The sequence below is a fragment of the Alosa alosa genome, chromosome 19 (assembly GCF_017589495.1).
Source record: "Alosa alosa isolate M-15738 ecotype Scorff River chromosome 19, AALO_Geno_1.1, whole genome shotgun sequence".
Lineage (NCBI taxonomy): Eukaryota > Metazoa > Chordata > Actinopteri > Clupeiformes > Clupeidae > Alosa > Alosa alosa.
Window position 1 is genome coordinate 24,407,526 of NC_063207.1, and position 72,089 is coordinate 24,479,614.

General features: G+C 42.9%; 3 protein-coding genes across 10 annotated transcripts in view; 1 reads left to right on the top strand and 2 right to left on the bottom strand.

The window, feature by feature from the left end:
- Positions 1-25,464: 25,464 nt before the first annotated feature.
- Positions 25,465-50,319, bottom strand: LOC125284668 (doublecortin domain-containing protein 2). Of its 7 annotated transcripts, XM_048228721.1 has the most exons (15): positions 49,738-50,319; positions 49,463-49,511; positions 48,722-48,798; positions 48,328-48,459; positions 48,061-48,210; positions 47,912-47,957; positions 44,115-44,280; positions 41,542-41,642; positions 41,111-41,251; positions 40,526-40,846; positions 37,426-37,495; positions 35,419-35,471; positions 29,128-29,217; positions 28,869-28,980; positions 25,465-25,638 (listed from the first exon to the last, which is right to left on the bottom strand). In XM_048228721.1, exons 1-14 carry the CDS (start codon positions 50,031-50,033, stop codon positions 28,909-28,911), a joined length of 1,764 nt encoding a protein of 587 aa, XP_048084678.1. In that variant the 5' UTR covers positions 50,034-50,319; the 3' UTR covers positions 25,465-25,638; positions 28,869-28,908. The 7 variants fall into 7 exon arrangements, with proteins under 7 accessions (XP_048084678.1, XP_048084682.1, XP_048084679.1 ...); XM_048228722.1 differs by lacking the exon at positions 25,465-25,638 and having other exon boundaries at positions 28,880-29,005; XM_048228724.1 differs by lacking the exons at positions 25,465-25,638; positions 28,869-28,980; positions 29,128-29,217 and adding exons at positions 34,386-34,503; positions 34,598-34,623.
- A 1,371-nt stretch (positions 50,320-51,690) lies between these two features.
- On the bottom strand, positions 51,691-55,339 carry colec11 (collectin sub-family member 11). Of its 2 annotated transcripts, none has more exons than XM_048228197.1 (7): positions 55,271-55,339; positions 54,698-54,859; positions 54,445-54,516; positions 53,443-53,514; positions 53,312-53,365; positions 53,114-53,209; positions 51,691-52,637 (listed from the first exon to the last, which is right to left on the bottom strand). In XM_048228197.1, exons 2-7 carry the CDS (start codon positions 54,825-54,827, stop codon positions 52,240-52,242), a joined length of 822 nt encoding a protein of 273 aa, XP_048084154.1. In that variant the 5' UTR covers positions 54,828-54,859; positions 55,271-55,339; the 3' UTR covers positions 51,691-52,239. The 2 variants fall into 2 exon arrangements, with proteins under 2 accessions (XP_048084154.1, XP_048084153.1); XM_048228196.1 differs by having other exon boundaries at positions 51,691-52,655.
- Positions 55,340-70,104: 14,765 nt separating this feature from the next.
- htr1b (5-hydroxytryptamine (serotonin) receptor 1B) overlaps positions 70,105-72,089 on the top strand; it is a 2,223-nt gene continuing 238 nt past the window's right edge. Inside the window, exon 1 of the mRNA XM_048227996.1 lies at positions 70,105-72,089. This exon is cut by the window's right edge and continues 238 nt beyond it. Coding sequence (XP_048083953.1) covers positions 70,507-71,646 — 1,140 coding nt within the window. The 5' untranslated portion in view covers positions 70,105-70,506 and the 3' untranslated portion in view covers positions 71,647-72,089.

Here is a 72,089-nt window from a genome sequence, read left to right on the forward strand (position 1 = left end):
CAGTCAATAGCACACAGAGCTCCATTATAGCTTTATCTGTGCAAACAGAGGAGAGGGGAGTCTAGACCTGGAGAGCGACAGGGATGACTGATGTGTCTTCAGCTGTGGTCCCGCGACAAATAAAACAGCAACCTAGCAGGAAACCCGGGAGGTGCATCATATATTTTTTATGCTGATTGAACCAATTAGCCCCAAGTTTTTTTACTAGCAATGAAATGCTATCATGGAGAACACTGACGAAAAGAACGAGTTGTTCTTTCCAGTGAGCCACAAAGCTAACCTCTGTCAACTTGACACTGCTGGTTATTTTTAGGTCGGACAAAATGGACCACTTTTCCTTAAGTTGTCTACAAATTGGAGTTTGATTAGGTGCACCCTCACTTTTGGTGGCAATGACAAACCCCATTAATGTCAGTGTGCCTTTTTGGTTTTCCGAGTTGTACACTTCAACACTCACTAAATAATATTTGACTTTTCTGCTTTGGAAACTTTTAATAGAGTTCATTCTGCAATCAACCTCGGAGGGGAGAAGGGTGAACTCTGACTTTGGAGTATTGATCTTCTCACTTGTTTACTGGTTGAGGTCACAAGATTCCACCCCTCCTCCCACTCCTCCAAGAGGTCAATAATGTCAATACAGTAAATGAGGTAATTTTGTTAGGAAACATCCAGACATGGTTGCCTTTTCCCTTCTCTTTCCACTAAACTTTATATGCACAATGTACAATTACTGCCGCAAGTCATGTTGTCAAGTTGTCACCCTCGGTAGGAAAGATTGCATTCGGGCTTGGTGATTGGATTCATCCTGAAGGATGGAAAGGAAGACAAACAAGCTCCCGATTGTCAAGTCCAATGATAAATCACTGGGTCTTTAGAGACAGAGGATTAGTGGCTTTTAACCCTTTGTCTCCCTGCCGTGAAGAGATATGAGGGACGCCACCGAGGAAAGGCACATAGCCTGATATTCTGGCAGAGCAAACACACGGGCCAAGGCTGTTTAGTAGCTGTGCAATTGGAGTTTGCTGAAGTATCAGAGCAGCATTACTACCTGTGTGAGCGGATTTACTCTTTAAGCTTTTTGTTATTGTGCCCATGCCTCCTGCCACCTGTGTTTCTGCCAAGAGTGAAATAGGGTCCCCTTCCCAGCTCACAAAACAAAATGTATAGCTTTACAGAGGCAGCATGATGTCAAAAAACAGCTGAGACACTATTCACTAAGGGGTTTTTATACAGCCTGTTCAAGGTGGGAATGTTTATTCCTTTATTCAATCACATCGTTCTGTATAAAAGGTGTACAGACAGGATGGGAGTTCTTGTTGTTCTGTGTTTAAGCTGGCGGTACTGCAAGTCTAGTCACAGAACCAGACGTCTGTGCAAAAGGGAGTGCCAACATGGTCACAGCCTAATATCTAACCAAATCTAAACAATAAGCATGAACTGTTATACATGGTGAGATTTGCTTGAATTTGAACATTGGTATGGGTGTATTACTAATCCCTTACCAAAAAAGTATACTTACTGTAAAGTTCATTTTATGAAGTAAACTGAAGTGCAGTTGAAGTATAATTCCCAAGCTTACTTTAGGTAGTAAGTTTATTAGTATTTACTTGTGGTACACTTGTACATGTACTATGTTTATACTTCTTCGGACTAAATTGGCCCACTTTCAGTTTATAATAGTAAACTTGTAAGTAATGAGAACTATACTGTGAGTAAACTAGTGAAGATACAAGTTACTGTACTTCTAGCCCACCTTTTAGTTCATTATAGTATATGTTGAACTATAGTATTTTTAAGGTGTAAAAGTAGTAAACTTGCACTACAAGCGAACTTATAGGTTTCCTTGTTTACTAAAAAACTACATTTATATTGCTTATTTATATACTGTATTTATATTACACACACACCAATGACGTAGGCTGCCATGCAGGGCACCAACCAGCACATACAGAGCAATTTTAGGGTTAAGGGTTTTGTCAGCAGGAGCTGGGCTCCTGCAACCTTCTGGTTCCTGGACGGTAACTCTACCTCCTGATGATAGTATACTTAAAGTAAATCCTCGGTAAAATATAAGTTTACTGAAGGGTAATATTAGAATCAACTAAGTGAATAAAATTAAATGAGAATCTGCCATGCAGCCTCTCAAAGATCAGTTTCTAGCTAGAAGTAAATATACTTAGACTTTTCCATCAATATAAGTATAGGACATATATTAAAGTATAAGTACCAATTATAGGCTAGACATACTTAAACCTTTGTGTATACGTATCAGTTAAGCCGAGTATAATTCAATTAAGTGTATCCAGTACACAAAAAGTAAGCTATACGTATGCTGAGTTCAAAATAAGTAGACCAACAGTACACTTGAACTTCTTTTTGCTAAGGGATGTGCACAGGTTGCCAATGCCCACCAACCCCATTTACCCATTACTTTTTGAAAGTAACAAGTGAGCTAGTTTTTTTCCAACATGTTATGACACATTTGAGACAACTCAGAATTTGGAAGGTCCGAAATTATATTTCCCAACTCCGCTAATGTAAGGATTTTAGTTTTAAATGAACTAGAAATGACAACGGAATGTGAAGAGAAGACCGCTGCGCTATCATGATGTAATAAACATCATGCTGACCGGTTGCTCCATCCTGTCTTCTCTCATAATAGCACCCAGTAGCTCAAGAGATACAGTACTGTATTACACACAGCAAAGCAAGAGTTTAGCCATCATGGCCACAAAAAAAACTGGACAAAGACTAAAACGGACTGGACACTATTCTTAATCCAATTAAAAGACAATTAAACGCTCAAATCAGTCAGAAGTGATCCAAACTGGCAGAAAGGCATCTAATTCAGTTAAACATTTTATCTTAATTGCTGTGAGGGACATATTTCTATGACAAACTGAAGGGGCATTTTTCGGGATGGCTCTAAAAGTGGTGTCTGCTGCCCCATCTAATGCATTCCCGACACTCTACAATCTGTGTGACGAACAGCAAACACTGCATCAAGCCTTCAATTCATCATGGAGAGGAATTCAATCACGCTCTTCAGCCGCCAAAATGCCATGTTTGGGCCTAAAGGGAGAGGCCTGTTGGGGCCCGAGGGCCTGTGTAAGGGGCCCATTAAAAACTGAATCGCAAGTAACCATGTCAAAAAAAGTATCGCCGTTTGGCTGCCACAACAGTGTAACTGTTTGCCACGGCTCCACTGGACATAATGACCTACCTTCCAGTCTATATTGGAAAACCACTCTTTGGGGCCTCTTTAATCTTTTGGCCTGGCTGGGGGTAGAGAGAGGCATCAGCCTTAGCTAAAATGCAACAGACAGTGCATTTGGGCCACTTAGATGTAGGTCCAGCAAACAAGGCTATCGCCAAATACCACTGGGGAAATAAACAGCTTGAAATAGGCATGGGGGCAGGAAATGGATTTTATTGGGGAACTAATCAAGTGGACCGTTTTGGAAGGGCACAATTTAGATTCTGATTGGATCCTTGCTGACATTGGGGTTATCAATGTGTCTCGTAGTGGGAGGTGTAATTTGATCCCTGATGTCCGCGCCGCTGTCTGATGTATGTCCTGCTGCATGGCCCCTGACTCTGCCAGCGGGGGAGAGTGGACAGGACCCACTGATAAAGGCTTGAGGCCAAGTTTTGCCGTTTCGCCCTCATGCTTGGAGGGTCTTTTCATTTCCTGCCATCAACACAGTCACACAGACAATTCATCCAACATGGAAGAAAAGAGTTTGAAAAAGAAGTGGAGTAGTTCACGATTTTGACTTTTTGAATTAGGAGAGGCCAGCGTAGATTTCTGCCCTATTTCCTGAACAGCAGGTGTGAAAAAACAGCTTTTATGCAACACGCGCACCTTCACATCTGAAACTCACTCACAAGTCAGTTGGATCGAGTTTGTTCTCTTACAACACCTACCCCGCAACCCGAGGTGTAACCTTTCGTGCTGGAGGAGGCTATTTCAGCCATTACTTTCCCCATATGTCCAGCTTTGAAGGCGGACTACAAAGCCGCAGACTTTTTTCCTGCTCCACATTCTTGCCTAGTCAAGCATTACTCACGGAAGCAACTGCTCAGCGGCTTATTAAAGCCCACTGACAATTTCATTTGGCTTCTGTTGCACAAACGCAACCACAAATCAAAGAGCAGGGCTGGCTTACAGTGGATTGTATTTATGGCTAACAATAAATTGGTCATAGAAGAGCTAATAAGAGAGGGAAATTAGTAAACAATGCAGATGAACACATGGACGCCACGCGTATTGATTTTAGTTTTAGTTAATTTGCCAGTCAGACCCAAAATGAGCTGTCTGTTTTGCCTTCACTGTCACGAATAATGAACATTTTTTTTTTATTGCATTCGGCATCTGGCGTGCTGACTTACAATATCTGAACCCAATTTGGCCTGTAATAACACTGGCAAGGAGACGTGTCAGAGTTCCCCCCCTTTCCCTCTGTAATCATGGTAAATCATGGAGCAATTTGAATGTTATCAAAGACATGCTTAAACTGCATCAGATGAAGCATCGCGTTCGTCCAGAGAATACAGCAACAGCACAAGTCAATGGGAAAGACGCAGGCTTTTCACAAGAGAAAATATTGCTGCACAGTCAGCATATGTAGTACAAAAAAGGCTTTAAAAAACGCTCTGCCCTGTACATTATGCTAAGTGGTGCTATTTTATTCAGGTGATTTTTGTCATTTTGATTCGTGGTGAGTTGTTCTTTATATTGGTCTTTATTCTTCTCTTTTGACCAAAGTAAAAATCCACCTTTATGCAACAGGAGTTGGACGAGGCTTTTTGAGTGGTACCAGTGGTGCTAGCCTGAAACGAAAAAACTCGGCATATCCTGTTCTGCGGAGATCAAGAGCTGCACTTTTTTATGTGCCACATTCTAATCTCATTTATGCCGCGGCCAAGATGTCCCTTTGCCAAATAGCATCAAAACCAGCCTTTGATGCCGGGGCCAAAACATTAAAAATACTGGAATGTGGTAGTGGATGCAAGTGCCAGGTGTATATCACCCTGTAATTAGGTCTGAGTTGAATTAAATCAGGATATAAACTACAGTGTCACACATTATATTAATACATACCTCATTTGTAGCCAGAACCAGTACTGGATATAACATGAGCTAGTTCTGTATTTGTGCGTGTGTGTGCGTATTTGTGTGTCTGTATAGAACTGCATGGAAAACCTCACTTCATAGTCAGGTGTAAATCTTGATTTGTAAATTGTTTTCCCCACACATCAAAGGCTTGAGTGTGCCATTACCCATGGCAATACATGTGTTTATAGTCTGCACATGTCGAGAAGTGTCAGAAAGTAACAGCCTCGTACTCCCTAACATTGTTACTTGAAAGCAGGCAGGAGATATCGTGTGTGTGTGTGTGTGTGTGTGTATGTGTGTATGTGTGTGTGTGTGTGTGTGTGTGTGTGTGTGGCAACACTGAAAAGGGCAAACTGATGCTTAATTAGATTCTTAACTGTATGTATGAGTGACCTTGCAACGAGGATAATCAAGTCAATGCATTTAAGCTCTCTTTAAATGTGACGTGCAAGGGTGTTTGCTAATGTTGTACACAGCAGCATATCGAACAAGACAGGGACGTGCTTAACAGACTGACATTTCACATGTAGTTAATCACTCGGAGGATTAATGAAGACATTTTAACATTTTAAGGGTTTAAGGACACAGCCATGGCTGGTGACTTCTCTATCAAGAGGCCCAGAGCACTGTGACTGCATTGAGAGGGTTAGGTGATTTTGTGAGATCTTGCATGCAAGTCATTTGGAATGATCGGGAAAAGAACACTAATAGTCCTGTCTGATTTCAGGTTTCTACACTGAAATGTTATCCTCTCCTGATTGGGAGAATGTGAGCAACTTGCACACAATGCAAAGTGGCTACCATTAGGGACTTTATGGAATCAGTATTGACACGGATGAGAGACACATGGTAGCACAGCAAAGGAAGGATGACAGGCACATGAAAACAAGCCAACTTTTGCAAATGCACTGGAGTAAAATGAGATAACTGAGGTTTTCATTCACAGTATTGTGACCATGAACTCATGAATGAATGAATCTACAGTGTGCCACTAGAATAGATGCTTTCCATCTGTGTGTCACATGCCCAAACTAGCAGTAAGGAACAACCAGAGAGCCACTCTTAGTCTGGGACCATCAGCAACACACACATGACAGGGAAATCACATTACTGCAATGCTGTTGCACACGCTGCACACAACCCAGGCCTTGTAATGCAATATTACGTGATTCACACCAAACGGAGATCAATAGGTAGAAGAATTTTGTTCATTTTGCATTATTAAGGTGGATATTACATAAAATATTCATACAATCATATTCTGCATTAATATTTATAGAATTGGACTTCATAGCTACATTTTTGTGAGCAGTAGACTAAGGGTCCTTTCGCACTGATTAAATTCCATTATTTGATCATTTTCTGGGAAATTTATTGGAAGCAAAGGTTGAACTCTGGATTTCACTGGTACAATTCAGCAAATAGCAGCAAATGAGCAAAGGATAAAATACTCAATTAAGTATGTTTAGTATAGAGGTTAGTCTAGAGTTTAGAGGCTTAAAGGTGTCTGATGTCTCAGTTAGGAATGCCTAAGGAGGGGTTGTGGATAGCCATGAAACCATTCCTACAGGTACACGAACGAGGGCTACTATTTTCACGACACTTATATTGTAGTCACCCAGGTAGAATAGCTGCTATTGGTCTGTCTTTTAAGCCTATTTGTCTGTCTGTCTGTCTGTTTGTCCATACAGAGCATGCATTAAGTCCATTAAGAACTGTAGTTGTATTTATGTTTGTATTTTTCAGTCTAATCACTCCAGGCAACAACCCAAGAGAGTGATAAATAAATCAGCCCTGTATTTCCAAGAATCCAACAAAGTGCGGTCGGGTACTTTTAAACTAATGGGACCTTCTTTTGTGGATGGAGGTGTTTACACTTCAAATCACGGTGGAATAATTTCTAATTACACATGACGTAAACAAACAAGGGAGCAGAGGGAAGGTTTATGAAAGTCGTCGACGCTCTACTTGCATTCAGCCATTCCACCATGGCACAGGCATTGCTCTCAGAAACTGACTCCAACATAAGCCGCAGAAAAACGGCTTGGCTGAGTATTAAGTGAGTGCAGCTATTCACCATATCACACATATTGTTACACTGGAACCCCAACCAGCACTAAGACTACAGTGTAACCTGTCAGGCCTTGTTGTGAAGACATACTGGGCTAGAGCGCTGGGTGTCTTGCTGGGAGCAAACACGTGATTCGTAGGATCAGATTTGTTGTCGTGTTCTCACTTTTTCTCCCCCCACCGACCAACTTAGAGGATGCCCTTTGACTTTTGACCGAGTTCAGGGAAAGACCTTTCTCTGGCCAAATGAAAGTCAGGGGAGAAGCTTTTCTCTGCAGTTTGTGGCAAAAGGCCATTCTCGCATGTCACTGCGCTCCCACAAACCACATTCCCACTTGGAGGAGCGCTGAAACTTGGTTTGGCCTCCCTTATGGCCCTCTAATTGGATTAGAGCTCAGAGAAGGGGCTAGTTCGTTGCTTTCCTCTCTTTTTTTCTGTTTTTTTTCTTTCTTTCTTTTTTTCCAGCCCAAGCCTGAAACAGACCACAGGGACCACGGCGATGAGAGAGTCCACTCAGTGCTGATGACAAGGGGGCCTTGACCAATCCAGACGAGAGCAGGTGTCATGCTGATTTGGGAAGAAAGTGGAGACTCCTCCCGACATCTGGCTAATTTCCCCTCATTAGCCCCAGCGAGTGCCCTTGCACATGGCAAAAAGCTCTCCTTTTTTTCTTCTTCTTCTTCTTTTGTCTCCCTCTCTCCTCTGCCTCAAGGTAACCCGATCGGCCTCCCCTTGACCTCCGCTCCGCAGAGAGCTAATCAGGCTCACCTGTAGTGCGCCGAGGGCGGACTGCGGAACGCAAGCTCAGCAACAGCTGATCCTGTTCTATCTCACGGGGAAACACGAGGGGGCCAAGGACCCTGGTTGAATCAAGCGCCTCTCTCTCTTGCCTCCCCACCCCACGCCCCCACCTCCCCATCTCTGCACTCCCTGTGTTGGAGGCTGAGCCAAATCACCTGTGTGGAAGCCGGGTGGGGTGGGGTGGGGGACTGGATTGGTGCAGAGCCGTTCTGCTCTTGTGAACATCATCAAAGGTTGGGGTAGGAGCCGGGATCAGGACTTCAGAGGAGGAACATTACTTAATGCACTCTCCCATCCTCCTTTTGTCTGCTGATAACAGAACAGGCCCGAGAGCCAGCAGTGAAACACGCACAGGTTCTTTGAGGTAAAATGCTGAAAAACAAAGGCACTGTCAAGGCACTGCTGGAAAGGAAAGGGAACAAACAAAAGGGCAATATGTCAAGCTAGTCTTAGGGAAAAACTAGCCTCCTGCCGGCCTTGTGTGACTACTTTACCCTTGCGGTACCCAGTGCATTATGAAATGAACATCCAAATTCAAGCACATGTAGCCCAGAAGATAATCTCTGAAATGTTTTCCAAATTAAATTCAAATCTATCCTAATGCAATGAGTTGGGCTACAGTACATGGGATGGGACAGGCACAGATATACATCCAACAAACAGAGACATGCATACCTCTAGGTCGGAATGATTCTCCCTCTATTTTTCAAAAAGCAATAATGATAACGGCTTTTTCCTGATTTGAAATGTTAAATTATTATAATTTAGCCAAAGGCCAATAATAATGCAACCAGTGACATTCTCATTTGGTCCATTATAAATTGTTGAACATTGATCTATGGTTTAATATTTGCTATCCAACAGCAATGACAATGGGTTATTACCTTGATAGAGGGCCATAATGTGTTCTGACATGCAGGCGATTATTTAAATAAGCGTTGACAGTAAATATATATATCGCCAGAGAAAAGGGGTTTAAGCGTGTCGAGATGAATTGCTAGATTAGAAGTCACTGAGGGGGGCTTGGAGAGTAAGCGCATGAATAATACTGGCATGGAGTTTCAAGATGCACCCATTAAAATTGTTATGAGGTTACATAAGGAAGGTGATTTACAATAAGCGGGTTCAAGGAAATGAATACATCATCGGTGACTATAAATTAGGCCCCTGAGCTATATGCATCAGCTCGGCTCAAACAGTAGGTAGCTCAAAATGAAACTATTTCATCCTCCTGACCGAGTCTGAGTCGAGGCAAGAGCGAATCACAACCCCTACTGTACATATTACCTTTCACGAAGCTGATAGTCAAAATATTGCCTTTTGCTGTTTAACGCTGCAGAGTTCAGGTCTGGAGACATATATTATATATACAGTATCAGTGGCGATACTTAAACAGGAAATGGTCCACAAAAAACGTAATTCCACCAGCCAATCTTGAGCGACCATTAACAGCGTCACTTAAAACCTGTAGTCGTTTTCAAGGCAGCCCGCCGGGAGAGAGGCTGATCATAAGGACGGGGGGAAGAGAGGAGCGCCCAGCTCCCATTAAGTCCTGCCACAGACACTCGGCCTCACCGTGACGCCCACGCCCACACCTGTTCCCGCTCGTCTCGGCGGAGAGTGGGAGGGAGAGAGAGGGAGGGAGAGAGAGAGAGAGAGAGAGAGAGAGAGAGGGAGGGAGAGAGAGGCTGTTTTTTTGTCACTGTGCCATCTTAGCCCGGTTCGCTCTAATGAGATTAGATGGACCACTAATGAGCTCGACAGTGGGGAGAGTCAACTGTGAAGTGAAGGTCAGAAATTTCATCACTGGATGTGCTGTTGAACTTCAGGAGTCATTAACTAATAACAAACAAATGATTTACAGGAGCAGAAAGGTATTTTTATTTTTATTTATTTTCCCCCACAAGCCCTCAGGGTGCTTTTTTCTCCCCCATCTTATTTTTTAATGAGCATGTGGATGTGAAATTGATATATCACAAGCCACTCAACATGTGAAAATCAAATTGAACACACATTTCAAGATTGATATTAGTTTTGTTGAATGTTCCTGTGGCTAAATGCCAAAGGGCTCAAATTGTGTGGTCTTTTTCAATTAGGTGTTCTAAGGAATGTAGCTAAATAACTTAGACCTGTATCCATGGGTATGTGTATCTGAGGCTGGCATTCAGTGCAATTGGACTCAATGAGGTGGAAAGAATGAGTTTTAGGAGACACTAAAACCACGTGGCTAAACTGAGATAGTACCAATGACCTAAAATCCTAGGAGACATAGGCTGTGTATGCCCTAACAGTAGGTAGTGACTAAATGGCTTCACTTAATCCTCACGGTTTCTCCGTGTTTACCTATTTGCCCGTACACACCAAGACAATACATGTACAATGATCTGAACTACAGCATCATAGTAGTCATAACAATCAAAATGCTGTTAAGTCAAATAAAATGCTACAGAATCAAATAATGTTAAATGTTGACATAATATTTACATTGTCGCAGAATGTATCTATATAGAATGTATGCAATTTGAAATGCCCTCTCATTCCTCCCACTCATATAGTCAGACACCTGTGGTTACACCTCAGTTTCCCATCCCTGTGGACCTCAGTGAGCTTGCTCTCCTAATCATTCTACATGACAAATCAATAACAAATCAATATGTTCGGTGTGTAGTTTTTCTTTCTATTCTCATTCTGTTTCCGGGCATTGTATCGGTCACTCAGCCTGCATGCTGGCCGTGGCACCAACTCGTTCTCGGTCTCTCCACAGTCCATGTCAGTGTCGTCACCTGACATCAGATAACTCCATTTGCTTTTCCTTCATATATATACCTGTCAGCAGACACTTCAAGATTGAGCCAGTGCCAGAAAGGTAATGTTAGACGTAGCACCTTTAATAATCTGCTGACATGAAGTCATACATGTTTAACCAAGTCATAGAAGTGGGTGAAATAATGGCCCATATTGGCTTTCAAGACAAGGTATTAATCTCACAGGCATCCCTGTGCACCCCTTTCCTGGCTATTCCATAGCGCTCAGGTTAAAACAGATTGACCTTCTATCAAGCAAAATTAATTGTTTTCAGTTCTCATTTTATTTGTCATGGAAAAGCTGCGACGCTGGTGAAATGTTTACACAAGTGTCAGCGCTTTTTTTTTTCTTTGTTGGCGCAGGCTTAAATGCATTCATTTTTTTTATATTCCGGCAGGGTTTCATATTATGTGTAATACCCTGTTAACCAGTGATAAAGTGAATTTCATTTCAGCAATATCAGTGAGATGTAATCAACATGCAATTTGCTAAGTGCACAAAACTATCATTTTTGTTAACATTGCATATTTGCTTAGGAAATATTGCATGCCGACGCACATTAGCGCAACGAGCCCTAATACATCTTCCCATCAGACCTGGGCACTCCTTGTCATCGCTATCTCCACTAATCTGTTTAATACTGAAAATTGCCAATGTGGCGACGAATGACTAATGTCACTCACATAATTTGCTCAAGGCGTTCATGGTCCGCAGCTCACCGATGGACGCTCGGCGCTGTTTGCCAGCGAGTGCCCATCATCCGTGCTCATCTTGACGTAAACACACAAACGTGTCCAGGGATGCTTTCACGTCCTGAGATAGATGGACACGGCCATTGTTGCCAACATGATGAGGTCATTTGCTGAACTCAGCAGGTCCTCCAAAGGTCTGACACCGTGGCCCAGCGTCTCCTCTGAGATGCTCACCAGTCGCCACACTTGGGCTTGTAACTTTGACGTATGAGGTATTTCACATTTAAAAGCACAAATGAGAGTGTGGGTTCCACTATTAACCTCCAGGAGGGAGGGAAAGGGCCATTTGATGCTTTCAGATTGGCAACGGATGATATTTCACCATGGCAGGCATTACCGATGAATAATTAAGTGTTTAATATAATGTTCATGGGGAAGAGAGAGTGAGTGGATGAGAGCTGGTGAGGGAGGAGGCGGGGGGATGATGATTCCACATTTGATTGCCCTTAAACCTCATACAGCATTATTACCAGAGCACTGCAAAACAGAAAGTACTCCTCCACCACCACCACCACCTCCACCCCTTCCCTGAAACAAATAGGTTTTTGATGGCCCTGCCAGAGTAGTTACGGTCATTAGGTTTGAGAACTCTTTCATGATGGAAGTGGCGTCCTGTCGTGAGCAGATCATGAAAATTTAAGTGCGAAATTTACACCAGAAAAAGACTGCGAGGGAGGCTGTTGCAGGCATGCCTGGGGACACATGTGTTTTCGTTGAGCCGAATGCTAGGCTAATGTCACCGGAGATAAATAGTTAACAAGCTGGGGGGAGATCTGCTGCCGACGCCACCGCGCACTAGACTGCAAGGAAGCAGCTTCTGACTGGTGAAACATTAAGCATTTGACAAGACAATTTGAGAAAGCGCCAAGCACAAGTTCATAATAAATACACTTCCAGGAAACAACATCCATCTAGTTCTCAGAACTGCATTAAGTGAGTGCATATTTCTGAAGAGACTCCATGGCAGGGCCATGGCAGGTTCTTCACCAAGTAAAAGTGGGAGCAAGCCATTCTATAATGGGATCAACCGCTGAAATGCCTGGCCCACTGAGACTCAGCTAATTCAATCTTCAGCAAACACGTATACAAATATACACTCTACATATCTTTCAAAAAATGTGAATTATTATGTGTCAGTCAAATATGATTATTATGAATATGTATTATTGCTGACCTTCTTAGTATGAGATGGGGACTTACAGAGAAGTTTAAACAAACTCTATGTCCTATTCATGAAACTCCCACACAATTATATGGAGCCTATATGTCCCAGCTGGCTTAGAGGGAAGCTATTTCCACCCTTCAAATTACTGACCTATGGCATTCTACACTCTATATGTGCTGAAGTTGCCTGTGTGTGACAGCTTTCCATGCATATTCATGCATGCATATGGCTTGCCAGAATGGAGCTCGTCTCATCTCAGTGGCCTCTCCCATGCAAAACTGTGCGAAGGCTCTTCATTATTAGGCCTACCAAAAACAGGTACTCAAAGCCTACTGGGTCTTACACTTTCTGTGCAGGTCTGTGTGTGTGTGTGTGTCTGTGTAGTTAGGTATGTGTGTATGGGGTGTGTGTATGTGTGTGTGTGTGTGTGTGTGTAGTCAGGTGTGTGTGTGTGTGTGTGTATGTGTGTGTGTGTGTAGTAAGGTGTGTGTGTGTGGGGGGATGCGTGTGTGTGTGTGTGTGTGTATGTGTGTTTGTGTGGAGGGGGGATGTTGCGGTGAGTGGGTGGGTGGGGTGGGTGGGGAGTGGGTGGGGTGGGTGTGTGTGTGTGTGTGTGTGTGTGTGTGTGTGTGTGTGTGTGTGTGTGTGTGTGCGCACACGTCCGTGTGTGCATCCATGTGTGTGTGTGTGTGTGTGTGTGTGTGTGTTCCGGTGCCAGGTTCAGTGAGAAAGGAGGAGTCCCATAACGGGGCCTCCATCTCCTCCAGCTCCATCTGCCCATTCGGCTCTCAGACCTCCATAAATTAACAACACGCTACATCTGCTTTGGGCTACATTGTTACTTGTGTGCATTTGGTGGTTCCTCTGTTTATGAAAAATTAAACACTTTGCTGCATTCAATTATTTTTCCCCCAAAACCCCCACTGCTGGAGACATGACAGAATCCCCTTGCTCTGCCCCAGCCGCTAAACCAGGCACCTACTTGAGAAGCGAGAGAATGTACAGTCTCTTATGTAAAGAGAGAGGAAAGGGGGGAGGGAAAAAAAGAGAGAAAAACACACATACAACAGCTGCTCAGAGGAATGGAAAGCACATGTGTGTGCGAGGCGAGCTGAAAATGCCATCCAGTGCGGCCATGATGCTCGTATTTCCACCGGACTAATCAACCACGCTATGCAAGCCGTCCAATAAACACTGGCACAGGATGCGGAGAGCTAATTTGCAATGCCGAGTTTCTCAAATGCTGGGGTGTGGTGCAGAGTGGGATATGCCACAGAAGACTGTCGTGTTTATCCCCGTACCCATGCAACTCAGTGATTGGTGGTGAAAGAGTCCGTTTGGGTTAAGTGCGCTAGCTGTGGAATCATTTTAAGTGTAACGTCATGTACACTGAAGTCATTTCAGGAGTGTAAACACATCAACACAGAGCACAGCTCAACACAGATATCCGACAGGCTCCTATAGCCAAACACGAACACTTGTGGTTCACAAAAAATTAAAGCCAAATGACTGTATACCTGCTATGCATTCATCCAACTGGCTCCATGCAAATATCACTCCAAGATCATAAACTTGCAAAGGCATTTTAAACACAAATAAAGAATGCTTCAGAATTCAGGGCTTTTGAAAAGCAAGAAGTCCTTTAAACACAGAGTGGTCATATACTTGCACAGATATAAAAATGGTTCCACGCATGATTAGCACAGGAGCTAAACTGCTGAACCGAAAAATAGGGTAACTTGCCTAAACTATACTTAGAATATTGCTTTTACTTTCTCTGTAATCTCTTTTCAAATGAAACAAAGCAGCATTCGAAATATCCACTGAACAATATTCATTCTCTAGAGAAGAGCAACTTGCATCTCTTCTCTATTACTATGCTAATTGTGCTTATGGCAATGCAAAACAAATACATAAGTAATGATTGGTATATTGTATGGGTAAAACTTCTAAGAGCATGCATATAGAATGAAAAATATATCAACAAAGAGGTGGCTCTATCACCAGCAGCCAGCCTGTCTACCTCCAGCTAGTGTGGTCACATGATCAAATGATGTATTTCCCATCACCATCCATGAGGCACCCTGCGGAAGTGTGAAAATGTGGCGGCCCCTTCCCCCTTTCTCTCTGCCCCTGCAACCCCCCTCACCTCCCTGCACTACCACCCCCATCTCCTTACACTGAGAGAGAGAGAGAGAGAGAGAGAGAGAGAGAGAAGTGGAGTCGGCGCGTGCCTCTGTTGTCCTGCATCCCTCCTTCGACCCATTTAGAAACAAGATGCCTAAGATGCCTGCTCCGCGCCACACTCTGCTAATGCCCACACGCCGCTAATGCCCCAGCGCTGTTCCGATGGGCACACGTGTTTGTCTTTGACATTAATGTCGTCGGCTTGTTGCGGTCATATCTAGCCAGGGATAAAAAACGTTACTGCGAGAGACTTCCAGCCGAACAGGTGTTCCATGCAGACCGGGCTATCAATCTGCCAATGGCCTGTCTCAGTAGGATTCAGGGTTAATTATCGTCAAATAATCCATTAAAAAGAAGGATGGAAATGGGAGAGGCCAGGGATGCCAGGCTTGATAAGAGACGCTGGTGGATGGATATGGGTGGGGAGATATTAGTCTATGTTGTCATGTTCCCTGGATCAGAAAATGGAGGCCCAACAGAGAAAAAATAAAAAATAAAAGGATGAGGATCTGTGGACCCTTTTAAATGAGCGCCATCCATTAAAGATAATTGTATCTCAAATAAAAGAACACAACTCATTTTGCAGTGCCATATCTTGACACTTAGGTCTGATCAGTCACATTCAAAATAACGTCGTTGAGGCATAACTGGTAAATGCCATTATGTTTCTTTAATGCGCTCCACATATTAATTAGCATTACACTTTAAGATCAGGCAGTAAATTATTCCCAAGCACACTGTGACACCTGACCTATTGTAAATTTTACTCTGTGCTTATAACTTCATTTATCTATGCAATGGCCCTGTGAATATTTTATATATATATATATATATATGTATAATATTTAATATATATAATATAAATATATATAATATTTTATATATTTATATGAGATAAGGACCTGCTGCAGCTGTAACCGCGGTGCATCACCGATGGCACACACACACAGGCAGTTAAGGTCGTTGGACTGCCTTAGCACGTCCATACAGATTTTTCTCATTCGCTTGCGGTGGGGGTCCAGCATGAGTCAAGCCATGTGGGCTGATAAGCGGCTCCGCTTCCACTTGTGATATAGTACAGTGGAGAGGCACTGAAAGGCATTTCGATTTTGAATTCTTCCTTCAATCGCTCAGCAGAGCCACACTTCCTCACCGAGTTAATGGAGAGACAGGATTAAATTCAGATGCTCAGAAATCAATCAGTGATCCGGATTCATCAAGTGACTGCAGTGCCCATTGATTTCATCTCAGTGGTGGTCTCATGTTATGTAGTGTCTACTGCCGGACAACATCACAGACACCTCAGATGGCAAACACAGCCATTACACCTGAGTGCATTGTTGAGCACATTGTTTCAATGACATCTGTTGCGAAAAAGTAATTTCTCTTCTCAAGTACTCAAGGACACAATTCCTGGATTAGTTACAATCTCATTGGGTCTTAATATCTGTTGAAGAAAGTAGTAATTTCTAACTGCCAACTGTTTCCATCAAACACTGCATTATACTGGGACAGCAAAACCATGAAACGGTCAAACTACTACAAGTACTTTTCTCCTCTTGTTGGTGGCGGTGATTGTCCTCCCTGCAGCACCATCCTCGTTTTCAACACTAGCTGACTAAACGCCAGTCAATTATCATGTTTGAGTTCCTCCATTCTGATGACCATTTCTGCAGAGAACAATAAGCCCAACCTTGCAGTGACTATTAGCATCAATGAAAGTGGCCTGAAAGTGGCAGAAACACGAGTTATTTTTATGAAAGAAAGCTTCCTAAGACCCAGGAATCATCATGTCTAATGAATCAGGTTCAGGAAATGTCACCTACATTAGTGCTCCACTCCAGTCTAGCACATAATAGCTCTCTACATTATAATTCCAGAGTAAAAGTACACCATTTTACATGACAAAAAGATAGTGTGCTTGCCATTGAGTTTTGTTGCTGCTTGTGAGGTGACGTTAGGGCTTCTAAGGAAATGTCTTATTTGTGTAAATTTTAATGCATGAATGTTTTATACATTCTTGTGCATGTACCATAAGAGGTGGCTTAAAACTCCCCACCCCAAGCTGGGACTTTAAGATATTTCACTCCGACAGTTCATTTGCCATGAACGATAGGTCAAATAACCATTTTATATGGTGCACAATAAAAATGAATTAAAGCTTTTAGACCTCATCAGTTCTTTACATTTTCATGACTATGGCATGTGATGTACGTCCAAAGGCTCTCCCCTTTAATCATATTACCCTACCCTCGAGTTAACCTCACTACCTCTCTGGGAAAGCCAAAACACCATTTAACATGCAAGGTCTAAAATCACTTTGGGCTTAAAAGCCATATTAATATTTTTCACATTTTAATACTGTCTCCTGCCATGGACAGTTTGATTTCTCTAAAGCTAACATTGCTTATGATGCTGGGTACTATGAAGTCTGCAATACACCGCATTTAAAACCATGTCACACCCAGTGCTGTCATCCATTTGCCCAGAGCTTCATAGCGAACTCTATATTCTTAAGCGTCTCAAGCAACCCGAGGAGCAATTCCGAGTAAAATATTTTCACAAATTGGCGAGGACACCACACAGGGCTCGGCACAGCTTTTTCGTTTCACAAAAATCAGGACTGTGTCCAAGTTTCCAGTTATGAGAAATGTCTGGGTTGCTCTCTATCATTACGGCAATCATTCCTCTCTGTTGTATCCATTTTTCTTTAAATATATCTCTAAAGCTTACTCTGGCATTTCCCAAAACCACTATCATTTTGCCCCGACTGCGATCGCCACATGCAATCTGCATCTAGTTGTACATATTTGCTGTGGGAATAGAAACCAGACACCTGTCTCCCCCAGCGGGGCAGTGCTTTCTCTCTCTCTCTCTCTCTCTCTCTCTCTCTCTCTCTCTCTCTCCTCCCGAGCCCCCTCTCCAACCAGCCAGGCATATCAAAGCAGTTGGACGGAGGCTTCCAGGAATGAGAACAGCCTATAGAGGGGAAGGGAGGGAAAGAAATGTTCACTCGTCCCCTCCAGGCTTTTTAAGGGGCCCAATAATCAAACTCCGACCCATCATCGCCATCAGAAGGCGTCATCCGGGACCATAATCTCACTCCAAATTGATTGGCCGGCGCTATGACAGTTTTCAGATTATTTCACCGGCCAATGAAGATAAAGCGGAGCTTCATGGTGAGGGACAGGGGCTGGTGAGTAAAGTGGTGGGCTCTTAATGTGTATGGAAATGGGAGACATCGGAGCATTCAGCTCCTTTCAGCGGAGTGACTTTAACATGCTGCTCTGGTTTCTGCACCTGAATAAGTTCCACAGGGAGAACTGTGTGAGTCTCTCTGTGCTGAAATAAGGCCCTTGCAACTCATATACCCCCATTGCCAGTGATGCTGTCAAATGGCTGAAGCAGGAGTTATATGTAATATTGTGCAATATCAAATGTTATTCAGAAATGCATCCAAGCCTAAACTCTTAAGCCTCCTGGCAAGCATTATTGATCTGACACCTGCGTACTGTTTGACTTTCCAGATAGCAGGGCACCATGACACCCATGCAGTATTTGATGAAGGCAATTATTTATCATGTTAATCACTGCTGAGACACAGCAGGACTTTCCAGATAAAGATCCACTGAGCGACAGGAGACTCCACTCCACCGAGTGTCCTTGGGGGGCGGTGGTGAGGGGGTGGGCAGGGCGCCCCAAACGCACACCTTCCATATCATATTTCATTAATCCTCAGCTTCATCCATCTGGCCCAATCTCTTGAGCTGCTTTTGAGGCCCTTTCCCAGAGCTCCCCTCAGGCCCATCTCTCAAACTCAAGGTGGCGTTCACGGCGACTCTGGGAGCGGATAGTGACGATCCCCCAGATCTGTGAGAGTCTAATACTTCATTAACTGGCCCATGGGGTTAGAGCTTCTTTTCTCTCGTTCTCGTCCCCCTCTCTCTCTGTCCCCTCTCTCTCTCTCTCTTTCTCTCTCTCTCTCCACAGTGTGCCCTGGCAATTGCCATCATCTTTTTAACGATGTAACCTGAATCCAGTGAACAGACTGGCAGAAGGGCAGAATCTTTTTTTTTTATCATTTTCCACCCCTCCACCCAATTTTATAGCACTTCATCTAAAAAGAGAGGCCTCATTGTGGAATAAAATGTATAATTGACATTACTCCATACATTACAGGTGAGCGCGACAGAGGGGGTGCCTGCATGGGCCCTTTTAAATCTGTATTCAATTACTCTACGCTAACTTCCCATTTGGATAGAATTCTGATGAGCCATTTTTTGTGAGCAAGGGCTGCAGTGCACTTGTCCTTCTCGTGAGTGCACCCTGGCCATATCTGATTACTGTGAACCTTTGATCAAGAGCCTTATTACCTTTAAAAGCCCATAAGAGTGAATCTTACACAGACGTTTTTCCTTCCATAATGCCACTGTCCCATTCAGCATTAGACTTGATAGACTATTGAGGAGACAGGAGAAAATTGGGAGATGATCATAAAGAAATGATGGGAATGGTAATGTATTTCAGCTTGTGATTTCCTATCCTGTAGCAACCCTTCCTTGTTAAGCTTACATGAGCCCTCAATCATGGAGCTACTCCCCTCTGGTGGTCACTTGGGGCATCATGGTGATGTGCTCTACTTTCTGTTTTTTTTTCCCTGACATCAGAGTAGGCTGGTGGGTAGACTTTTTTTTCTAGAGCCGAACCTTTTTGTCCTCTTGTGTTTCTTTTCTTCTGTCGTCTCCACATTTCATTGTTCATCTTTTCCTATTTGCCTTTCAGTTAGATTTATTTTCTCTCTCTCTCTCTCTCTCTCTCTCTCTCTCTCTCTCTCTCTCTCTCTCTGGGTCTGTCCCTCAGGAGAACAGCAGAGAAACAGGACATCTGCCATTGACATACAGACTTCTTATTTAAATCCCATTCCCTTTGCCATCCATTTCCAAGAGTGATGCTGAGAGGCACCAAAAATGGCACGTTGTGTGGGCAGACCGAGCTCCAATTGGATCATTCCATGTGATTGCAGGGTAAACAGTTGGGTGATGGATGCCGTCTCATTACAATGGGAAAGTGAGAGTTTAATTTCCTGTACATGTTCCATCTTTATTAATGTCAGGAACAGCGGGTTGTCAATTGCATTAGCACGCCGTTCGCTTGCATCTCATCCCGCCTGACACAAACAAGGCCGGCTAACCGCTCATGGAGGTTAGACTCCCGCGAAGACTCCTTGAAACGCCTCTCTCTGTTTACGTGTAACGACCTCTGCTAATCGGATGTGCAATATCGGGACACAACGCAACGACAGCCGATTAATATTCATTATCGTCAGATAACTTCTGACTCCGCTGACCTCTCTTCTCTTCCAACGCTTCTCCCCTTCAGAGCTCAGACTGAGTCTGGGGGCCTCCACTCATGAGCAGGGGAGGAACAAAACACAGCTTATCAAAAGTTCCTGCCAAGAGCAGATCTGTTTCTCCAACACTCCTGAACAAATCTCATATCAACACACACGCACACTCGCACAAACACACACGCACGCACACACACACACACGCACGCACGCACGCACATACACATACACACACACACACACACACACACACACACAATGGCAATGAGACAGATGCACCAAACCAGTCATGTGTGATGATATCAATGCAATCTACAGAGTGGGTAGAGAGAAAGAGGGGGAGAGAGACAGAAAGAGAGAGAGAGCAAACCTAAAATCCAGTGCGATAAAGCTGTCAGCGCTGGTGTCTGAGACACCCTGAGCCACCACTATCATTCCCAGCCCCCCCTCCTAAGCCTCTCCCCTCAGACACCCCACACTCTCAGCATCACATACCTTATCACGAGTCCCACTCACAAAGGCACTCCTGCCTGCCTTAACTTAAACTACACATGGGCTCACTTAGGAGACATAACACTGTTTATACATCTTCAATATTAGATTTGGGTCTTGTAATAACACTCAGAGATGGGGTGTAGCTGGATACATGGATAGGTGAAAAGATACAGAGAAGTGGAGAGATATGTGGCCAATATGGGCCAAGAGTGTCAAATACACCAGGGAGAGAGATGACAGCAAAGTGTGTGTGTGTGTGTGTGTGTGTGTGTGTGTGTGTGTGTGTGTGTGTGTGTGTGTGTAGGTGTGTGTGTGTGTGTGTGTGTGTGTGTGTGTGTGTGTGTGTGTGTGTGTGTGTGTGTGTGTGTGTGTATGAGAGAGAAAGAGAGTGGCTTAGAAAAGTAAAAAGAGAAGTTAGCTAGAAGTTAGAGAAAGAGTTGCCACAGGAACACAGCATGCACATTGTGTATGCGTATGTGTGTGAGAGAAAGAGGGAGTGAGTTAAGCCGAGAGAGGCAGAAAGAAGAGAGAGAGAAGAGAGAGAGAGAGAGAGTGGAGGAGAAAGTCGGTCGTTCTCCTCCACTGCCCTGTGGGTCTGCCTGCCGCTTACATCCTGAGACTCCAGGGCACAGGAGAGCTATACCCAGAGTGCCTGGTCATTACCACACTAAATTTATATTGATTGCCGAAGCTTAGCAGCTAAATGTGGGCTATTCCCCGGACACGGGAACGACCACATGCATGATGCACATTACAGCTCCTGGGCATGAACCTTGGAGCTGGTTGATTTGCAGGAATCTAGGATTAGTCCAACAGCCATATGTATGAAAATAGGACCTGTTTCTATGTGTGTGTGTGTGTGTGTGTGTGTGTGTGTGTGTGTGTGTGTGTGTGTGTGTGTGTGTGTGTGTGTTTGGGCCTAGTGTTGGATGCAGTTGTGGGGGCTGGCCGTGGTGGCTGAATCTGGGTAGATAGATAGAGCAGAGAGAGAGTTGAGTCTGAAATGTTTGAACTTCGGCACGGTGTGTGTGTGTGTGTGTGTGTGTGTATATCCGCGTGTGAGTAGGTTTGTGTGGAGGTGTGTGTCTGTGCATGTCTGGTGTTGTGTCTGCCCTCCTGCGGGTGTGTCTTTCATCGCGCGTATGCACATGAGCTCGCCCTTGACATTATCAGCAGATTTATGAGGCCCCGAGGTAAGGCTGAAATACTGCTGAGGCTCCAGACAGCAGGGCCGGGGCCAGGCCCTCACTTCAGAGCCACTGTCCGAGGGCTAAATACGCACTGAGAAGAGAGAGAGAGAGAGAGAGAGAGAGAGAGAGGAGGAGAGAGAGGGAGAGAGAGAGGGAGGGAAGGAAGAGAGGAAAGGAGAGGAATGGAGAGCAGGAAGGAAGGAAAACTCTCCATAACCGAGCCCCACAGTGCAGCCCTCAGGGGGAAATCATAATTAAGCAGTGATTAAATTAAGGGTGAGATGTGAGTGAAATGCTGGATGATTGACAGACTGCTACCCCTTCAATCTCTCTCTCTCTCTCTCTCTCTCTCTCACACACACACACACACACACATCTCTCCTGGGCTGGGATCCATATGCAGGGACTCACCAATGACTCATGCATTGGTTTTCAGTGACCTCTAATTAGGCCTCTTAATTATTCACTTATTTTCATGCATAATTCCCTCTACTGCCTTATTTAAAAAGAAACCCACTGAAAGTTGAAGTTGTAAGTGAAAATGCCAAATAAATATTACAGCACGCACACTATGTATACATTTTGAGGAGCTGACAGGTTCTAGATGTGTGGTCTGGTTTGTGCATTCAGTTGATCATCACAGAGCCAAGATATGTAGGCAGCCTTATGTAAATTTAAAACCATTTGCACAATGGGGGCACATAGTCCCATCAACAATTCCTGGAAAATTCCAACAATCTCCCAAACTGTCACACTTAATATTCAAAGCCATTTCCATGTGCTTCCCTGCTCTACTATCCCCACACCAACTGTAGCCTTCAATGGCCATCCCAGTAAGCCTCATATGGATTTTTCATATACCAGGCACATACTGTAGCTTATGAAAATAAGTACTCGAGGCCCTTAAACAATCCGTTAAGTCCACAGATGGTAAGAAGGTCCTCTTAGTGTGTAATACAAATTCAAATGGCTGTATATGGAGATAGATTATGGGCCGGCCTTGGAGCAGGAGCTCCTTGCCAAGATGACTTCAAGATGGCAGGTATTGATTATGTGCTCGATAAGAGCGCCCCTCGCGGAAAGGCCAGCTTCTCGACAGCTCATAAAAGAATCATACACAAAGCTCAGTGCACACGCATACTTTCATTTCTCTCTCCTTCTCACTTCTCTTGCTGTCCTCATACAAATTGTGTGAAAACATTCTCCAGGCCCTCTGGTAATAGAGCATCATTAAACTCATGTTGTTTCACCTTCCTCTCAAAGCAGTTGGCTAATGTCAATTTCCCTTAGCCGTCCTTGGGAGTCTACACATGTAAACATATTTCATTAGATTTCAACAGGGGCTTTGAAGAGTGCACGACAAATTATTTCGCCGCGTCTGCAAATTATTTGTCGTCCCCCCACCTCCCATCAATGCAGACGGCACAGCGTGACATTTCAGAGTCTACCCAGTTTTTCTTTTCTTTTTTTTTCTTTTTTCAAAAAGATGGCTGGTATCGGGACAGAGAGAGGATGTCCTGAAAGTCCACGGAGCCATCTGAATTTGATTATCCTGTGAAACAGCGGGACTTAGGAAGCGTTCCCATAAGCTCGCAGCTGCTGTCGGGAGTTTGCGATGATGCCATGTGAAGACTGTCGTAATGGCAGCAGCGCTGCCAGTCTGACTGACCTCATCATCCTTGACATTTACCACAGCGGCTTGCATCTCCACCCCCCCCTCCACCTCTCACACACACGCACACATACAAACACACACACCTTTATCCACCCTGTCCTCCTACAGTGCCGCGGTAAACAAACGCCTCTTCCCTGATGCCTATCAGTTTTGTAACTGGGCACACAGCAGTTTGAGCAAAGACACACACACAGGCACACACACAGAAAATAACAGCAAAGTTTCAATCTGTGTGGCAGGGAGAAAAAATGATTTGCCCAGGCTGCCATCAACAAGGGTATCTGAGACTAATCTCAAAGGAAAGCTGTCAAGTCCTTGCACATAACTGCCTGATGAAACTGAGCAGTAAATGCTTCATAAAGCTTTCATAAATATGCAATTGGTGGGCTAATAGCTGTTGCTAAAATCCAGCTTCAGCCCTCATTATCTCTCCTATCCACCGGGAGCTTTTTCGGCAAAGGGTACATGGGAATATCTATAAAAAAAAAAAACACCATGCATTTCGCCAGACTTGGGCTCTCCTGCGAGCAGTCTTTTTGATCTAGTACCCAAGCAACGGAGACAGATATTTTTCAGGCATGCTGTGGGTTGGCAACTGTAGAGCAGAGCAAACATTCTGACTTAAATATGTCAGAGATGCCAAATACTGGATGTCAAAACTGGTAAACCATAGCGAAAAGCCACACAGCGTACGCAGATTGATTGTAATGCAAAGCAAAAATAATGGTAAGCTTCACCATCACATGACAGTAAAATGAATTATTTCAATTAAATAACCCTAGAACTGAAATTCTTTTCTATGGTTTATTTCTAGTGTTGGTACGGTGTTCAAAATAGCTAAAATGCTACATACAGTACATGACATGAATGGACATCATACCAGCTTCAATCTAATTCCAGCTAGACATACATACACCTTCGCATCAATATTCAAATATCCCTGAGGAGACATTCTGGGGGGGGTAATATCTGAAATAGACATGCTGCATATCTCTGAACGTGTGGCATTTAACATGATTACGTCTTTTTGGTCTGTGTTTCCCAATCTCCTCAGCAGTCATGTAAATGTGTGGGGGGGATTTGTATTCATCATGGGCTCCAAATTGAGACCTGGTGTACCTGAACCCACCCTCACCCCCTCTCCCCCATTGCCTCTAACACCTGACAGTATGTCAGAATGCCCTGGGTTATCGGCAAGTAAGGCTCATCAGAAAGGCTGTATTTCTCCACACAGCCCAAAGTCTCACACACAATGAGAAATGGCGAGATAAGGGGCGGGAGACCATTTCTCTTGACATTCACGACGGCAAACTCATCAGTCATGCTGTCAGAGCCAGTGGTCTGGGCTAGTTTTGGATTTATGAGGAATAATGATGGGTCGAAAATAGCAGTAAAAGCCTTGCTTTGGAGTGTTTGTGTGCGAGCATGTGTGTATGGGTTTGTGTTTGTGTGTGTGTCAATGTGTGTAGAGGCACTCTCTGCATAAAGACCCCATTTCTTCTGCCCATGACCCCAGAACTGAATTCTCATTCTATCCCTCTGTGATAAGGGGCTTTTGTGTGTTGTGTGTTTGCTTTTGTATGGCATTTCATCTGTTTATTTGCTTTCTTTTTTATTTACTTCTGCTTACCGGTATATATTAAGTGCCATTGCCATCTTCAGTATTCAGACAAATAACAGATATCTCATTTTTCTTGAAGCCTAAGCTTCTTTATTTTCATGATGTTATTCTTATGTGAAGATCAAAAATAAATAACCCTGAATGTAGACTACTGGCTCCTGACACTGACAAAAAATGCTTTTTATTTTCCTGGACACCATTTTCAATCAACTTGACTCCAAAAATGACACAATGAAGTATCACACGAGTGAGAGCATTCCAAATGCCCCTGTTTTATTTCCAACTCCCGTGACAGTTGGTCACAGATACTGTTGTCCTGAATAGATGTCTGCCGAGCAAACGTCCAATCATCTGACACCATGTGAGGGAACGTTTTGATGACACCGATACTGTTGTTGGGCCAGGTTCTCACTGCAGTGATAGAGACAGAGAGAGGAGACAGAGAGAGAGCATTGCTTTCACTCACCAGGTCGACAACACACAGAAGCGTTTAAGGCTGTAGGCCAGAATTCTGCATTTGCCCATGTGTTTGTCCCAAAAAGTGCACACCTATGTGGACTCTGGAAATAGCTGTTAGGAAAAGGACGAGTAAAAAAAAATAGTAAAAGCAAATGTTTCAGGGGGAAGAGCAGTATTGGGGTAATTTCAAATCAAGTGTATGGGCCAGACCTCTCCAAGCACAAGAGGCTCTTTGATCAGGGGGGAAAATTGAACATTGGACCAAAAGCTTGTTGCGGTGGCGAGTGGTGAATGCACAGTGACAGTGGTCGAGCTCTGCTGGCGACAACTCGATCAATTCTGTTGTGTCTCATTCAGCCCTGAGCAAAAGAGAGACGAGAATAGCAAATGACTCATTTAGGATCTGAGGCGCGAGTCAGAGTTCACTCCGAAGCAATTCTGAAGTGCAAGTGCTCTATGTGGCGAGACTTTTGAGGCTGAGCTTTTAAATGGAGTCCGTCTGTAGTGTTGTGTTAAATGGAAATCTACTCTTGCGACTACACACTGGCCTCTTGGCAAGTCGATAGAACTGTATATATAAAAGCTGTTCCCACTCCTAACCGTACCTTCAGATCATGTCTATTCATCCAATAACATTTATGGGAAGTAGCATAAAATCACTTCAGACACATCCATTTGTGTGTAAGATGCGGCGCTTTTTTAGGAAGCCTTGGTGTGTTTCTGTTTTTTTTTTTTTTCAGTCCTTCGCCAAGGGCCATATTTTGAGGCATTTCTGTATGCCTTCAATTTAAAAAATACATAAAAAAAAAAACATTCTGGTTGTTGAGCAACCACTTCAACATGTCTGCACAATCAAATTGAATAAATTCGACACAAACAATGATTGATGGACTGATTTGCTTCAGGGTGTCAGAGCACAAGTCAGGTTGACAAATCGGAGTGTTGTCAGCAAGCTCCTGCAGAAGCTCTTGGATTTGCAGCCACTGCCGTGCATGCTGTTGCTGTTGATGTTGTTGTCATCCTGCTCCTCCCCCCCAACTCCACCCCAACACACACACACACACACACACACACACACTTGTTTTCCCCAAAGTTCAGTGACACCGCATTGCCTGCTCCCGCCTCCGAAACTAACCTTAATGTAGACAAAGCCAAGTCTGCAATTCCGAGGCAGATCGGCGAGCCGGAGACCACCTGCATCTTCAGCAGGAAGTACACAGGAGAGCCGGGCATTTTTCAATGCATTTAGATGAGACCTTTAACAAAGGTCTCTAATGCAGATATCAATGATCCCTGAGAGAGGCTATCAGAGTGGAATTGGCTGACGGGGGGATGTCACCGTGCGCATGAAAAATGATGGGTCCAATTTGCACACTCCCCGCGCTCTCCGTCCGGCTGCCGGTGCCGGCAAGCCGCGGCCGGCGGTCGTTAAAAGAGGAAGCCAGGCCCGACAGCCGGACCTTCAGCCTGTGAGCACGCGAGCGGGCGGTTAAATTGCCACTTTACCTGGCATTTCATTAATCTGTCACGGGGGCCCACGGCAGCTCTCACCGAGTCAATGATGACAACTTAAAGTGAACTTTCAGGAAAAATAATAACAGCCCTTGCTTTTCATCTATTCTTTATTTGTTCCACTCCCCAAGGACAAGGATGTACAATATTAAAGAATAAATGCCTTGAGTTTCTCAACTGTCCCGTGCTTTCTTTCAACTCATCCAATTGTGTCTTCCACACAGTAATATACTGTATATCCCATCACTCTCAAAACACACAGTGCAGATTATGAAGCTGCTTTTGCAACGCTCACCACTCGTATGTTTATTTGGGTCAGAGAGTGAGGTAACGGCTAGTTGGGGACAGTAGCGACCACTCTTGGAAACTTGTCCTTTAAACTCCGGGTCTGTGCTGACACCCGAGCTCCCGCTTTAATGGAGTGACTTCGGGAGGCAGCGCCAGCTTGATCTACTGCCGCTCGGCGATGTGCCCTTGAGGCGAGAGGTAAATTTGCGAAGTTAATCACTTAATGAGGCCAATTAAACATGGGAGAGCCCAGGTGTAATGAGCGCCACCTCAGCGCCCGCAGCAGAATGAGAGGTGATTTCCCGCTCGGGGAGAGGAGGGGGGCCATGTTTAATCCCTTTCTCCACTCGTTCTCGGCCCACGCCGCTCGATGAGGTCAGTCACGTGGGGGTCCAGCACACTGCTCGCTCGCCACACACACTATAAAGATGTGTTTACTTCAGCTTTAGTGTCAGCCATGGCAACTCAGAAAGAGCCAGAACGAATGGATCCAGTGCGCTGATGAATTAGCCAGTGCATCTAAGCTGGCGGTTAGAGGTTCAGGAAATGTGCATGGGAAGACACTGGGCAGGGCACTTGGCAGTATTGTTTGGTTAAGACTGCTAACAGGATTACTACATGATGCACTGGAAGATTGCAAGAAGGCCTAAATGTGTAATGGGGGCTGAGCACGTTCCGAACATGATAGCCTTGCACTGTGATATGACAACATGTGTTTGTTGGCTCCATCCAGTCAATAAATATTACAGTAACATATCACTGTGTTAGAGAAACAATTACAGAGATGGCTACATAAATCATGGTGCGTCATCCAAAACAAAGTGTGTGGTCAGTGTGCCTTCCTCTCAACAGTAACAAGCTCATCCACTTTAGATTCAACATGGTGGCATAATGTGATTCCACATTTAAAGTGGACGATATCATTTTTTACATGAAATTGTTTGCAGCTCTTTTTGCTTAATGACACCTCATTCCTCCAGAAGTAGGCTGCACACACAGGCACTCAGTAAGGCGTACAGGTGCATAAATCACCACAAGCCCACTCATGAGCTTAAGTGCTTTCTATCTGCAGGTAAGTGATCTCAGCATAAACCCAGGAAGAGGCCCTAGAATGGCAAAGGGGAGAGATGGTAAAGGTCACAATGAAGAGGGGCATTATGGGTAAAATCCATATCCTCTTCTCTGATGGTCGACACTTATAATAGATGCTGGATTTGTGACACAGGGGTGACACACTTTCCACCCCTTGAAATTTTTGATCCTTGGAATTGTACACTACGGAAAACACTAGAAAACAAATACAGCATGGTTGTGAAACTGACATTCTGAAACTGACTAGTTCTGAAACAGACATTACTGCAGAACTGCTCATAATATCTCACCTCCGTATCACACAAGAATAAATTCTCCAAGACAAGATCTCTAAAACCCATCATGGAATAGCAACTGACTGTCACCAATCTCGTGACATTCTGGACAAATCCTCCATTTCACCTGACAAGAGCCGGCATCCATTTTTCTCATTATAAAAAAAGGGGAGAGGAAAAAAACAAGAGATCAGTGAGTTGTTATGTGAGCGCCTAAAACGTGGCTGTGATTTACACTTAATCCGTCATTATCGCGCCTTTGAAGTGACCTCACCTCGCCATGTTCCCACTGCGACCCAGAAGCACTCTCCTCAGCCGTCGTCTCCTCATTAACTGCTGGGAAATAAAGCTTGGCCGCGCGGGACTTTGATGTTCCCCCGACGTCCACGCGCCAAGGCGAAAAACATTACGGCCTTTAATCAATTACCGGCCTCACCTTTGGGGCAGTACATTCATTACATCTGATAGGAACAGATAAAGGACAATATTCCAGCAGCGTGTCATGACTGAAACCAAGGGAATAGCGAAGATATGAGGAGACTTAAAGTAGGTGATTTTTTTTATGCCGATCATATCATTGCTTCACTGGATTTACATATGCAGCCTCACAGGAAATCTAAAGTGACTTTGCAGTCATAATTTATGTTTGAGGTGATTTATTGCCTTATGATCACCGCAGAAACAGATCTCCCAAAGAGGTCCGCATATGTTGCAGGTAAATGATATCCATTATAAAACTTTATCACAGCAATGAAATGAAATGAATCCATCAAAAAGACATGGGTGTTCATTATGTAAAACAGATTTTGGATCACTCAAATATGTATCAGAGGTTTAAATATGATTAATTGAAAATGTAGGCATCGCCTACGCCTGAAAAGAAAACATCTATTCAGACCATCACCAAGAACAAAGATCAGGTCTTTCCACAAAAGCTGAGACTCAACTTTGCACAACATCAGTCAAACACAACTGAGGCTTCACCAGGGACAGAGAGAAAGAAGTCTCTTTCATTGAAATGCAAGGCCACCAACACCATATCTCCACACTATTAAAAACGAACAAAAAACAAAAAACACCTTATTGTCATACAGAAATGATGGTAAACAGCGGGGTAGTCGTGGGAACAGAGCCTAGGTTGCTTTGAAAGGCTCACATGTAGGACTGCCCTCTGGACCCGTCCCTGACTAGGAAAAAAAAAACACCCGCAGTGCTATGGCCATCCGCCACACAAAGCTGGGGTGGCACGTCCCACATGCAAATGATGAGGCGCTCGCTCGCCCTCCCCGAACAGAGCCTCATCAGACGCAACAGCCAGGCGGGATGCTAATCTGTGGCCTGTGTGTACACACGAAGGCATCATGGCCATCTGCCCCCACAAAACTGGGCATCCATCTTACTGGGGACACAATGAGCCTGGGCACGCTGGGACAGTGGGAGCTCATGGAGGAAGAGGAGGAGGAGGAGGAATGAACACAGACAGAGGGAATCATTGGCTCTCTCTTCAGATAGGGGTGTGGGTGAAAAGGCCATTTTTCAATTATTAACTGTTTTCCTTGCATATTCATTTTAACACTGATGTTTACATCTCGATGTGATCTAATGTTTCGAGGTCAATGCTAAATAAAGACAAAATAGTTGACTAGTTGAGTTCAAATGGAGCTCACTCCTTTGCCGTTTTCTTTCCTCTGTATCCAAGCTGCTGGTGTACTGTACATTCTGTCCACTGATACTAGATATCAACACAAGTTCTACAGCCTTGTCAGACCCTCTATCCTCCTCCTGATGGAAACGGCGTCACTACATTTTCCTCACAGGGTGGAGTAGGTTGTGTTAAGTCTCCAAAGCACCATCCCCACTGCCAGGCTACCAGTCTCTGCAGTCAGCAAGCACACGGTCAGATGATATCATCTGGGATTTTTCCATTTGTTTTTATTTTTAGACCGCTTCCTCGGCGCAGCCCAATCAGCCGAGCAGGCCCCCCCGGTGATAGTGCCGCTCCCTTGCCTGCCTCTTATCAGCCACTGGGGGCTTTTAGCCTCAGCCTCCAGCCATTAACAGGGACTAACCGGAAAGGCTGCGTGGAGAAAAGACATGAGTGGCCTCCTGGTGGCTCCAGATGATGTCAGTGCTAAAAAGGGGCCTGAAGCACTACGGATCGTCTGCTGAGTAGCCTTCTCTCTCTCTCTCTCTCTTTCTCCCCTCTCTCTCTCTTTCTCACTTTCTCTCCCTGGACCCCAGAGGATGGCTGTAGCCTCTAAAGCTGTCATGTAAATCCTGAGAGGGGCCTAAACCAGACACATGCATAAGCAAGCAGGAGGGGTCTGCTTACCAGCAGAAGGAAAAGCATCCACCCCTTTGGATGGATAATGTTAGCGTGTACACGTCAAAATCCAGTCAGCTAGGTGTGACGAGGCAATAACTCCCTGTCCTCCTACTCAGCACTTTACATGCCCTTCACTGAGTAATTATTCTAGATGCAGCATCATCATTTTAAATTGTTTCATGATTCATCTCCACAATGGCACTTGGGATATACTGTACAGTACTTGTCATACAGTATCTCCATCTGCAGTGTGTGGCATGCACTTCCTGGAACGGAGTTTGCTATTCTATTTCTGTGCTGTGTCCTTATCTTACCCATACCAACACCATTATGTGCACGAGCTACTTATGAAATCAGAGGCAGTTTACACATTCTGCAGCTTTCTGCTGAATTACTGTAAGTGAATATAGATCATATCTAAGCCCCTGGCTGAACATAGTGGAGCAGTTGCTGTTGTCTCTTTCAATCAGTGGCGCCACATACATATACATATACAGACCTTCTCTTCCACACATGGACTTAATTGACTTGCATTACAGCACATGCACACATACACACGCAAGCACGCACGCACGCACGCACGCACGCGCGCGCAAAGACACACAGACACACAGACACACAGACACACACACACACACACACACACACACACACACACACACACACACACACACACACACACACACACACACAGGAATAAGTGGGAGGCACAAATGAGAGTGCTTGTATACAAGCACACACCTTTTAGAGTTACAATATTTACCACAAAGTTTACCCAGCTCAGATAATTGGGTAATTTTCATAATGGTCAGGACTACGTTGACAGTGTGCTGAGGAGTAGAGTGCTTTGGGGTCCTCCGAGCATTCTGCATCGCTATTTGCTTATGCATGACAAAGAAATCCCAATGCACAGTCTAACCATTTGAGGTCAGCTTGTACAGCCTTGCATTCAAATTAATACAATTTTAAGTCAATTTCATTGAGCTGAAATAACTGCAAGTCTGCACTTGCTAATGAGGTCAAGGCACCAAAAGGCAAGAAAGAATAAATTGATTGCTACCTATTAGTACACATTGGACTTATTAGCTTAATTGAAGCACAAAGGGGTGGGGTGGGGGCGATCGGTAGAATACAACAAGTGTAATACAGTCAGGGCTGTTATGCACCAGGATTAAAGAGCGCAGCACTGAGTAAACTGGCAGTCAATAAGGAAATGTTCCAGTGTGTGTGGTAATACGATGCATTCAGCCGACTTGCAAGTCCATAACTGTTCTGCATTAAAGACAAGAACCTGCATAACCAGCTATCGCGAGTGATGTCTAATTGTATGTCAGCAACGGAGAAAATATGAAGTTGCTGTTTTGCAAAGCTTTCATCTAAAAGGCATTCAATTGACCACGTCAGGTTATTGGTGTGGATTGCCCATACGCAATGCTGCAGTGTTTCTATTTAAAAATTAATTCAGAGAGCAAAGAAGTTCATTAACTGAACTGAATTCATATGTTTCTTCAACCATCTTGCTTTCTTGTCAAGTAACTGTATTAGTAATCTGCTATTATTTCTAACACTTTAAATGTCCAAATCAACAAATGTCCTTTTCTGGTCTGCAACACTTGTCATGACACATGACATTTTAAAGAGCCCTTCCTGCATATCCTTAACAACCATTGCCACTATTATGTTAGGAATTAACTAGCTTAGCATAATGCAAAATAGAGCTAATTTCTTGATGTTTTGGGTAGGCCAAGGGCACTGCATCACCTCCAGTGTGGAGAGACAAAATGACCACATGTAGTACCTGTCTAAAGATGCAGCAAGGCAACACTAGTGTGAATTTCTTGTTCACACAGGCAAGAAACAAACACCTCCATTAGGCTACATTATGAGCAGAGTATTGGCTGTTATTATGTATAAGTGGTGGCTGAGAGGCGGGGGGCTTCTTTCCCATGTCTGACTGATTGAGCATCATACAGGCCACACACGTTACTGGCTGGCTATCAATCTTTTATTTACAGTACTACGCAGGCTTGATCATGGGTGAAGGCAGATAAAAGACATTTTCTTACAGATGCACTCTTGTGAAGCCTTGTGAGGGAAGGGCTTCACAAACCTTGGAATCATTCTCCTTTCCCTAATGCTGCCATATCATAAACCTTCAGACTGGATATACAGTACAGAGTGTATTTACAGAAGGAAAAAAAAAACATGTTTTACAGGAACATAGTAAAATATCATTTTGATGAGTTGTTTGCAATATTGAACCAACTTGTATGTAAATCCAAACAGTTCTGCAACACTGCCTATGTAAGCTACAGCTACTAAATCATATGAATCCTCTGACACAATAAGTAAGATGCAAAGACAATAAACAAGGTGGTTCAGTGAGTAGGCCTATTGTGTAATATTGTTACTACTGTTAAAGTAGGTCTACTGTTTTTTTTTTTAGCTAGGTGGTCCGTGTTTTTTTTTTTTTTATTGGTTAAGTGGTCCTTGGTCTGAAAAGGTTTTAGAAACACTGGAATAGACTATTAAACTGCCTCTTTGAACTTATTCATAGAAGTTGAGATTTAACTTTATCTGCAGTTAACGGTACTCAGCACTCTATCAAAGGTATTTTAATAAAGAAAACATCCTCAAAGGCTAGCTGCTGATCGTCTGGCTTACTTGCACACTGAAGTAACATAAGTATACCAGTGGGTGTTCTGGCAACATTGTATTGTTCTGCATTTTCTACTCATGTTATGAAGTGAATTTAAAAAGGAATTAAAGTATGACCTACAGGTCAACGATGGCCCATGTTTAACAAATCATCCTGCCTCTGTGCTGTAAAGAACCATGGCCGCCAGCACCATGTGTAATTTCTGATCCACTCCAATCTCAGTAAGTTATTAATTGATTCTACTGGTTTTAATCATCGTAGTTATTCTTCTGGGGGTGACAAGACTCTCAAGAGGAGTTCTGCTGCACACCCTGCATTCTGATGTGGCAAAAGCACCCCCCAAAATAATTCATCAGAAAAACTACAAAAAATAATTCATCAAAAGTGCTACTCTGCAGCCCACTCAAGACCTTTGCTTCTTAATAATTAATCCCTGCAATTAGGCAACTTACCACACGCTTACTGTGAGAGTCCATGCAATATTCATAACAATGCATAATTATGCAATATATTCTTGAAATAAGAGGCTATATATCCACTGCGGGGCTGTCAAGATGCAGACATTTTTATTTAGTTTAAAACAGTTTCATCTTGCACCCAGGGGTCTCAGTGATCGAGGAGGGGGGGTGTCTATGCTGTGACTGCGACAGGACTGGCGGTCTTTTCTGTGTGGAAGGGAGCAGACCGCAAGTGTTGGTGATGCACTCAGAACTACAGGGTTGCCAATATCAAAGTGCATAAAATGCAAAAAAGGCCTACCTTGTAAAATAGGTCGATCATTGATTCTGTCAACATGAGAAGTAAAAATGGCATCAAATTAAAATGGAGCAGAAACGGGCTGTCTGAGAGGCATTGTATGATAAATTATACATAATGTTCCTCCCCAAGCCTGGATAAGACTCTTGAAGGCCTTGATGGCGCCTGAAGCAAATATGAAGCTGCTGCAAGAGTGGACACACTGGACAACTTTGGCTTTCATCTCGAGACGCGGTTCAAAGCTCGCTGCGAACAGAGCAAACTGGCAATCAAAGCTAATGTATAACTGGGCAGTGGTGCACTTCACAGAGGCTCCATCATCAGACCAGCGGCAGCCCGAGATCACACGGCGACGGCTCCCCTCTCTGCACATCACAATGGCAGATTCTCCACGCGGCGTCTTTGGAACGTATTATCTCTCGTCCGCGTTGGAAGCTACGGCGGCGGGAAGAGTGGCTTTGAAGGCGAATAATGTCATGTGTATGATAAATGGGCAGACATAAAAACGTGCAATTCTAAACTTTGTCATACTTAACAAATGTCTTCTCTCTCAGGGGTATTCACAAATCCACAAGGATATTATTTGCACTGCACTGGAGCCCAATTTCAAAAGCACTGTCACATGAAATGTACTGGAGCTGATGATTCAAGCGTGAGTAACATGCACTGTATTATATATGTCAATGACGAGGTTCAGTGGTGAAGACTTCCAACTTCCAAAGCATACACCATAACGGTTTCACATAACCCACATTGTAAAATATATAAAAGGCTTATGAAATATACAATCAAAACATAATAAATGCTGACAGCTGTGGACATACCTCTGGCTTCATGGCATCCGACTCTGGAGCAGACGTCTCCTTCTTGTTTTTGTCTAAAACACAAGCAACAAAATCGTTAAGGGAGCAAAAATGTGAAATATCCAGTGGATCACATCACCACGCTAGTAGCAGGCCCCACTTTGATAAATATCCCCATCTTTAAGAGCGAAACCGTTGCGCACACAGATAATTTACATTTAAATAAAAGTAAAAATCAGGCTTCCGTAAAGGTCATCACTCAGGTATGATCCCCATGGAGAAGACGGAAATTCATTGTTCATTAACTTGTGTGCCGTATAATTTAACATGACAGGGCCGGCTACCCCGCCGCATGTATGTGATGTGTGCGTGCAGGACAGAGCTGGGTCGACTCTGACATGACTGAACACATCTTCATGTCTGAGATCAATCACTATGGTTTACAACTCGCAGCAGTGGCTGCAAACAGTTACCATAAATTACAAGCTTGTTGTTCATATTTTTCAATAACTTTTGAAGGAGAGCCTTCTTGACGAGTGCCCTTTTTCAAATTGAACAAAAGCAAGAGCAGATATTCGACAGATTTCCTGTTTCCACCCGTTGGAAAAGCGCCATGTGGTTTTGGAAAACCTGGCCTGGTGGTATACATTTTGATAAAAAGCAGACATAAGCCTTACGTTTTTTGCTTTGTTTTTTTCTCCCTGGTAAGTTTAAGATTCCTTGCTTGCCTTAAAATATGTCTTGAATCAATGGCATTAGTGGTGATCAATTGTGCTGTCAAACAAAATAAATAGCGATCCAACCCACCACCCCTTCCCCTATGTGGTAACACAGCATTTAGGGTGCTCACACTTTCCATAAGAAATGGGTGATCTTAATGGTGTCATCATTTGAGGCACTTCTGCCAATGCCAAAAGCCCAGACACTTGGTGAATATTTAAAAAGCTTCCCATACCCTATGGACTTTCTCATTCCGTTTCATGGTAAACATATGGGGAGCAGCACATTCATTAAAATTGATCAGGGACATCACTAGAATACACAACACTGAGATGAACATGCATCAGATAAGAAGAAAGTCAATACGAGCCTCAAGCGCTGTGTGACAGCCTGTATCATACGGTGAAAGATTACAACGACAGCTCGCTGCATAGCAAGTATCCTAAATTTAAAACTCTGTTACTGCTATATCAACTTCCTAAAATGGAGGATTTCGCGTGACAGACTTTGGCCCGGCTCAATATTCACAGGGTGCCAATTTGGCCCGGCTCAATATTCACAGAAAAGCCGAAATACAGTTCTGACGGGGTGTTGAATATAAATTCTGCCTTTGGCTTGATACCTTGCTTCTACATAATAGGGAGCCCTGCTGCGAGTGTGGGCTACAGGATAGGTTCTGGTGTCCGACCAAAAAGCCATGGCTTAGTGCAGTAATAACCCCCATCCCTCTCACTTAAGTCACCCAGTGGAATTCAGACACGGAGATTGGCAGAGCCTCCATCCTGTCCCTCAAAACATCTTGTTCTTTGGAACCTGTTAGAGTAAATTGTGTATCCAGCATTCCAGGCACACCTCTCGGCAACGTCTCGTTTCCTCCGCGGTACACAAATCACGTCTTTACCGGACCACATTCAAAACATGAACATTTTTTTTCTGCGTTTCTGTTGCTTTTGCGCAAATGAAAGAGACGAAGGGTCCAAACCAAACCAGCCTCTTTCATATTTGCACCAACAAAACTGAAAAGTGTGCGTCTCTGCGCAGCTGATGGAATACCCGGCCTAACACACAGCGTACAGGTGTACTTAATAATAAACCAAGGCACAGGAATGGAAAGGTAACCTTCGAGACAGATGGTATTTATAATGTATGGAAGCTCTCCCAGATGTTAGCCCGGCACATGAGGATCTGGTGACATGGGAGGGAAGCTGGTAACACGGAGTGTATTAGTGGTTTCTTTATGCATGTATCATGTTCGCCGAGGCTGCAGGAACTTTGGGCTGCAATGCCACAGCTCTTTGATGAACTCACCCTTGAAAAACTTGGACATCCGTGTCCGTATTCCGAACAGCTTTGACGCTCGCCGCTCCACTTTCGGCTCCTAGAACATAAATCAGAATCTGGCACTTTGATCTGGTTCCATTTATATTGCTTTTAAAACAGCATTTTTAGCAGTCACATTAAGGCTTGTGTAAATATAACGCTCACATCATTCATGAAATTCAAAGAGGCACCGGCAGAGCCAAGCTACCAACTTACCCGATCCAGCCTGGCATAACAACTTTTTTTTTCCAGGGCTGTGATTTACATATTTACAGCAGTGTGTCACAGCTCTGTCCTTATTAGCTAAGATCTAATGGCTGAACCATAATCTAATGGTTATGGGCAAAGGCAAAGCATTACAGCAGTAATTCTATCTGATTTCCAACATAATATGTGCTATGGCATGCTTAATAGGAAGACATACTGTACATTGGCGCCCATTCAGCTTCTGGGAAGTGATGTCATGCTTCAGGACGAATGAGACCTAACTGGTCAGGGTGGGAGTGTGTGTGTGTGTGTATGTGTGTGTGTGTGTGGGGGGGGGGGGAGAAAGGAGAAAGAGAAAGGAACCAGATAGATAAAAACACAGCACAGTGGATCCTGTGTACCAGATTTTAACACTGCAGCGTCTGTGGCCATGAAACTAAGATAATAAACCTCTGTTTTTCTAAGTGGTTCAATGGCCCGGTGAGAAATCCCAGAACATCTCCCTCTGATTAATGGCCAGCCACCAGATAATAAACAGTAATTGAATGGTGAGACTAAAAGCCAGGAGGAGTGCTTCTTGCTGCAGAAGCCAGTGACATCGTCTGGGGTTGATTATGGTTGACCTTGCGTGTGAGCGGGGGCTTCGAAACAGCTAACCTAAGCTGGAGACTGGTAGCCAGAAAACAGCAGAAGATAAATGAACAGATACTGCATTGGCAAAAAGGGAGAAGATCAATGGGCCGATCAATAACTATTTGATTTTTATCACAAAATTCTGTGGAAGAGGAAGACAATTGATCAAACATCCCTGGTCGCATTGGCATATCTAACAATATTAATTAAGAAAAAATGCTTAGCTGACTGACTGATAAGTAAGCCAATATTATTAAAACCAAAACAGAACATGAGGAGAAAATGACGCCGGCATATACACATTACTACCCTTGTTTATTATGCTCCCGCCACTGCTGTCTCTTGTCCTTAGGCGTAACACATGAGGACAAAGCAACAGTCTATCATTCAGATAAGCTGAGGAATAAACACATTTATATCCATGTATTTGAATGGAAGCCCGACTGTAGGAGTGGGGCCCCGCAGGTCCCTCCTGCCAATTATCACACGAGTCACCCTCGGTAACAAACATGTGCAATTGATCACGCACTGTATGGTCCTCTGTTTGCTTTTAATCTCTCCTCGGCCAGCGTCTCCCTCTCCCCGGCCTCGGCATTGTCTGCGAGTCTCGATCATTACGGCCGGTTCCTGCATCACAGGGTCTATCTGCCTGCATCCCAATTAAGACCAGCCTAGCCGGCCACCACAGAAAATCACCATTTCAATTATTTTTCGGCTCAAGGAGTCTGTCGTTTGAACAGAGCATGGGAAGCACACAACCATTGATTTAAATAATGAGAGTGTCTCCTAAGTATGTCTCTGGTAAGGGCCAATTTCATTCAATTTCAGCTGGGGTATGATTCACGGCATTCAAGTGAGCTATCAGCCATTAGCATTCATTCCAGGAGAGGGAGAAACAGGAGGAGGATGCTGTAGATGGTCGGAGAGACATAACCGCTAATCCTGAGTACGATTTACTGTTCGACTACAAAAACACCAGACAGTGGCACATCAATAAGATGACTCCAAATATCAACAACCTCTTTTTCAACAATGTTCATCCATCTACTACATCATCCTGCCTTTCCTTACTACACATCATTAAACATGGTATACATTTATACATTTTATAAAAAAAACATATAGCTTTTGTATTTTTACTTGAAATATATGTTAAGACATGATATGAGCTGAAGCTATGTAACCACAGGTTAGTTTATTTTTCAGTAGGCTTCAAAGAATTCAAGCTTTCCTGAAGAGAAATTGCAACAACAGTAAACACAGCAATCCAAGCATGCAGTGACACCTATTCAAACCACATTCCGAGGAGTGGAATCTATTCATAAGCCATTTAATGTGTTATTATGCTGTGGAATAAACATTGTTTATGGATTACATTGGCCCTGGCATGGGGAAATAATGAGAAAATATTTATTGTGTAGGAGCGCGAAGCGAACACAAAGGCTAGGGTTAATTTTCTGACTGAATGTAAAGTGTGTGCGGCTTGATTAGCCCTCACATGTTGAGGACGAATTGAATGAGTCAAGAACACCACAGCTGTAAAGGGTCCTCTAGCCTGACACTGTAAATCAAACAGTTTTGAGCGGTGAAGATGATTCGACCAATTAGCTGGATCCAAATGGGGGAGGGTGCGAATTATGACCGACTATTAAGCCAAGGCCATTCTCAGGATCTATAGAGCCTCTGATTCAGCAGTGTTCATATATGACTGAATGAGATAAGCAATGAATAATGCTATTGATGAGGTCTTTAACAAGGTAATAACTGCTCCCCGAAGTCAATAATTACTCCAATAAGAACATCTTTATTACTAAAGTGCTTACTACAGCAAAAATCACAGCACCAAAACATTCCCCCGTGGTTGTAATGGCCTTTGTCTGAAATTATAGTTTTCATTAAATGAAATGCTGAGAGTTATTGATTGTTTAAATAAGACTCGATATCTTCCAATTTCAAAGGCACATGAAATTGCAAAGCATTGTAATATCCCGGTCTATTGTTGTGTGCAATTGGAGGTTAATGTTGTGAGGTTCACATTATTTCAACTTAAAGATTATTCGACCTCAGTGCGCATCAACTGTTGTTGAGAGCCATAACTGTCCATACAAAGCACCCACTACTGGTGTTTTCACCACAGATCTGTTGATGTGGACAGGGATGGAGGGATGAAGTTGAAAAGGGAGAGGGAAGAGGAGGGGCTGAGGTGTAAATCAAGGCCTTCCTGTGTGCTATGTGTGAAGTGTCTTACCTCTGTAGCTTCCTGAGGTGATACATCTGGCCACTCCACCGGCCAATCCACTGGTGACTGCACTGACTCCTCTGGTGTCACTGGAGCTTTCGTCTTCGCCTTCACAGGTGCCTTCACAGGTGCTTTTGATGGCTTTCCGTTTGCAGTGCTAAGCTTAGAGTCCCCGGCTGGCATATCTGGTGTTACAGGTGCCTTAACTGGTGCTTTCACAGATGTCTTTGTTGGTGGCTTTACAGGTTCTTTCTCTGGCTTCCCATTCACATTAGTTAGCTTGGAATCACTGAACAGCTCATCTGGAGTCACACAAGTACTGGCTGGGCTCTACAGGGAACACATCAGCACTGTTATTACACACCAGTAGTTATAGCAGCCAAACACAGCAGCACTGTTATTGCACACTGGTAGTGATAGGAGCGAAACAACAGTTTCAGCGCCAGTATCTCTATAATCTCAACAATACAAACCCAGATTAATTATTTAGAATCTCTAGAGATTTCAAGCACATCATGTCATGTAAAATGTTCTGAATGGAAGTGTGTGAGAGCTATCTCCTCAGAGTTGCTCAGGGAGACAGCGCACACTGACCTCTGCCCTGGAGTTGGCCGGTGACGTTTTTAGAGCTTTGCTGATACTGGCCCGACGAAAGAAAGATTTAATGGGACTCCTACCACCACTCTCTGGACGAGGGTAGTCACACTGCTCCTCATCCACCGTCTTGGCTTTGACCTGCACATAAAGGGATTCAGAAGGTTCCATCCATTATCCATATGGCTATTCCTGACTTCACTAACAATATTATTAGTAGTATTAGTATGTTATTCACAAGTTACTGTAAACGTTCCCAGAGAGTTGAGAAAATAGACAAACCAGCCACAAACACACAAAAGGGAAATCAACTCCACTTGCTTGTCCATGTGTGTCTAACATCATTGGATGACTAGTGATTTTTTTCTCTCCCTTTAACGGGTTGGTGCACTTTGTTCTCTGTGTGTATTTATCCAGAGAGCGGTCTTCACCTGATCAATGGGCAGGTCCACTCGCACTCGCCTATCCTCCTCCACCTCGGCCGCTCCCGCTGTTTCCTTTCTTCTGTCCTTGGCTTTGAACACGCTATCTGCTGTTGAGAGTGATTAATCACAATTTCTTCTCCATTTGGCAGCCAGCTTGGCCTGCCAATCCACAATATCCTCACTCCGCCTTTTTTCTCTCTCTCTCTCTCTCTCTCTCTCTCTCTCTCTCTCTCTCTCTCTCTCTCTCTCTCTCTCTCTCTCTCTCTCTCTCTCTCTCTCTCTTGGCCCCAAATCTCAAAGGTGATCAATGATCCTGTCAGAGCCTTTATTTCTTTCAAGTGGGCATAAAGAGTCAGCAGCTACTGGAAGCCTTTCGCACATCTTTGTCACAAGTTTGGCCACCGCTCACGCTGCGATACTATGAGGTCTGAGAGGCTGCCAAAGACGCTTAACTCTTCTGATAGGCTCGCAACAACGACAACAACAATAACAGCTTTTTCACAAACACACCAGACCAGCGCAGTCAACAAGCATCACGCCAAGTGCTGATGTATAATAATGAAGTGCTTGCATAGGCGAAACGGGCAGCATCTCGCTTGGCGATGGGAATGCGAAAAGAAGAACTTGTCACAATGGATCGGGAGGGAAGTTTGGCCGTCTGATGCTGTGCCAAGCAAAAACACTGTCGAGGCTCTATTCATGTTGACTTTTTGCCACAAGACAAGGCTTGTGAGAAATCAAAGATTAGCAGATATATCATGTGGAGGAAGGAAAGGAAAAACCATTTGGCATGAACAGCTGTTACCACTAGCACTACTTCACTACACTGCAGTAATACTACGAATGAATATCAAAATCCAAACCCATGTCCAGCAATGCACTTTCATTCCCAATTAACTGGATAGTAATGATGTCAATGAACGCCAACATGTGCGGACATGAGGCACAGTATACAGTATATCAGCGTAACTAATATGAACCACACTGAGTTTCAATCCATTTTAAACTGCCTTCTTCCAAGCAGTCAAGCACAAATATTATAGGTCATTTTTGCCCTGCGAGCCAAGCGGCACAGTTAGCCCCACATGATGCTTCATGCCGAGGCACTATCTGTTAACGCCGAGCAGCCCGAAGACAGGCTCCCTCGGAGGTGATCTCAGCGCTACTCAGCCACATCGCATGCTTAATTATCCCTATGAGGCGAGCTGATGTGTTTAAGAGGAGGCCCGCAGAAGGGGAGGGCTGTTTTTCTTTCCCTCTTTTTCTCTCTCTCTCTCTCTCTCTCGTTCTCTCTTTTTTTCCTCCCAAAAAAACCCATTAGCGACGGGTTTATAAGGAAGCGCTGCCGCATGGGATGATCAAGTGTCCAAGACAGAAGTGGCGGGAGACCGGCGCGGAGCCGTTCCCGCGGACCGCAGCGCAGCGCCGCGGCAGACAGCCCGGCCGGCACTAATGCGGAGGCTGCGTGGAGGCAGGAAATTCAACTCCATCACTAAGGACTTGCTGGCTCCGCTCTAACACATGAAATGATGGCCAGCCCCTGAACAGAGGCCATTACTCACTCCCATGACCTCAGAGTATCGCAGAGAGCCACCGGCCGCCACGCAACAGCTACTTTGAAGCTTCTGTGCGTGAGGATGTGCACACACACACACACACACACACACACACACACACACACACACACACACACACACACACACACACACACACACAAACATACTGTATAAACACAAACATACATAAACAACAAATGCAAGATGACAAGCTCAAAGCTTCAACAATTGACAGCCCCAATGATTCTGGGTAGATCTCCAAAAAACTGTCACTGACATTATTATGATTATAAATATAACATGTTAGAATGTCAGCTTTATACGCTGATGCCTTTATTCTGTTTGCGATAAATTACTCATGATCAGTTTTGATTCCCCATCAGCAGAAAATTGGAGCATTTTGTTTTTCTTGGCACTGTTAACAAGGCTTCCCGCATACATTTCCTACAAAATTCCCTGATTGAATTCATCCATGATTTAGAGTGCTTGATGGTATTTGAAGTCGTGTTCGCTTTAATATGCACCTCGAAGAGCTAGATTCTCTAGAAGGCAGGCTGCGCGTTCCCCTGATGCAGGTAGTCTTTGGAGAACAGCTTGTGAATTCAAAGTAATCCCTACCACAAGCCCTTGTTATCTCTGCTGTATACCACACACACACACACAAACACACACAAAGAAAAACACCACATACCCCACCTCTCTCTCTGTCTCTCTCTCTCTCACACACATACACAACACACACACAAAGAAAAACACCACATACCCCTCTCTATATCTCTCTCTCTCTCTCTCTCTTTCTCTCTCACTCACTCACACACACACACACACACACACACACACACACACACACACACACACACACACACACACACACACACACACACACACACGGTGAAAATAATGCTGCCTTCGACAAAAACAACAGGTCCAATTCATATCACAGCAATCTGGCAACATAGAGGCAAAGCAAGCCTACAGCTGCTGCAGGGAGATGTATCTACAGTATAGAATTCCACTGCTTACCCCCCACTGAGAAAATAGGTGGATTTCTGGAAGGCTCTGGCGCTTGTTTGGCTGCCTGGGACTTGGCATAGAAGCGGGAGCCACTGCGGCCGCTCAGCAGGGCCTGGAGCCCCTTGGCCGCCTGCTCCGGCTCCTCTCCCTGGGACGGGGCTGGGCAATCTGCAGCCTACGGTACAGTAAACAAGAGACAGAGCACCCACAATTAAAGCTCACAACCTGTAGCCTCACAATGTCACACGCCTCTGGTGTTAAACACAGTGCGTTGAATTAAAAGCTGTCTCTCCTGTGTTCAAATGGTTTCTCTCTCTCTCTCTCTCTCACACACACACACACACACCGGCACACAGACACACACACACACTCTGTACACACACATTTGCGTGCGCACACACACCATGGGCACACACACACAGATACGCAAAAAAACATGTGTCTTTCCCTTTCCTACCTTTTTCATATTCTTTTCCCCCATTGACCTCAATTTTTCATGAGCTGATATGCTTTGCAGCTCCCCTGCGACTTACACTGTATTGAATTCATCTGGTTCCAATACATCCTGAGCACAAGCTATCAATCACAGGAGAGCACCACCAACTAATCATTTATTGATGAAATGGGGCAGCCATGAATTTCTAAATGCATTTGTCTTATTTATCAAGCCAGATCAAACAATGAGAATCCAAACAAACTTAAAGGGAAGGGGAGTTCCAGAGAATAACTTATTCTTGGCAGACACCAGGCAGCTATTGACAGGGAAGGAAGAGAGGGGCTTTGGGGAAGAGAGGAGAGATGGAGAGAGAAAAGGAGAGAAAACAGTGGGCAGATGAGTTGAGAGTGACGTGCAGACAGCTGGGTATACATCTGAATTAATGCTCCCTCAAAAAAGGCCATTTTCCTCTGGAACCTGCCGCTCATCTCCTGTGTACTGGAGCTAGTGAGGTGAGGCGCTTCCTTCACGGGAGGAGTGGATTCTCTCTCTCTCTCTCTCTCTCTCTCTCTCTCTCTTCTCTTTCTCCCTCTCTTTATGTGAGTGCAGTGTGCTGCCGTGCTGTTAGTTGACTCAGTGGAGAGGCTGGCTAGGGGGCAGTTTACTGATCTTTGCATTCCACAAGAACACACAGTAGGCAATAGTGCTTGCACGACAGCTAACACAGTTTCTGGGGAATAGCACTTGTTTGCTTGTTTCTTTTTTTCTTTCTTTTTTTTATATAATGCAAAGGCAAGCTCTGTCCAACATCCTTTTGATTTCCAACAGCTGTTGGTGGTGGGCAACAGAAAAATAAAACGAAGGCAACAAAAATAAGTTCAGCGGGTGTATTTGACATAGCCTGTGTTGAAAACAACTTCATAAAAATTCTGCTGTCTTAACAAGCTGAAGGAACAAAAGGGCCACAAAGCCACACATAGGCAGTGAGCACTAGCTAAACTTGTAACACTAACAGTGAGGTGACCTTTAAAACAAAAAAAACACTCTGCATTATGATGAGGTGGTGTGTGTGTGTGTGTGTGTGTGTGTGTGTGTGTGTGTGTGGGGGTCACAAAGATTGAGCCAGATAAAGGAGGTGAAACCGGCATAATTGGTGCCCTGGCTGCAAGGGTACCGAGTGTCTCCAGTGTCTCCAAGTGCCCACTGTGCACCTATTAACGACTCCCGAGATGGAAAAGCTGAGATCATGGCTTCGTCTTCCGTGTTCCGCTCCGGCACAGCATCCTGCCGGGCAGCCGGCGAGTCTGGCTGGAATCAGCGTGAGAAGTCTCGGAGCGAGGAGGGTGGTGGGGGGAGCGTGTCATCTCCGGGCCTCTCGAGTGGCAGCGCGGAGGAGTCACGGGGAGGACGCGGTGATATGATAGCAGCCATGGGAGTCGGCCATGAAGACATGGACACTGCCTGCAATATCAGCCAGGCAGCCAGCCACTCTTGCCGGTGCCTGGCTGGGCGGGGCAGTGCATGGGGGGTGGGGGTGGGAGGGGGGTTGTAAGGGTGGTGGACGTGCCACCCATCACCCTGGGATCATCACTATTTCCCCAAGGCATGAGGTCACTGAGGAGGAACCAAAAGGTGAGGTACCAGTAATGTCAAAAGATGTTGATTTCAACTCAGCTGACTATTTCCAGTGCCTGCTTCAGACTCTACAATACACTATAGACTGGTGTTAAATGGACTGCGAGTGACAGGATGAAGTCTTTTTTGTGCAGTGGTTGTTGTTTTGTTTTTTTTTGGTTTTTTCTCTCTTGCTCTCTTCTTTCCTCTCCTTCCTTCTTTCTGCAAGATTGCCTTCCACTGCATTTTCTGCATTCAGCATCTGTGCTGCCAACGGGAAAAGACGGCGCTTTCATCTGTGACTTCACCGACTGCCGGTGCCATGGCATTCAGTGTCTGGAGCTGTGTGCCAAGCCTGATATACCACCTCGCTTATGGCGCAAGCTGCCAGGGAGGCACTCAATCCCATAATTCACACAGTCGCTCTGGGCTCACCTCACAATTAGCGATGCACAGCCGTGTAGGCTGGGGTTTGGTGCTCTTCTATTTTTTTCCCCCCTCTCCACACTATGCACAATGACATCATGCACACAGGAGACTGGTAGACATGAGGAGAATAACTTGTGGACATCATGAATTACCACAGGCATCGGTGAGTCTCTGTCTCCCCCTTCTGGTTCATACTTCACTGATCTGGTCCTATGCTTTCCAATGAATGTCATTACAGCAGTGATACACTGACAGACATTAAAGAAAATCAGACATTAAATTACATTAAAATAATGTAACTTCATCAATGAGCTACACACATGAGAGTTGAGTATTAACTAAAGGAAATATACGGACAGCTGGTGCTTACACAACCCTGTCACAATCCAATCACAATGCATGACTGGCACTGACTAGTTAAACAAAGTAAAAACTATGAAGATTAGTCCGTAATTGAATTTAATGAGATCCCCTCTCACCATTTCCCCCTGAAGATGATGCGATTTCCACATTTCAATCAACTTGATGGAGCATGGTAAACTAATCTGAAAATACTACCTGGATTGTGAAATGTGTGCGTTCTGTTGTCACGTAAATTGTCACGTGAGCCCGTCATTTTTCATGTTTACCACTAACAGCTGTCACAGCCCTCGCATCGGCCTGTTCTCAATCATCTGGCAGAGCTTGCACGTTCTGTCCTTCACTTCTGGTTAGACTGGGAGCCTCATCTCTCTCTCTCTCTCTCTCTCTCTCTCTCTCTCTCTCTCTCTCTCTTCTCTCTCTCTCTCTCTCTCTCTCTTTCTCCTCCTTTCCTGGAAGGCTGGATATACACTTACATCACAATACAATTTAGTCCTTCTTTGGGAGTGTGTGAGCCTTTTCATTGTGCTGCACCGGTGAATCTGTTCCCCCCAGTCGAAGTCTGTGCACTTGATCAAGCGGCCCCTGGCTCATCGCACTAGGATTAGCCATCTGAGAGCAAGGTGAGAGGAACTCTATGCCTCATTCAGACAGTGATTGATGAAGGGAATGTCCCAATCCGGATCGCACACCACCACTGTGCGAGTCGAGCAGGGACATCATTGAAATGCTGAGCAGGTAGTATATCTTGCAACAATCTGTTGTTCCGCACAACAAACAGTCCAACGTGAAAGCCAGAGGATATGTTTCTCTCAACCCAGGATTTCAAAAATCGGATGGTCCATAAACAGCAGTTTACACTGAAATGCAATCTAAATGATTGTTTATCTGTACTGCCAGAACTAGTGACTTGCTCAAGAATGAATCCTCTTTTGTGTACTATGTAACAGTGTCCTGTAATACTTACAACATTCTTTCCTGCTTTCATCTTTTTAAGTGGTGGTAAAACATCACTGTAGACAGAAAAAAATACAATAAAATTCAGATGGCATAATGTGTCAACTAAACTACAAAAACTGCCAATCAAAATCAAAGCAAATCACAAGGTGTACATACCCCTGGGTCATATCTCGACTAACTGCTTTGTTAGGAACCCACTGGAAATATGGCAAGTGTCGGAATCTCTCAGCCCCCACACCCACGTAGTACTGGTTATTCTCCAGCTCTGTACCACTGAATAAAGGAATCCCGTCTAATGTGCATAACCTGTTTTGAAGAAATGCATGCATGTGGTGCTGAAACAATTGGAATACACAGTAGTATAACTCCTATGATACTCATGGCAGCCTTAGATAAACACACACAAGTATTCACAGAACTCACCTGTATACTGCTCCTGTGCGTAGATGTACCTTCTCTGTTACCATGGCCAGTACATTGTCCCAGTTTGTGAGAGTGTACTTTGGTATCAGTATCCGAGCTGGTGGAACCAAGATATCTCCATTGGTAAAAACACTACAAAATATAACCATATGTGACATTGAGGTGCAGTCTTTCAACATCATTGTGGACACATAGCTACAGAGGGGAGTGAGAGGGTATTTTGCAGGCTCAGTTTTGGGCAGACTCAAAAGTTTCTTTCACTCAGTACAGGCTATTCTTTCTCTAAAATGCATTCCCTTAGCAATATTTTCACTTCAGCTTTCATGAAATGTGACACTTAGGACTGAACTGCATAAATAAGTAACTGTATGGTGACGATGAAATCAGGACTCACTGGATGGTGCATGACTCATTAATGATTCTCCTCCAACGAGCTGGAACGACTATTTTGCTGTGAACTACAGGCTGAATCTGTGAAATAACACATACTGGGTATTGCCATGGACATGCATAGACAAGTCAGTGTCACATCATCTAATTTGTCAAACACATCTGTCAGATTCTAAAAGTGCAACATCGCCTGAATAACGTCTAGTATTGGCTTAAATTATTTTCTATTGATTGACATTTACACAGTCTGTGCACAGACAAGGTAAAAGCAGTCTACAAGCATCCATAACCTCATATGCCTGCCTAAAAGATTAAGAATTAACAGACTTAATCAGCCAAAGCATTTTCCAATGCTCCTTGCAATGCTCCTCAATGTTCCTTGAGGCTAGAAAGAAGAGACTAGAAAGTCTCTCATCTCAGATCTGTATCTCTATACTAGGTGTATACCAGTTTGGACAATTTATGAAATTTAGATATGCAATTTCACATCTATAATGTAGAGGGCAGATCTATAATGTAGATTGTTTTGTGTGGTACACTCATGTGATATTAGCACACAACATTCCCAACATTTTCTGAGGCTTGTTCAATTTATTCAAGAGCATCAACAAGTTCATCTGTCAGCCAGCTTTCCTCTCCTCCTAGAACTACTATACAACAAACTTTTGGAGACTTTGTTCACTAGATTCCACTTGTCAATGACAACAACACTGTTCCCAATATTGCCTACACAGCTGTTCCTTACCAGTTCATTTTTCTTTCTTTGCGGTTTCTTCGTTGTTATTTGTAGGTATCTATTTTTGAAAAGAAATAACAAGCAACCACTTCTAAATAGTGAAACTACTGATAGTAGTGCACATCCTCATTGGGTTACATTAACAGTGGCATTTTTCAGTATTATTTCACAAGATACTGACTACTTTACTAACTTTACTAAGGTACATGTATGGATTGCAAGTCTAGCCAATGTTTAAAAAGTATCTATCTATATTCGAGATATGTCAAGTATAAGTGACCTACTCAAGCCTTTTAAAACGTTCCCTTCCAGCTGCCACATATTTCTCCCCATGCTGCAAATGCTCCATGTCAAGTATCCTGTGCCCCTCCCGTGGAGTGTAAATATTTCGCACGGCTCCGAATGGTGCCTCAATACCAAGTGTTACTGAACTTAAAAAGCTGTCAAAAGTTGACATTTGGCGATGGTTAATGACAATCTTCCTCCCAGTAAAAAAAGCATCTCCATTCCTGTACATGACTACGGTCTTCGTTGGAGGTTGCGGGCGCCGAGCCATAAGATTACCTGGAGAGCCAGACATTGTTTGTAACGTTACTGTTATTTTAACTGACTAGCCAGTTTGTAACGTTAGCTAGCCACTTCATTCGCTAAACCATAGAGGTCAAATGGCAAAACTATGGAACCTGCGTTATCTTATGAGTTTGTATGTTCCGAGCCGAGAGTAGCATCATATCAGGTGCACTGTTCTGGGCTGTCCGTTATTACCCTAGAATAAAAAGATATCCTACTGTTCCCAGTACCGTTACTCCTTGAGAGGCTAACGTTAGCAAACACCCGAATCTGGATATTGTTTAAGGTGTCTCCAAGGAAACGAGGAGAAAAGCGCGTCTTTAAGTAGTGGTGTGTTCTATACAGGTCACCGAGGTCACGATGTAGCCAACAGGTTGCGTTTGACACTCTGTAAACTTTTGAATGAATGCAGTGTTTTTGCCTTGCCACAGAAGCTTTTAGTAAACATTAAACATAATTAAACAGGTTAGCCTATAGTACAAAAGTTGGAATAAAAGATTGAGAATAAAAAATACATGCCCTGTACATTTTGGAATAAATGTGTGTGTCTGTCAAAACGAATAATTTTTAGGCTACTCCTTAGCCATTTAAAATCACCACTTTATCTTGTTGTATGTATGTACTTGAGGTAACAAGAGATTCAGCTCATTGGTTTTGGCCAGACAACTCCTGGCCAGCAGAATGCATAATTAATTTGCATGTTAATAATTAATTATTTTGGTAATCATATCATATGAATAGGAATTGAGCCATGTCATACATATTCAAGTTATCTGTTTATTACAACTGGGATGAGTGTCATACTGGAATAACTACCACATATAGTAGACCTAGGTCTACATGATATTAGACGCATATAGCCTTGTGTTTATTTGATATGGCTATCTGAATGCATCCAAGTATTCTTACTGGAGCTGGAATTTTTTATCATACACATACAGTATTGTTCAACTGCATGAACACACACTCATGTGCAAACAATTCATTTTGCAATAAATAAATAGTTATTAGAACCTTTTTTCCCCCAAACATTTTAAAAAATCAAATAAATATCCTTTCCACAATCAAGAGATGTCACTGCATGAATTGTGGAAGGGTCGGTCTGTTTGGAAAGATTATCACTCTGCTCTGGTGTTTGCATTCTGCAACACTTAAGAGTGACAAGATAAAAATGAAGTTCAGCATAGTGCATGGAATAGCATCACTAATACCTTACAGCATTTTAAAAAAGATCCCATCAGTACTTGCTTATCAGTGCATAGACATTCCACACAATGACATAAGAATGCTCAGGTTGCTGCTGTCTAGTCAACCACAGCCACTCTGATCAAATAAACAGCATAGTATTGCACACGTTTCATCTTACCCATCCTTGCTGTATTATTCAATTTAGAAAAGGTCACACTATTGACTCCAAACAACCTGATCCCATGAAGACCACAAAAGCCAAGATGCACATTAGGCCTATCCCATTGTGGTCCTTGCCTGCTAACCTGGGGGACAAGTCACTTGTTGCTCCTCTTTATTATATCCACTAGGTGGAAGCAATTTCCCATTCAGATCAATAAGGCCACACATCACCGGAAAACCTACTGAAGAAAGTTTTATTTCCATTGTTAGGACGATACAATTCCAAACTGTTATTTAAATTCTTTACAACAGCTAGGAAAATGATGTCATCAACAACAGTTTTACACATAATCTTAAATTATATAATTAGTCTGTAGTGGGTCAATATTCCAAGGTGGGGGATTTACAGTTGAACATGTTTTGGTGGAAGTGATGAAGATAAAAAAATAATATTTAAAAAGTTATTAGATACAAATGATAGCAAAATAATTACATCTTTCATGTTTACCAAATACTAAATAACAACCTTGTTTTAAAATATATTTGAATATTTTAGTTTCTTATTCATACCAATGACATCAAAGCAAATAATCCACTTAGCTTTTCAGCAACTCTCATAATAACTACAGTACACAGCTGTGACATAAATGAATATGGCAATATTATAACTCTCATTAATGATGCATTTTCTCTTAAACATTTCATCCATTGACATTCAAACTTGATTGACTAACATCTATTGATACTCTACACTCAGTGATTTCTCTGGGGATCTGTAGGCTTCTGTGAGGAGCAATCAATGAAAAGGCAGTAAAAACAACAAAGAGAAAAAGAGAAGTGTCCACCCATCTGTTCACCTACCTTTCCTACTGCATGACATTGTCTTTGTCAAATTCACACACAAAGTACATAGTGAGGTGACAGGCCACATCTATCCACTCCCCTGCAGCCACCATCTCCACACAGTCCTCGTCCTCGTAGGCATTGTTTGGCTCGCCTTCCCGCCACTTGCTGAAAGTGCTCATGGGAGACCGCTCCACGTACACGAAATGGCCCTCGCGCTCCAAGTCATTGAGGCCGATAAACGCCCTGCCGAGGCCCGCTTCCGTGATGTACGCTGCGACGGCCACGTTGGCCCGTTCGTCCTTGGGCATGGCCAGATGTCCGCCCCTCCCCTGACAGTAGGCCTCAGCATCTAGGTAACGCTTGGCCTCCTTGACCAGAAGGTAGACCTTACCGTCTACCTCTTTGATGCCAGCGACAGCTGCAGGGGAGGGCAGGGCTGAAAAATGAGCACTTGGATTTCTAAAACCACACTGAACACAGCCACATGTTCATAAAGTTGCTTTTCAAACAACAGAGCAGAGCACAGGTAATTGTGAGGAAAATTGCAGTCTGACTTAACCTTGCAGTATTCACTATCTGTGTACCTATCTTTTTTTTTTTTGGCCTTTTTTGCCTTTAATGACAGGACAGTGGAGAATGACAGGAAGTGAGTGGGAGAGAGAGAATCGGGGTGGGATCCAGAAGGGACCACGGGGCGGGAATCGAACCCGGGTCGCCGGCATATGGTGCAGGTGCCCCAGCCAGTCGCGCCACGGCCGGGGCCTGTGTACCTATCTTTAACGAGCAGTGCATTGTAATTGCTTGTTTGCATACCAGATTGTCTAAGTGGTTATGATCCAGTTTACAAAATTAGTACAGTATGAAACACATTCATAGGACAAACGGTGGACATACCATTTTTGATGAACTTCAACTCATTGGTTAATTGCGCCACTTGATTGTCCATTTCACCAATCATCTTCCGTAATGGTGCACACTCACAGGGGAGTCCTGTACGAAGGTGTCAAAACCGCCTTTTAAGTAAACTCATAGAATTCTGTCAATTCAATATTTCATTTCAAAAGTCCAAGTCAGTCTAATGATTTGTCCTACCGGAGTCTCCATCAGGACCTTTTGGACCTGGATCTCCCATGTCTCCCTTCTCACCTGACAAAGAGACATGTATAATCTTCACCACTCCCATAAAACGGCAGTTATTATTGAGAGATGTGATGTTACTTTACCCTTGTATCCAGGAGGACCCATCTTCCCATATCGACCCATGAGGCCCTTCTGTCCTTTGATTCCTGGAGCACCTGGAAGACAACACGTCATTTTTGTGACATTGCCATGACATCATCCATGAAAATACCATTGGACAGAAATAATCTTCATCATGTAAGAATTCAACTTGGCTGTTAGAGTGTGTGATCCTTACAGCTTGAGTCAAGTCCTGGCCTCATTATAGCAGCGGCAAAGGCTTGTGATCGTTAGCACTCTGTGGTCTGCAGAGACCTCTGACCCAGCAGTAAACATGCGGCAGCTCTGGTTATCTTTAGCAGGGTCTAACCAGGCAGCACATTACTCATGCTGTCAATTGCAGGAATGCAAATGCATGATAATCCTCAGCCTGCATCGTCTGAAACTCTTCCAAAACAAACTTCTGATCTTTTTGTTTTATATACAGTATGTTGTGTGTATATACCTATATAGCATAATTTACATTATACTCAAGTGCTAGATGATGTAAAATGTGATTTAAAATGGTTTCTCAGTCACAGAGCCATCTGTAAACCTGTTAGGCTACATAATATCCTAATACCATATTTTCATATCTTTATGCCAACATATACAGATCCACAAAAATAAATCATCTTGTGTGTATGGCAGGAGTTCCCAAACTTTTCAGCCCGTGACCCCCAAAATAACGGTGCCAGTGACTTGCGTCCCCCACTATCCCCGGAGGTGGTAGAAGTATACAAATGTGGCACACAACAGTGTACATGCACTAATAGGCCTATTGAAACACACGCATAATACCACAAAACATAAGAAACACACATAACAGCCTAACAACCATTATTATTTATAATAATCACATCATGGCTCAGAAGGGGCCATTGCTATTTCTAATAGTTTTAACTTTTTTTATTTCCAAAAATCATCTCGCATACAATATACATCATGTAAGTGATAGGATATACATTGGAGAAATACATGGAGAGAGATTTCATTCAGAGCCATACCGGTCTCTCCAGGGGGACCCACTCTTCCTGGCCTCCCTGGGGCTCCTTTCTCTCCCTTCTCTCCTGCCTCTCCTGTGGGGAGTCATTCATGGAAGTGGAAAACGTTCAGAAATGCAGCACAAAGTGGAAAAACACATCAACTGTCTACCTGGAAATCAACACGGAGCACATCGGTTTCTCTCCCAGCTACTTTCAAAATCAATTGGCAGGATTTCCCCTGGTGACTCATAAGCTAGAAGCATTGACTCTGCACCTTTCAATCCGGGGACAAGGATCTGGACAGAGCACGGCTCCTCTGTCATTTGTTGGCCACGCGCTGAAGTCACCAGCATCAGTCCCTGGATGGTCACTAACACACACGATGAAAGCATGCTCCTGTGCATTCTGAGACACTACCAACATACAAACCTCACCACTGAGGCATGATAAACATTAGACCACATTAATTCAACAGCAAATCTTATGTCAGCAAAATAAAAATAAATTAGATAAAAACTAAACAGGAGTTCACACAATAGTCACAGCAAATAACAAATAGCAGAGAAAATTAGGTGTACAAAAACTCGTAAAGACTTCCAAAATTGGTAATAATGTACTCCAACAATGCATGGGCCTAAGGTTTGGACATATCTTCAGACAGAGCCTCTTTATAGCCTACTGAAATTAGGCTAGTTGATTAAATGAGAAAAAATCAATATGCAAACATGCAAAATATTCCTGCTATGATATTTGTCTTAATACTCAACAACAACTTTATTACAAATATCTTGCATTTTAGATCATAAAGATAATCATGTAAATGTAGCTATGTAAAGCAACAACTTACCACTTAAAGATGTACAAGTCTCTGTGGCTGGGTGATGGTTAATATGGTGTAGGTTTAAATGAGCTACTGGAGACAACAGAAGTGAACTCACTCTGGGTGTATTTCTCACGTTCCTACACTAGACCCCACAAACTGAACGCTGTGTGAGGGTGGACCAAAAGAGTCAACACAGACATTTTTTACAGATAAAGTCAAGCACTGGGCTGTGCTCAGATAATTGCTTGGGAAAGTAATCAGGGTCATTGGCATCAAGCCCTCCCTGATAACACAAGCATTCTCTGTGAAATGATGGATGATCAAGAAACAACACAGCCATTCTTGCTGATAATGGACTTAAATGACTACAAAGTTGCAGTTATCAATACTGACCGCACAATACATTGCGGAGTATAACTTTGGAGCCCTATTTGTTCAACTGGTGTGAAATTTGCAAATTATGGTCCACAAGGTGGCAGTAGAATGTCATGTACCGATATGTGCAATTGTGTAGCGTGCATAATGCAGGTTTGAATTGATACCTGCCAACAAAGAATTCTTAGAAATTTCTACATTTTTAATTAAACAAAATGTAAAATGTAAACAAAATATTTGAACATATAATGTGTGTTGTCACTCACTGCCATTGATATACACTGATACTGATATAACACTGATACTGTATGCACTTACTTGGAACAGGCCATGCACTTACTTGAAAGCCTATTCATAAAGATGCAATGCTAAAAAAATTACAATAGAGTAAATTAGGGGAAAGTCCTTCAAATAATCGTCCACTGAGATTATGCGCTAATCACTAATCTTATAACGCCTTAATGTAGGCTGCCCGAAGGATATATGAGCTCCGTTGCTCTTTAGCACGGTGTCTAACCACTTCCTTTATCCTTTCATAATAAGTTCCACAAAGCTCTGCAGTATACTGTAAGGCCCTAATCAGTATCTTTTGTTAGTCTGTAACCAGCGGTTAGATTGTAGATCATTCAGACACGTTTTAATATTTAAAAGGAAAATTTTGTGGTGGTTTTGCTTATTGAGAAACCTAGCTCTGCATAAACCTCAAATCTCAAAATTAAGCAAGCATACAGTATTAAAGGAGAATTACGGTGTGATATTGACCTAAAGTGTGTTGAAACATGATACCTAGTGTGAACGTATGTCTCATAGCCCATCTGGGCTTGTCCCCTGCACTCCAAAATCTGGCGCTAGTAGATGCTACCAACAGCTTTTTCAATGGTGGTGCTTCGGCATCGGGCTAGCCATGCAAATAAATCACTGTTTTACACCATTTAAGAGGCTCAGTGTATCTCCACACTTCATTGGTAGACTTCCGAGGGCCCTGACATTTAAAACGAGACATTGAGAACTTTGAAAAAGCACTTTGAAGAAGCACCACCATTGAAAAAGCTGTTGGTAGCATCGGCTAACTAGCGCCAGATTTTGGAGTGCAGGGGACAAGCCGAGATGGGCTATGAGATATACGTTCACACTCGGTATCATGTTTCAACACACTTTAGGTCAATATCACACCGGAATTCTAGCCTAGAAATCTAGACGCACCCTAGCGGCGGCAAATTAATTTGCTCAGCCTGTACGTCTAGTATCCAACCATAGGGATTTCTATTGGCTGACCCCGTGGACGTCATCCAATCACAGCGCTCTATTTTGTTAGAGTCTTAAGGCGGGCTTAACAGGATAACGACAGTCCTGTGACAGTGAACAACAAGGAAGGTGGCTATGGCGAACGAAGAGCGGTTGTTTGACAGGCCACCGGAATTCTCCTTTAAATATAAAATGAAGGGGTTCAGTTTCATCGCTCATTTCATGTCCGTAATGAAAAAGTACCCAAAGACAGGCACTGTCATGCTCAGTGGTTCAGAAAATCACCAATGGTTGTTAGATCATAGCATTAAGATGTAGTATTATGACCATATAACTGGCAGTCTGTCATGTAGTTATGCAGAGTCATATAACTTGTAATGAAGTTGAAAAGATTAATTTAAGGGTGATTTTTGCATTGTCCCTTGATTGCATAGATTTGCAACAAATGGGCTCAGTTCCTTACTGCCATCTTCTAAATTCAGATTCCATGAAGCCCACTATAGTCGTTTGCCAAACCCTCAGAGAAACACAGATCATGTAATCAGAATCAGTATGTCAAAGAGATTGGAACAAGCTCATCTGATTTTACTTCACCAACAGATGGAATCCTTAACATTAGATTATCAGCAGTGGTATAGTCTAGCTGTAGTACTGTAGGTATACTGTGATGTAGTCTAGTTAGCTGTAGTGGGTATACTGTGATCAACCCAAAATGTTAATACCCTTATATTTTAAGTGGGTATACTGAGATGGTGATGCTTTTGAAGTGGGTATACTGCGTAGTCCTGCAAATCACATACACTACACCACTGATTATCAGTTCATGTTGTGATGTACCAATAGCAAAAAAGCTGTGGATTTCAAGCAATGAGCACATTAAAATTATTAAAAGAAGAAAATATTGGTGGAGGTGGGAAACGTTAAGAGAGAGGTTTTGTTTAGTCCCTGCTGCTGCAGTTGTTTTTGCAAAACAAAGCACATTGATCTCACCATAATCCTACTCCTTCCTCACATTCTGCTTTTATTTGCTCTGCCAAAGGAGATCCACCACCACAAGAATATCATAGCGCCCTTCATGAGGAGGTGAGAGTTCAATGCTAAGAATCACTCTAGACAGGGGCAAAAACAGGTCTCACATAAATGCATTTTGATTAATATCCAGCTGCAACTAGAAATAGAACTATATTTGCATCTCGGTGCCACTTTGTTGTTGATGTTGTTTCACATATTTGTTTTTGATGTATTATATCTTTTGATGTGCTGTGTTCCAGAACTCCTTGGCCTGTTAGATTAGGGAATGTGTAGTTGTCTGCTATTGTGGAGATGAGCGTCTGTTGAACCTCTCTAAAGAGGTTGCGTTTTCATATAGCTCAGACAGGGTGGGAATATCAACAGAATTTCAATGTCAATCTTCATTTGAGAATCCGCACAACATCTCACCTTCAGTGCTGTAAGCTATCAGCCGTTCTCTGTCCACAGAGAACTAACTACCTGGAACTCTGAAAAAAGGAAAAACAGAAGGATTCCATAAACGTTAGCTGAACGAGATGACACCTCAAAATGAAATGACCTTTGCTGGAGATGCCTGGGGAATTTAAATACACTTTTCCTCCATCATTTATTCTCCATTTGATTATGGCATTTGATTTCTGCATAAGTGAGACACTTTTATCTCATCATTCTTCAGTCACGTTTCACATCATTTAGTGATGTCAGCTAACTGTTATTACCCAGATCTACTGCTGACAAACAAGGGTTGGCCAAGGAATGCTCTTTGGATTTGTTTCATCGTTAAATGGAAAAGGGTGTAAATTAACAGTGGATTACTTCCTAAAAGTGCAGACACCATGAGGAACCAAGATGCTAAAACAGACTGTAAATGCAAGACAAAATATTACTTAAACAAGGACAACGACAGAGAGAGGGAAAGACATGGAAGACAGTCGACTGCTGGAAATGCTGTTGCGGAGATTGAGAGGATTCCTCTTCCCTAATGGGCATGCCAGCTCCGGAACCAAAATAATTATCATAATCTCTGAGGGTCGATGAGACAGATGATCAATCATCTGCTTAACTCTGTCAGAAAATGACTGGTAGAAACCTGACCCAAAACACACACAGACATACAAGTGCACTCTGTAGCCAAATGGACAGGACATAAATGAAAGCTTTTCTCTTGTAGCATAGAAGATGGGGGGAGAAATAACTCTAAGTGAGCCCCCATCCGCACAAACACCAACACACAAGTGCACACTGAAGACAAATGGACAAGAAACAAACAAAAGCTTTTCTCTTATAGCTGAGAAAATGGGGGGGAACTGAAAATAAAAAATATGGTCTCTGGAAGGGACAGACCTAAAGGGAGTCTCGTCGACTCTCCAAACCGATCATTAGTGCTCTAATACCGCTCTGTGCTCCCTCCAGTGACATTTTTAGCATGCTAATTTGATCCAGTAGACTGACCCAATACTGTATGTCATCCTTAGCCTAATTGCTCCACTTAGATGGCAATAGCAGCTCTACTTAGGGATGAAATCTTATCATTTTTGGTCAATTGACATCTTCCCCTAATCGCTGATAATGAGACATTTGTGTTTTTATAAGGTCACAAAAAAGAGGATAGTGTAACATGTCGATATATACACAAAGAGATTTTGTTTTTCATGCAGTCCACTGGACTTTTGACTTTTTACTTTCATGAAGTTCATATTGTGTCAGTCAATCTCTTCATGAACTTCCAGTTCACACCAGGTGCTATTTGAGTGTAAAAGCATACCAAGGGCCCATCAGTCATTCGAGTTGCAGAGTACTTCCTAAATGCATTTGCCATAAGAAGCAGGCTATGGTTGAAAGGCTTAAAAGTCTGATGTGAAAGTAAGTCATTTGGAAGCTTCAGGACTCAGTCGATTTCAGTCGCTGGGTTCTTATGTACACCCTCTTTTCTCACCATCATATCACTGGGTTGATCTGTGGCTGAATCATTCAAAGGCAGCCTGGTCTTAGAGGAGCTGCGTCTTAAAGTGTAACATGCCAGACTGACTGAGGACTCAGAGATACTGCACACACACACACACACACACGCATTGATACTTATGTAATCATACTGTACAGAGATAGTCTGACAAACAGAGGGGGAGAGAGGCAGTGAGAGAAGCAGTGGATAAGTCCATGGCTAAATTAAACTAAACCAAATGCTGGTTTGCTAGTGTTGAAAATGTGGCTGGAGTCGTGCAGTAATGTAGGAGCAATGAAGATACACTATGATGAATGTATAAGTATAAGTATACATACTCTTTTGATCCCTTGAGTGAAATTTGGTCTCTGCATTTATCCCAATCCGTGAATTAGTGAAACACACTCAGCACACACTAATCCCGGCGCAGTGAGCTGCCTGCAACAACAGTGGCACTCGGGGAGCAGTGAGAGGTTAGGTGCCTTGCTCAAGGACACTTCAGCCGCTTTCTACTGGTCGGGGTTCGAACCGGCAACCCTCCGGTCACAAGTCCAAAGCGCTAACCAGTAGGCCACGGCTGCCCCAAATGCAGAATGCAGAGTTCATTAAGGACAGTCTCTCCTGATAACACTGACACCATCTGAAAGAGCAACAAAACCTCAGCAAAACTCTCTCATCAAAATGCATTTTTTGTGTCAATGTATCTGAGCCATCTGAAGACCTCCACAAAACAGATTACACTTCACTGATCCCACAAAAAGAGTATAATGTATGTTTGACCTGCATGTATCTTTTCGACCCCTTCTTGATGAGTTTGCAATGTGCCTTCAATTGGATTTGACAGAAATCATTCTTTCATTAGCAGAGACCAGGAACACATAGTTATAATCTACTGCAGTTAGCAAATCTCATAACTCAATTTATCTTCCCGAAACAATGTTACAGCCGTACACAGGCGGGCTGAGAGCAGAACTGCATCTGATCAGCTCACATGTAATTGGTTTAGTCGTTCTCAGCTCGGAGGGCATTTTATTGTGCCTGAAACTCCTACAATCAAGCTTCATCGGATAGCTCCAAATCATGGCACACAGACAACTGTATTAAGCCCTGCAGTCTACTATAAAAGGGCCATATAAAAAGGGGGCCTCTTCTTTTCATGTGCCCACGCTCCCTGAACTCTAAATATGGTTCAGAGACCTCCATGGCCATACATGTGTGTGTGATGTGAACATGTCTTGTGTGCATTAGACTATGTTCATAATGGCTATTTGGCAAAAACTGTATTTAAAGAAAATGAATGTGATAAATCTCTACTGATACATTTTAACTGTGATCGTAGGGATATGTACTTTCACCCCTCTGGAATGGTTCAGCCCATTGTGTTAATAGACCTCTGAAGTTCGCCTACAAAAAAGCTGCCATCTTTGAGGTCCGGTCTCTTGCGATTTTTCCTATGGGAAAATAACATGGCACCCATATCGCACCTGTTAAAGAAGCACTATGCAACAATTTTAGCAAAAATGACCTTAATTATGCAGTTGAGAGTCGTTCTGATGGTTCTACAACACTTTCTGGGTCGTTTGGTGGGTGCTTCATCTCCCCCTATCGTTTCTCCACGGAAAAAAACGAATATGCAACTTTCTGGACCCGGTCCGGGTAAATCCGGATGTGACTCAGTGGAAGTATCCAATCACGCCTCGAAAATGTAGTCAGATTGTAGTTTCGAAGAAGACTGCAAAACGGACGCTGACTTGGCTTTGTTGCTGTTGAAATTGTAAGTAGCCTACCCTTGGGTGGACTTCGTCTTTGTAATGTGGTTTGATAGTCTCTTGAACAATGTGTTTGTTATATTGTGAGCCCTGTATGTGTTTAGCTTGGTTTCTTGATGGCTAGCTCACTGGCTAGTGGGGGTTTAGCATAGCAGTCACTTGCTACCGAAGCTGTGTAGCCTAGTGAAAAATGCAAGCCCAAATCCGGCGAAAACCCAGAAACAGCGAAGGAATAACCAGACCTGCATAGTGCTTCTTTAAACTCTCACGGGGACGAAGAAGTGTGAAATGCAGACGTTTTTGCTCAACACACTTTTGCCCTCTGCCTTAGAGTGGCTCCTGTGATCTTCGGTACGTTAAGACGGCAAACTTATAATTTTGCTACCCCAGAGCTAACTTGCAATGCAACTTGCCATAGGTAGATAGCTAACACCCGGATGTCCTTATATGGGCAAAGATGGCAGCTTTGGTTCTTTATTGTAGGAGAACTTCAGAAGTCTATTGGGCTGATTGGTTGGACCTATTTAAAGGCTGGCTCATGTAACCCTACAGTCACATTAGCTACAAGAGACAGCGACAAAGCGGCAGGTTGCCATTCATTTTCAATGGGAGAGGCCGTTTGATGAGCGACAAGTGCATGGTCGCTATGCTGCGAGCAAGGCACGGCCAAAATAGACAAGAAGTCTTGTAGACTGGTCAATATAGGGTTCAACGTCAAAAAAATTGATACAAAAGGTTTTTTTATGGATTCTGGTACTGTTGAACATGCTAAATAACATACTAAAAATCTAGTAAAATCTGACCTTTGGGAAAGGGGTCATTTTCAAAATGGCCGCCAAAATGGCTGTCAACAGGTTAGAATGGCTATATCTCAATTACTATTCAGCCTACAGGGGTGAAATTGATATCAAATGATGGTCAAATTAAACAAGAATAGGATTTTAAATGTTAAGTTGAAAATGTTTCAATGCTCTACCTTTTTCAGCCATAAATTAAAATCAATGCGTTTTAATACAGAGCAAATGCAATACAGGATTATTAACCATCTCCATGGCATGGAGGAAGATAAGACCTGTCTTAACTGGTGTTATATCTCATCTAGAGGTTATATGCTTTTAGAAAATATATGGTTTAGGGTGTTTGATTTGTTTTCCCTGGACTGTACATGCCAAAATGTATCTGCTTTACACTAGATTCACCAATACAGAATAGAGGGCAATGTATTGTTCATGGCATGGAGGAAGATGGGACATGTCTTAACTGGTGTTATATCTCATCTGCAGGTTAAATACTTTCAGAAAATATATAGTTTAGGATGTTTAATCTGTTTTCCCTGGACAAAAGAGGCCAACATGTATCCGCTTTACACTAGATTTGCCTATACAGAATAGAGGGCAATGTATTGTGCATTCATGGAGGAAGATGGGACATGTTTTAAATGGTGTTATATCTTATCTACAGATTATATGCTTTCAGAAAATATATATTTTAGGGTGTTTAATTTGTTTTTCCTGGACTGTACATGCCAACATATATCCCCTTTACACTAGATTCACCTATACAGAATAGAGGGCAATGTATTGTGCATTCATGGAGGAAGTTTTAAATGGTGTTATATCTTATACAGATTTCAGAAAATATAATTTTAGGTGTTTTAATTTGTTTTATATCATATATCCCTTTATCTACAGATTATATGCATTCATGGAGGAAGATGGGACATAAAATATATATTTTAGGGTGTTTAATTTGTTTTCCCTGGACTTAACATGCCAACATATATAACAACAACACATTACATTTATATAGCGCTTTTTCTCGATACTCAAAGCGCATCACATGGATGGGGGGACCTCACTAGTAACCACCACCAATGTGTAGCACCCACCTGGTTGATGCACGGCAGCCATTATGCGCCAGAACGCTCACCACACACCAGCTTGAGGTGGAGAGTGAGGGAGTGAATGAGCCAATTACAGTGGAGGATGATTAGGGGGCCAGATTGAATGAGCCAGGTTGGGAATTTAGCCAGGACTTTAATGACCACAGTGAGTCAGGACCTCGGTTTAACGTCTCATCCGAAGGACGGCATCTCCTACAGTGCAGTGTCCCCGTCACGGCACTGGGGCATTGGGATCGATCTTTTTTGGCCAGAGGGAAGAGTGCCACCTACTGGCCACCCACCAACACCACTTCCAGCAGCAACCTAGTTTTCCAAGGAGGTCTCCCATCCACACCTGCCTAGCTTCAGTAATTTAGCTAAGACAAGGTATCCATTGGTCTGGCTCCTGGCTGGATATATCCCCTTTACACTAGATTCGCCTATACATTATAGAGGGCATTGTATTGTGCATGCATGGAGGAAGATAAGACATGTCTTAACTGGTGTTATATCTCATCTAGAGGTTATATGCTTTTAGAAAATATATGGTTTTGGGTGTTTAATCTGTTTTGCCTGGACAATATAGGCTAAAATGTATCCCCTTTACACTAGATTCGCCTATACAGAATAGAGGGCAATGCATTGTTCATGGCATGGAGGAAAATGGGATATGTTTTAAATGGTGCTATATCTTATCTACAGATTATATGCTTTCAGAAATGTAGAGTAGAGTTTGCGAGTAAGTGGCTGTTTTATGACTTTAATGAACCATGACCCATGTACTGTATAGGCATGCATTGTATATTTGTGTAGATCAATAATTGTTGGCATTTATCATTAGGGGGGAGCTAATTAAACTGAATCTTAAACTATATGCATAAGTAGATCAGAAATAATTATTATATCATTATTCATCATCCTCTGACTCCTCTGAAAGGAACTTGTGTGGATTGTCACATTGTTCATTTTGACACGTTCCACAGGCAGCAGTGCAAGGTAACCCATATCTTCTAAACGAACAGCGGAGTGTCTTGCTGAAATGCAAACAATTAAGAACAGTTGACTGTCTCTGTACTTGGATCTAACATGAAAGAGTATTTGATTCCATTCCATTCGGTAATCAGTATCTGATAGCTAAACTGAGGGAGCGGTACCGGAATGACATATGTTTCACAGAAGGGAAAGGTTTTGAAGGCATGGTGACACTGAGAGAGAAAACATCATACATCCTCAGGTCCTACTATAAGAACACTAAAAAAGGTGGAGATGAAGAGTCATCAGTGATCTCTTAATCTGATAAAACATGAAAAACACTTTTCTAGGCTGAATAATGCTTCAAATATAGCCAAAATTAGCCTCTGGTGGCCATCTTGGACGCCATCTTGAAAATGACAAGTCTTTGAAAATGATGAACTGATACTTTAGTCTGACATATATGAATCAGTGACTTTTAAATCTGATTAAACACGACAAACACTTTCCTAGGCTGAATAATGCGTCAGATATAGCCAAAATTAGCTTCCGGTGGCCATCTTGGACGCCATCTTGAAAATTCTAAGTCTTTGAAAATGATGATCTGATACTTTAGTGTGACATATATGACTCAGTGACCGCTAAATCTGATTAAACACGAAAAACACTTTCCTAGGCTGATTAATGCTTCAGATATCCCAAATTAGCTTCTGGTGGCCATCTTGGACGCCATCTTGAAAATGACCCCTTTACTGGGGTCAGATTTTACTAGATTTTTAATATGTTATTAAGTACATCTAAAGGTATCATAATCAGTTGAAAAACCTTTTGTATCAATTTAGGTTAGGTTAGGTGTTTTTTTTTTTTTCATATATTGACCCGCCTATTGAGCGATGCGACAAGGTGACTGTCAATTGGAGTGAAGTCGAGATGACGTTCGTTGCTTGAAAGTAAACTCAAAAAATGTATCCAGGACGAGGCAGCTAACTCATAGACGGTAGTATTCAGGGTTCAGAAGTTCAGGGTTTATGACCTTATATTTTTCAAAAGTTAGCGAGAAATATGTACTATTAAATCTAAAAAGTCAGGTTTTGGAACCAAACATACATCAAAATACATCTGAAGCCATGTACGATCTATCTGTCAGCCACCTAGCACATAGAACTCGGTAGCCATCAATCACCTGCGAAGCACAGCCTTGTTTACTGCCCACTCATCGGCATTGGAGGAGTTGTCGCTGTCTTTTGTAGCTAATGTGACTTTAGGGTTAGAGAGACTAGAAGAGCTAGGAAGAGACAAAGAGCAACAGAGACTCAGTGAGAACTGGAGAGTTTGGAGGAAAGTTAAGAAGGCATATCCCAACTTGATGTGAGGTTGATGTGATGTGATGCAGGAGTTCCAGGGTTTTGAAGTAATGTTCCCAGTTTCCTGTAAGGCTTGGGAAGGATTTAAATTCGATGTCCAAGATATGCAGGATCGCTATGTTGGACGGTGTTTATAGTTCCTAGTCTCATGGATTGTACACTGGGCCTAGTTTTAGGCAAATTCAGAAGTAGAAGTGAGACGATTGTAAACATCACTTTGATCTGCAGCACATACTGTACATGTATTTAATGGATCAATGTGAAATACAGGGTCAGCAAAGACTAAACATGTAATGACCTGATGGTTTTCACCAGATTAAAGTAGACTGGAAATCAACAATAAAACCAATGATGCTTCACAAAATGCACATCACCTTGTTTTCAAAACATCCTATCATCAGCATTCTCTATTTTAATTTGTATTATGATGCTGACATTTTTAAAAGAAATGCTGCAACGAACCTTCCCAATGAAAGTTAACAAACTCTGTCATGATTTAAAGCATGGGTAAACATTTCACCATGTGGAAATTTTGCCATTTGACACAATTTCCCCACTCCGGCTTCCTATGCAGTAAAGAGCCTTAGTTAGTATTACAGCACCTGAGGGGCATGTTAAAACTCCAAACTCAACTCCTCCTCAGTGGACATCACAGATCTCCATATCGGCAAGCACATTTCCAGCCGCCTGAGGACCACTGATAAATCACCTGACCTTCATGCATGATTATCATCCCCAGAGGGCAAGTCTGCATGGCTAGCTCATAAATCCCAGCAGATTCCATTTATCTACATGAAGAACCCACGCGTGGATGGAGACCGTGACAGTACATCTACGCTGCCATGATTCTGAAATCTGCACATTTGGATTACACAAAAGAACACTGAGATTTTTAGATGTTCTGGAAATACATTGAAACGAACATCAATGTCGATAGATGAAGTCATTCTACTTCATGGACCAAGATTACCAGCCATTTATTTCACTTACACTTTGACTTCAATATGTTAAAATGTGCAAAATAATAATTGTCTGAGTTAATTGGTGTAATTTATGAAAAGGCTATTTGCCATGCATCACTGGTCTTTTTGGGTTGGCTAGATGACTTTGTTTTTCATATCAGAGTAAGTGGCTATAATGTAATGAACCAATTTTATTGCCATAAACAAGGGGAGTGGCTCTGTGTCCTCTACAGCTGTTGTCTTCCTTTTAACAGAATGATGATACAACTTCTAGTCATTTCACTCCGAGTCCTTCAGTTCCCAGAAACATCAGCTCCATTATGGGTGTGGATTAACCGCAGACAGCCTCACAACTGTAAATAATCCTGTAGTACACTCCTCCCTGACACAGCATCTAGACTGTGAGGAATCAATATTTGCATGTGGTTCGGAAGAATAGAATTTGATTAGCCTAATTTACACACCTTCAGTACTATCACAGCACAGAATCAAGATTCAAGAATGATCACAGGCCAAACATGTACCATGCACCTGCCATCCTATATGGAACATAGAGTGCTCATAGGGGGTATTCTGTATGTCTGCATGGTCTGCTTAATTCATATTCCAAGCCAGGATCTTGTGTCTGAGGTGCTTTTCAGTCTCTAAATTAGGTGTATTGTACATCTTATCAACATCCACCTGGTCTGCATCAGAAATTCTCAAATATGGTATATAATCATGCAGAATAGGCTCATGATTAAACCCACCAGTCAATGATTGGTGATGTTAAGGATAAATTATTGAAGATGAATGACAAAAAAACTTAGTAGCCTATACCCTACTATGACTTTTTAAAATGCCATGGGCATGGCTGTTCAGATTTGCACACAAGTACCACAAAGAAGTCATTATACATTTGCATTTGGAGACTGCCACAATCTTGACTGCAAAGATCCCCAGGGTGGGTAAGTGCAGAACCCTAGGAAAACCTTGGTCGCCGCACAGTCTACCTCTTTTTCCTTTTATTTTAATCCCAACGTTTGGGAGACAGAAAGGGTCAAGCAGGAGTGTGATTTTATAATATTCTAAACTGTTAATGCATTAGATGACTAAGTTGATTTTCACAAAAAAGGAGTATAGGGCATTATACAAACTAACAAAAGTAACAAAAATAAACATTTGGAAGTACTTTTATACTGGTGTACTGGTATAATTGCTACACAAGCATTCATTAGGCTATGTAATGTGCTTCCTGCACATTATTCATTGTCACTGGGTTTGAGATGGCTAATGGCACATTTAGAGCTGTTTAGACATTTATAAGCTGTTTTTAACATCCAGACCACCAACCCTATGAGCTGGCAATTATACAAATGGAGCCGGGTTTGCGCTTTCCTCCCTAAATAAACAAGATAAGTCATGCCCTGCCACTGCAAACAGCAACCACGTTTTAAGGTTTTCAAATGCAACACTCTTAAATGGTCACCAGAGCAGATGGCTTGGAGACGCATCAACCTGGTAGCAAAGATAAATAAACAGCAATAAAAGAATATTGTCTTGCCATATTATGAGTAAAATGGCTACCCTGTGGCACATTTGGTAGATTTTGATTTTGTCAAACAATGAGACACTCAAAAAATCCTCAAGGAACTTGTGTTGCTTTGAAAGGCCATGTTACCTACCAAGGTTTTTGGCGACACATGACATGGGTAAGGGGAAAAAAAGCAGCCATGATTAAGTTGTGTTGTGTATTAGGTTGTGATACAGGGTGTTATATCCTAGCTGCTAGCCAGAAAAGGTTATTTATCTTCAGGGTTATAGCCCACCATTTGCAGGATGGAGCACACAGTCCCAGTCAGTGAACAAATGAGGCAAGTGACAGTATTCAGAGAGATGGGGATGTGGAAAGAGTAAGGCTCAATAGCCCTTGGGCAGCTGAATGCTGCCAGGAAATAATTTGTGGTTATGTTCTAAGAAAGTTTGATAGGTGTCAACATTTGATATCAGTTCTCTAGGGCCTTTTGACTGATCAGTTTCTGCAGCAGTGACTACAGTCCTGGGCCCACTTCCCCGAAAGCATCTTAAGCCTAAGAGCGTCGTAAAGTCCCTCTTACGAACGTCTTAAGATTGGCCGACTGTTTCCCGAAACCATCGTAGCTTAAGAGCATCGTGAAAACACTCGTAGATCTACGAGTGCTCCAGAGTACTCGTTACCGGCTAAGAGCGTCTTAACAGTACTTCTCACTGAGGTCACCAACAGGACATACAGAGGAATTACAACTTAGAATACATAATCCAATTTACGTTCCCATTCTTTATTGTGTTTACCTGTGATGAATCAGATTTTAGCGTGCAAAATAGCCTACACTTAATGGTCATAATAATGTGATGAAAAGCGGACAAAAATGCAATCAAGTTATGAAACGAGACGTTGCCAGAATAGTTTGACATTATCTTTGTTAAGTGAATATTTTATTAGGCCTATGAGGTAAAAAGCAGAGAAAGCAACATGTGGTTTAGTCTGTAGCCTACTGCATCAAAATCTAAGCCTACACATTTCCTCTCTTTCTCGACTTCTTTCTTATCTTCAAACGTGTTCTTAAGTGGCACCGCGAAAAAATATTGCATGGTGCAACAATCTAATCTTAAAATAATTACAATTATTTATGTCTCTGTGTGGTATATAACCTACTTGGGATGCTTACATGCAGATGTCAAAGTGTTTCTATTTTCGTATTGATTTCGTAGTGAATTAATGTGTAGATCCGAAGTTTAAATGGTAGGCCTATAGCTGTGACGTGCATTCACCTGACATCACCGTCAAATCAGAGGACATTTCAGAACTATTAACGTGGACAGCTCCCCTTAAGAGCATCTTAAGAGCAGTGAATGCGCGTTCACGCTACGAGCATGTTCGGGAAACAGTCGGAAAAACCAAACGAACGATCGTAAGATGAATCGTAGAAAACCCTCTTAAGAGCGTGTCTCCGTCGTTATCGGGGAAGTGGGCCCTGACCAGTTATGTAGACTATGCCTTTATTCTGACGTTTATTGTTAGCCTACATTTAAACAACCTACTGAAACACTGATAAAAGTGAAATAGGCCTTTAACATGATAGAGGTATTTTCTTCATGTATTTGAATAAACACTGATTACCATAACACAAACTCTTGCATAATCGACTTTAAAAAATAAAAAAAAAAAAAACATGGGAGAGCACTAAGACCCAGAGGATGTTGGCAGTTCTCAAGTGAGGAGACTGGAGTGATCATAGCTACAAGTTTCATCGGAGTCAGCTATATAAAGCCAAGTCCTTAACCCACCTACCAGCAAAAAACGGATGCTATTCAAGGTGCTTTTAGCCTCATCGCTAAAGGGGTAAACTAACCCTTTCGTGTGAAAATATTATATATCGATATTGTTTCATGTTTCTAATGGCCTAAATGTTTTATTTCCCTATTTCCCTATTTTCGAACGTACAATTAAATTATGAAGGGTAAAAGGAAAGAAAAACACATCGAAATGCAGCAGTTGGGAAAGCCACGGAACTTTTTGAGCGTATGAGAGAAACGAAGAAGTGGATCAAATATTCAAAAAAATCTATGATTCCTGAAATCAAAATAAGCCGGATGTACGAGTATTCAGAGGATGCTTGTCAACTACGTTTGAATGGGCTGAAATTGAGAGGACCATTTCTGAATATATTTCAGTATGAAATAGACAATTACCTTCTTCTTGTAAAAGGGGGCTGAGGGATGGATAGCCCAAATAACTTGAAGCCAACATCAACGAGTTTTGGTCAGGTACATAACAACTCCACCAATAATGCCAATGTATCTTATTCATCTCAACCTGGTGAAAAGACCACCGACTTAATTTTCCAAGCAAGTCTAGCCATCATTCTCTGCATTATAACTTTGGCAACAACATTATCAAATGCTTTTGTCATTGCAACTATTTCGCAGTCACGGAAACTGCACACCCCAGCGAACTTTCTTATAGCATCTTTAGCGGTAACGGACCTTTTGGTATCCATCCTGGTGATGCCCATTTGCGTGCTGTACACAGTAAGTCACACATGGACTCTTGGTCAAATTATTTGCGACATCTGGCTGTCTTCGGACATAACATGCTGCACGGCGTCTATACTGCATTTGTGCGTAATAGCCCTGGATCGTTATTGGGCTATAACGGACGCGGTTGGGTACGCCAAAAGGCGCACGCCGGCGAGGGCAGCGGGTATGATCGCCACAGCTTGGATCATCGCTGTGTCCATCTCTCTACCTCCCTTGTTCTGGCGCCAAGAAGTAAAAGCTGAACATTTGACTAGTTGTTCTGTGAATACTGATCACATATTCTACACTATTTACTCCACGTTTGGAGCATTCTACATCCCAACTTTGCTGCTTATTGTTCTTTACGGGAGGATATATATCGAAGCGCGAAAAAGAATTCTGAAACAGTCACCAAAAGTTGGCAAAAGGCTCACGTCTGCACAGCTGGTCAGTAATTCGCCTGGATCTGTTGCTTCGACTAGTCCGTTACACTTTGGACGAAAAGACTATGGGTTAAATGATACAAATGTGCACCAGGTTCAGGTGACTCTGTCGGACGGACTTCTGGAGAAAAAGAGAATCTCCGCTGCTAGGGAGCGGAAAGCGACCAGAACCTTGGGTATAATTTTAGGAGCTTACATAGTATGTTGGTTGCCGTTTTTCATCTATACACTGCTGGTACCACTATGTTCGTCATGCTTTCAACCAGAGTTATTTGATTTTTTCACATGGCTTGGCTACCTCAACTCGTTGATAAATCCAATAATTTACACCATGTCCAATGAGGATTTCAAAAAGGCTTTCCACAAACTCCTGCGATTTAGATGCTGTGTGTCTTAAACAATGTAAAAGACTCAAAAATAATTTAAAGCAGTGTTTAACGAAATATGGCAATGATTGAAAATCAAATCCAAGGCAACAATGCTGAGGTAAAGTAAGTATGGACATTTGAACTAGTTAGTTTATTTTAAAATGTAGTCTAATACCAGTGTAATAATGAGGTGGTGATCAGGGGACCATTCACTATTTAATCTCACTGTCAATTGCTTGGAGTCATATGTTGATTGTTTGTTATGCCTTGGAAATTGCCAAACAAAAATAGACCTCAAGACCAAGGTTAAAGTACACATGTGTATTTGCTGGACAGTGGCATGGGCTTTATATTGAGATGAATGTCATAAATTGAGTAAATCTGGAGTAATATTTGCTCAATGAAAACAGGTCTGGCTCATATTTGCTGAGTACACATGCATCTATAGAGTCTCCATGTTCTGTGCATACAC

What these genes read in the sequence shown, in the direction of transcription:
- LOC125284668 (XM_048228719.1), bottom strand. Translation starts at nt 50,033, where the DNA reads ATGTCTGGCTCTCCAGGTAATCTTATGGCTCGGCGCCCGCAACCTCCA. An exon ending in ACCTATTTTCTCAGTGGGGG is followed by an intron (nt 41,643 to 44,114) that starts GTAAGCAGTGGA and finishes CACTCTCAACAG; the next exon opens with CAGATAGCGTGTTCAAAGCC. An exon ending in CGGCCAACTCCAGGGCAGAG is followed by an intron (nt 40,847 to 41,110) that starts GTCAGTGTGCGC and finishes TGTTCCCTGTAG; the next exon opens with AGCCCAGCCAGTACTTGTGT.
- colec11 (XM_048228196.1), bottom strand. Translation starts at nt 54,827, where the DNA reads ATGCACAGGAGCATGCTTTCATCGTGTGTGTTAGTGACCATCCAGGGA. An exon ending in GGGTCCTCCTGGATACAAGG is followed by an intron (nt 53,366 to 53,442) that starts GTAAAGTAACAT and finishes TCTCTTTGTCAG; the next exon opens with GTGAGAAGGGAGACATGGGA. An exon ending in GTTGAAGTTCATCAAAAATG is followed by an intron (nt 52,656 to 53,113) that starts GTATGTCCACCG and finishes CTCATTTTTCAG; the next exon opens with CCCTGCCCTCCCCTGCAGCT.